General features: G+C 38.0%; 2 protein-coding genes and 2 long non-coding RNA genes across 4 annotated transcripts; 1 reads left to right on the top strand and 3 right to left on the bottom strand.

Annotated features, from left to right (window-relative positions):
• The first annotated feature begins 10875 nt into the window (after nucleotides 1–10875).
• LOC139128079 (poly [ADP-ribose] polymerase tankyrase-1-like) lies at nucleotides 10876–21361 on the top strand. Its single transcript, XM_070693934.1, has 14 exons — nucleotides 10876–10938; nucleotides 11086–11184; nucleotides 11955–12053; nucleotides 13072–13170; nucleotides 14369–14467; nucleotides 15087–15185; nucleotides 15464–15556; nucleotides 15954–16055; nucleotides 16170–16259; nucleotides 16558–16656; nucleotides 16974–17072; nucleotides 18289–18330; nucleotides 18648–18755; nucleotides 19096–21361. The coding sequence occupies exons 3-14, from the start codon at nucleotides 12003–12005 to the stop codon at nucleotides 19612–19614; spliced, it is 1500 nt and encodes a 499-aa protein (XP_070550035.1). The 5' UTR covers nucleotides 10876–10938; nucleotides 11086–11184; nucleotides 11955–12002; the 3' UTR covers nucleotides 19615–21361.
• An 8332-nt stretch (nucleotides 21362–29693) lies between these two features.
• Nucleotides 29694–38740, bottom strand: LOC139128093 (uncharacterized). Its single transcript, XR_011551177.1, has 4 exons — nucleotides 37898–38740; nucleotides 31792–31946; nucleotides 30572–30746; nucleotides 29694–29984 (listed from the first exon to the last, which is right to left on the bottom strand). It is a non-coding gene; the product is annotated as an uncharacterized lncRNA (long non-coding RNA).
• A 4383-nt stretch (nucleotides 38741–43123) lies between these two features.
• On the bottom strand, nucleotides 43124–46700 carry LOC139128112 (organic cation transporter protein-like). Its single transcript, XM_070693952.1, has 4 exons — nucleotides 46671–46700; nucleotides 46230–46338; nucleotides 45511–45720; nucleotides 43124–43664 (listed from the first exon to the last, which is right to left on the bottom strand). The coding sequence occupies exons 3-4, from the start codon at nucleotides 45666–45668 to the stop codon at nucleotides 43568–43570; spliced, it is 255 nt and encodes an 84-aa protein (XP_070550053.1). The 5' UTR covers nucleotides 45669–45720; nucleotides 46230–46338; nucleotides 46671–46700; the 3' UTR covers nucleotides 43124–43567.
• Nucleotides 46701–46801: 101 nt separating this feature from the next.
• On the bottom strand, nucleotides 46802–54276 carry LOC139128097 (uncharacterized). The gene is made up of 5 exons (XR_011551183.1): nucleotides 54137–54276; nucleotides 53315–53488; nucleotides 48790–48928; nucleotides 48008–48130; nucleotides 46802–46884 (listed from the first exon to the last, which is right to left on the bottom strand). It is a non-coding gene; the product is annotated as an uncharacterized lncRNA (long non-coding RNA).
• Between the last annotated feature and the right edge of the window lie 15123 nt (nucleotides 54277–69399).

Here is a 69399-nt window from a genome sequence, read left to right as displayed (position 1 = left end):
TCTATTTTTTTCCATTTTATATTCTGAATAATTACATTAAACATATTTCACTGTCTCCAGTACATTTCATTTAAGTATTTTCACTTCATGCACTTTATCCCTTTCACACATGTTCAAATATCTGACCAGAGAACAAACACTAAATAGTCCAGGATGGGAGCTACAGTGTCATTGACGCTATTTTTACTTCAGCCAATTCCTAATTTGCATATTAAATGAATTTTCATACTTAGGGATATTCATCTGAATTGACTTGATCAAAATTGATGTAACTTGCTATGTACATTTCAGACACTGTAATACAATATTATTGAAAGTCATTAATCATTTTCTCTTCAGCAAATTCCTAATTTGCATGTTTAATGAACTTTCCTAATTAGAGATATATATCTGAATTGACTTGACCAAAGTTGACAAAACTTGCTACATATATTGCAGATACCATGATACAACATTATTGACAATCATTAAGCATTTTTACTTAAGTCAATTCCTAATTTACATATTTAATGAACTTTGCTTATTAGGGATATATACTGGGATTTACTTGATCAAAGTTGGCAAAACATGACAACATTGATGATTATACCTGGTTAAAACAATATCGAAAGTCATTTCACATTTTCATGTCAGCTAATTTACAATTTGCATATCTAATGAGCTTTCACAGCTCGGCATATATGGCTTGAAGGACTTGGCCAACGGTAATTACACTTGCTATATAAATGACAGCAGTCAAAGAACTTTAATATTTTTATTTCAGCTAATTACATATTTGTATACTTCATGACCTTTGAGAATTAATCAGCGGTGATTATTGTTCATTATGTTGATCATAATACTTTCAATGAAGTTGCAAACATGTGGCAAAGGTTCAAATTTACACATAACTGTATGAAACACGTGAGCATTTTCAGTTCATATCTGGTTTGCTCACGTGTTCACACACGTGAGCATATGTCGCAGCGATGTCTGTCTGTCTGTCTGTCTGTCTGTCTGTCTGTCTGTCTGTCTGTCTGTGTGTCTGTCTGTCTGTCTGTCTGTTGGTCCATTTTCTCAAAAACGGCTGAACGTATTTCAGTCAAATTTGGTAGACATCTTCAGAATTCAAATGGCTAGAACTGAAAAGGTTTTGGTGGGCGTGGCTTGCATATTAATGAAGTTATCACAGTTTTAATTTTTCTGATACATGGTAGTCTATGGGAAGCCGGTATCTGTGGTTTGAGGGCGCTATCCCCACGTTACACTCTGGCTAGACGATGCTGAAATTAGACTCGGTTTCGGATTCGGTTTCGGATTCGGTTTCGGATTCTAGAGACTGAAAGAAATTTTATATTTTCAGCCAATTGTTACACTGTGGAATACTGGATTTTCCTTACTTTCCCTGGACCCTTTTTTCAGCTAAAATAATATCTAATCACACTAAACAAAGAGAAATAAGTATATAGGGATAACTTAGCAATACAAATTTTTGACAAAATGTCATGTGATCTAGATGAACTTTGACCTTAAATATGAGTATATGTCCATAACTGAGTAACCACAAGTGCTACACCTTCATATTTGGTATGATGGGAGACCTTATTACATCACATCCTGTACCTTATTAATTATGTGCATATCTAATTGTGAGCCAGCAAATAGAGCTAGAGGTCTGATTTTTGGTATATAGGTATAACTTAGCAATACAATTTTTTGACAAAATGTCATGTGACCCCAATGACCTTTGACCTCAAATATACATATATGGCCATAACTAAGTAACCCCAAGTGCTACACCCTTCATATTTGGTATGATGGGAGACCTTATGACACCACATCCTGTACCTCATTAATTATGCGCATATCTAATTCTGAGCCAGCCAATAGAGCTAGAGGTCTGATTTTTGGTATATAGGGATAATTTAGCAATACAATTTTTTTGACAAAATGTCACGTGACCTCGGTGACCTTTGACCTCAAATATACATATTTGTCCATAACTCAGTAACCACAAGTGCTACAGCCTTCATGTATGGTATGATGGGACAGCTTATGAAGCCACATATTGTACCTCATTAATTATGCGCATATCTCATTCTGAGCGAGCCAATAGAGCTAGAGGTCTGATTTTTGGTATATAGGGATAACTTAGCAATACAATTTTTTTGACAAAATGTCACGTGACCTCGGTGACCTTTGACCTCAAATATACATTTTTGTCCATAACTCAGTAACCACAAGTGCTACAGCCTTCATGTATGGTATGATGAAACACCTTATGACGCCACATATTGTCCCTCATTAATTATGCGCATATCAAATTTTGAGCGAGCCAATAGAGCTAGAGGTCTGATTTTTGGTATATAGGGATAACTTAGCAATACAATTTTTTTGACAAAATGTCACGTGACCCCGGTGACCTTTGACCTCAAATATACATATTTTCCATAACTCGGTAACCACAAGTGCTACACCCTTCATGTTTGTTATGATGGGACATGTTATGACGCCACATACTGTACGTCAATAGTTGTGCGCATATCTCATTCTGAGCGAGCCAATAGAGCTGGATGTCTGATTTTTGGTATATAGGGATAACTATAGGAGAGAAATTTTTTGACCAAATGTCATGTGACCTCGATGACCTTTTACCTAAAATATATGTTTATGTCAATAAATAAGTAACCACAAGTGCTATGTCCTTTGTATTTAGTAGGATGGGAGACCTTATGACAGCACACGCTTTACCTCATTAATTATGTACACATCTAATTCTGGGCAAGCGAATAGAGCTAGAGATCTGATTTTTGGCATATAGGGATTAATTAGGAATATAATTTTGTTTTTGAAAATGTGTGTGACCTTGATGACCTTTGACCTTGATTATACATATATATGCATATTTCAGTAACCACAAGTTCTATACCCTCCAATTTTGATAGGATATTAGACCTTAAGATGTCACATCTTGTACCTCATTTATAATGCGCATATATATTTCTTGGCTGGCCAATACTGCTAGAGGTCTGATCTTTTTTCCCGATTTAGAACCGTAACTTAGACATGCCTCATGTGTTTCAAATTGGGAACAACGACATAGACCTATGTGCCCATAGATCTCAACATATACACTCCAATGACACTTCTTAATGACCACATTTTCCTGCCCCATCAAGACTAGCACTCCTATTACAAGTGGGGACTATGTCATTGTAAATGACTTGTTGAGTTAATGGTTGTATCACAGTATTCGATATATCTAATTCTGTATTTTTTCCATTTTATATTCTGAATAATTACATTAAACATATTTCACTGTCTCCAGTACATTTCATTTAAGTATTTTCACTTCATGCACTTTATCCCTTTCACACATGTTCAAATATCTGACCAGAGAACAAACACTAAATAGTCCAGGATGGGAGCTACAGTGTCATTGACGTATTTTTACTTCAGCCAATTCCTAATTTGCATATTAAATGAATTTTCATACTTAGGGATATTCATCTGAATTGACTTGATCAAAATTGATGTAACTTGCTATGTACATTTCAGACACTGTAATACAATATTATTGAAAGTCATTAATCATTTTCTCTTCAGCAAATTCCTAATTTGCATGTTTAAGAATCTTTGCATTATCTTTCCTAATTAGAGATATAAATCTGAATTGACTTGACCAAAGTTGATAAAACTTGCTACATATATTGCAGATACCATGATACAACATTATTGACAATCATTAAGCATTTTTACTTAAGTCAATTCCTAATTTACATATTTAATGAACTTTTAATGAAATTTTAAAGTGTACAATACTAGGTTTTTTTGTTTGACATCTGCAAATATAAATAAAACGTTTCGCAACAAGCAACATAAAATTCAATAATTTAGTTAAGGAGCTATCACCAAAAAGTATCTGTTCCAAAGTGAGCATGGCATCCAGATGAAAATAAACACCCCACTCATCAAGAAAAGTTTGCCAAAAGTTTGAAATGAATTCACAGTTATAAAACAAATGCAATATTGTTTCATCTTCCTTTCCACAAAATGTACATGCAGCAGATGGAAATTTCGAAGGAATCATCTTAGTCAAACGACTATTAGTCATAAGAACATTATGAGTCAATTTCCATTGAAAACTCCTCAATTTACAATCTAAAGTAAGCTTAAAGGGAAGATTGTAGATGTAATCCCAATTTTCATGTCTGGCCTGAAGAACATGATCGAAGTAATATTGTGCTTTTGGCCGAATAAAATATCTTGAAACAAAAACCTGCGTTAACAGTTTTGTTTTACAATCTTTTATACTATAAGAGACTCCTGAGAAGGTGATACAGATTGTATCCTCTTCAGTGTCAAGTTCTATGATATTAGAAAAATCTACATTAACTTTCCATTGCCTCGGAATAGAATAAATTATACTACACCATTTCATAAAATTACACTGTGAAATACTATTTTTTACAGAATTCCAATCCCGGACTTTACCGGATCTGTCAAAAAAATCTCTGACATAAACAAAACCAGCTTCATAAAATTCTTTATAGAAAACACTTTTACCTTCAATGAGAATCTGACTGTTGTTCCAGACAAACTGATTGATAAAATTCTTTTGGGAATTAGAGACTAAAGTAATCTCTCTCCAAGTTTGAAGCATGCTTTGCTCAAATTCAGACAAGTTAATAGGCAAAAACTTAATGTCAAAATTACATTTCAAAAGAAAGTGAATACCCCCAATAACCTTTAATTTTTTTGACAAAAACAATTTCCATGGGTGGGACACATCATCATCACAGAATCGACGAAGCCAATTGATTCTTTGTGCTTTATAAATAGCATAAATGTCTGGCATACCTATTCCACCATCTTTAATAGTTCCAATAACAGTATTGCGTGCTACCTTATCTGGGCCATTCCACAAAAAGGAGAAAAGTAACTTATTAACCTGCTTTAAGTGATCAGTATGTGGCTCAGACAAATTAAGAACATATAGAAAACGTGAAATACCTAAAGTTTTAATGATCTGTACTTTCCCTAAAAGTGAAAGTCCTCTCATCTTCCAAAAATTAAGAGAGTTATTTAGCTTAAGCTTTCATTCGGCCTAGCCATATTCAGACGTGCAGCAATTTTTTATCATAGGAAATATAAATACCAACAATCTTAATTGGACCATCAGGCCATTTCAACCCTAATGGTTGGAAGTATTATTCTTAAGCCTTCCAAGCCACATAGCCTCACATTTATTCTTATTTACTGTTAAACCAGAAATCATTTGAAAATGTTTTAAAAGCCCAAATAAATATTCCATAGACAAGACATCCTTCAGAAAACATGTTAAATCGTCGGCATATGAGGCATTTTTCAACTCAATCTCATCACACATTATTCCATTTATATGCTGATTTGTTCTCATAGAAACAAGTAAAACTTCCAATGCAATGATAAATAACAAAGGTGAGATTGGATCACCTTGTCTAACCCCTCTAGAAAGATTAAAATATCCAGTACTAATACCATTATTCATTACACAGCTTGAAATATTACAGTATAAGGATTTTATCCATTGAATAAAAGTGGGACCAAAATTAAAGGCGTCAAGGGCTGATATCAAAAAACTCCATTCAAGCTTATCAAATGCTTTTTCAAAATCAATAGTCAATAAAATACCTGGGATATCATTATCATCTGTATAATCTAAATGCATTCAACCAACTTAACTGTATCACCAATACACCTATTTTTAACAAAAGCAGTTTGAGTTTCATTTATAATCAAGGAAGAACTTTTTCCAACCTTCTAGCTAAACACTTTGTAGCAATTTTATAATCTGAATTTAGCAAAGAAATAGGTCTCCAATTTTGAATATACCTACGATCTTTACCTGGCTTTTCCAACAAAGTTATGACACCTTGTCTTTGAGATATAGAAAACTGACCAGACTCACAAGCATAATTTAATGAATTAAGAACTTGGTCATTAATAAGGGGCCAAAAATGCTTATAAAAATCAACTGGCAACCATCATTTCCTGGTGTCTTATTTGATGGGAAAGACTTAACAGCTTCATAAGCTTCATTCATAGTAATCAACCCTTCACAAAGTCCAGCCTTTTCACCATCTAATTTTGGGATATTTGAATTATCTAAAAAACTATTGTGTAAATATTGCAAATGATCATCTACTTGTATACTTTCGAGAGAAGAAGAATACAGAGACTGGTAAAATGACTTAATCTCTGAATTAATACCTTTTGGTGAGGATACCATATTCCCATCTGCTTTTAATAAAAAATAAATATGTGACCTTGCCGCATTAGCTTTTTCTAACTGGAAAAAATACTTTGAATTTTTCTCCCCATACTCTGTCCAATTTGCTCTAGACCGAATGATGGCACCTTCAGTAACATAATCATATTCTGACTGAAGCTCTTGCTTACACTTCTCAAACTGGTTAATAACATCTTGGGAAGGGCAAGTTGCCAAATTATTCTCCAAAGTATGAATCTTTTTTTCTAGCTCTAAAATCTTATTTTTGTGGTTCCTACTTTTTTCTTTACTGTACTGGATTGTAACTTGCTTTATCTTATACTTAATCCAATCCCAAAGATTAGATGGATCAGATAAAGAAGAGCCCTCAGAAACCCAATCTGGAAAAGAATTATAAATTAAATCGTTATATTTTACATCATACAATAAACTTGTGTTAAATTTCCAATAGGAAGGACCTCTTGCAGTATCTTCGAAACTCACTGATAATAAAATTGCACAGTGGTCTGACAAAACACAAGGAATGATACTTGTTTCACTAATACTGTTCAGTAGAGAATTTGACGTCAAAAAATAATCAATCCTGCTCTGAACAAGAGAGGGGTTTAAAACGTTTCAAGTAAAGGCAGAGTCATCAGGATGGAGTATCCTCCATACATCACATAAATCTAAAGATTCCATACTTTCCAACATCATATTTAAAGAATGCCTCCACACTTTTGGATTACCACCAAACCTATCCTTATTAACATCTAAAACAAAATTATGGTCACCACCCCAAATTATTGAAACTTCAGGATCTGAAATGTTTTTTGAAATGTCAGAAAGAAGATTTTTCAAAAAAATTCTATGGTGTTCTTCATTTGTAGGGGCATAAGAATTGACGATCATAAAATGTTTACCTTTCAACTGTAAATCTAAAATCAAATATCTCCCATTAACATCAGAAATAACTTATGAATGTTAGCATCTATATTACGCAATATTGTAATGACTCCTCTACTATTGGACGTACCATGAGCAAAGTACATAGTGCCTCTAATTTGATTAGCCCAGAAATGTTCTACATTTCTGGTACAGTGTGTTTCCTGTAGCATCACCACATTGGAATTCTGTTTTGAAATCCACTGAAAGATGTTTTTCCTTTTTCTGGGAAGACCTAACCCTCTCACATTCAATGATAAAAATTTGACATGGGAGTTTGCCATCTATACTGTCTTATAAAACAAACAAACAAAAAAAAAAATTATCGAAAATTCCACCTTCCAGCAATTAAATAAAATTAAATAAAATTAAACTTACACTGACTGCATTATATATAATATACACGTACACAAAGTACAAAAACACAAAAACAAATACAAATGGACAAACAAAAACACAGAAGCCCATCAAACTCGAGGCCATCAAACACAGCCACAGCAAAACCCACCGTGGGCATACCGGCTTCGGGTTCTCAAAACATATAAATATGAAAAGTTGAAATCAAGATTCTCTTCCCCATTATCTCATTAAACAATGTTCCATGTTTTACCCTACCAGTTTTCAAAATGTTTCTCCAAACTCAAAGAATGGGTCGTGTCCATCTTGACATCTTGACATGTACAGTCCCGACTGTGCACTGCACAGTATCCGTGCGCTTGGTTTTTGAAATACAGTTTTCATAATACGAGACGAGGTTGTCCGTAGAGACAAAGCCACAGGAATCCGAAAACTGTCTCACAACACACTGAGAAAACACCTATCGCCTTCACCTTCAGCCGTCTCTGTATTGTCCGTCACTTCCGTGGTTGCTATATCTTCGGCCGTTGATAAACACGGTACCATTTTGAAATCTGACGCGTTTTCCTTCGCTATAGGCTTTATTCATTATCGGCAACAAAGTTTTCTTTTTCTCATAGTCCTGTGGACACAGATCTTGTTTTATCTGGATACCAGACCCTTCTAAAATAAGACGAGCAGACATCAGGATTTTATACTTGACTGGACGGTGCATCAGTTTCACTAGAATAGGTCGGGGCTTAGTACTGCGAAGGTTTCTCGTCTGACCCGGAGGACGACGTGCTGGCACACGGTGCGCGTTCTCTATCAACACGTGGTCAACATCAAATTTCTCCTTGAAAAGTTTTCTGACCTTTTGAATAGGTGATTCGCCCTCCTTTTCATCTCCGTCTTCTGGAATACCATAAACTCTGAGATTAAAACTTCGGTAAAATCTTTGTAACCGTAGATTTTCTTCTTTGTTGGCATCAGACTCTTTCTTCAACTTTTCAACTTCACTTCTCAACGTTTCAATGGTGGATTTATTCTGCTCGCACGTGGCAGCTGTGAACTCAATGGAATTTTCCAGTTCAGACTGTTTCTTTTCCACCACCTCGACCCGATGAAGCATACTTGTTACGCTTTGGAAACCTCTGTCCATCTTTTCCTCCATTTTTCCAATCAACCGATACAAGGATGCCAAAGTAATATCTTCAGACAACTCATTTACACCTTCACTTTCACCAAGTTCAGGTATCGTGTCCTTCGTCTGTCCGTCGCCGTTTCCGGCAGCCATCTTGGACCCCACTGTGAAGTCTGTGATTTTGCTCAACCTTTTTCCCTTATTTCTCGCAACTGTGCTTTTCTTCTTCATGACATAGATGATAGCTTGGTACCATTGTCAGTTTAGAAAGCTTTCTGTGTCGGTTGGAAGCTTCAGAATGCCTTTCTTGGGGAAAGAATACTCGAGAACGCGAGAGCCGATACGCCCCACACAGCACACTACGTGAACGACATCACGTCATGAAGCATGAATATCTGAATTGACTTGACCAAAGTTGACAAAACTTGCTACATATATTGCAGATACCATGATACAACATTATTGACAATCATTAAGCATTTTTACTTAAGTCAATTCCTAATTTACATATTTAATGAACTTTGCTTATTAGGGATATATACTGGGATTTACTTGATCAAAGTTGGCAAAACATGACAACATTGATGATTATACCTGGTTAAAACAATATCGAAAGTCATTTCACATTTTCATGTCAGCTAATTTACAATTTGCATATCTAATGAGCTTTCACAGCTCGGCATATATGGCTTGAAGGACTTTGCCAACGGTAATTACACTTGCTATATAAATGACAGCAGTCAAAGAACTTTAATATTTTTATTTCAGCTAATTACATATTTGTATACTTCATGACCTTTGAGAATTAATCAGCGGTGATTATTGTTCATTATGTTGATCATAATACTTTCAATGAAGTTGCAAACATGTGGCAAAGGTTCAAATTTACACATAACTGTATGAAACACGTGAGCATTTTCAGTTCATATCTGGTTACTGCACGTAGTCAATTCTTCAAGTATCGATGACTCACCGCCACCCGAATGAACTCATTCACCTTCAGAGCGATTTACAAACAGGGATATTTTTACGAGAGTACACGAAAGATTAAATTAAACTATGGGAGCAAAGTTAGCCAGTTTACATGGAGGACGGTGTTCAAGTGTTGAGAAGAGCTACTTCTCTGAAGTTGAAGGCGGTATGAATATTCAAGCGTTACTTTGTCTGTTTGTTGGTCACAGTGTCTCTGGATTGGAACGGGGGGGGGGTTAAAGTTGGTTTACGGTGTCTCGCTAAATTTAATGGAACAGACAAGGCGGCTTGAGCGGCAAGTGAGGGCCAGGTGAAAGTAGAAACGAAAAGAGAACCGAAAATACCTACAGAACAGTCTCGCGTGAAAATAATGTGAGACAAACGAACATGGAACTTGGTATAGCGAAAGTGAAAGTGAAAAGGCCCTGAAGTGATATTTAAAATAAATGATTACTTTCCTGGACTTTTCTGTCTTTTTTCAGGATTTACAATAACTGTTCAATATAACTGGTAAATACTTATGAACATGGCAACAGACGAGGCTGGCAACGCCAAAGACCTGTTTGATGAGGTATGTGACCTTCTAATACTTTCACTGCCATTCTGTCTATCTAAGAGTCTCCCTGTCTTCCTGTGTCCCTATGAAACCTGACAAAAGCAAGCAAAACACAACAAAGAGCTGTTTCATCGTATATTGTGAGACTGAACTTGGGAATTTTGAGTCTAAAGTTTCCTAACTTTGCTTTGCAAATGTACGACATACGGAATTGATTCTGAGTGCAGGAGAAAAAAGCGTGTGCGGCACATCGCCGACACATCTCAACTCGTTTCGATTTATTCAGACACAACGCATTGCCATGATGACATGGTGGAATTCTAACAATAATTCGTCTTCAGATGTTGAGACCTCTCTTCGAAACACTACTGGTTTTAAGCATAGGTAAAATGAAAGGCTTTCGCGTGAAAAAAACTCCGCCTATCGTGTGATTTGCCCAGTCGCCCCTCTTGTTAACACTGACACTAAAACGTACCTGACCCGGGGTACCAGGCGAGCTGTTGTATTGCTTTACGATGACCCATGCAGCGTTAAAATGAAATTTAAAAGCGAAATTTTGTAAAGTTACCATCGCAGAATATCCTGAAAATGCGAGGAATTGCTGTCTTGGGCCAATAATGTGTCATTTTAACTTTTAACGATAGATCAATTATTTATTTCTTTAAGGATACCCTATTCACGGTTTTAAGCGAACATGACAACGAAACGTTTCATAGCTTGATTAACGCCTGTCAAGATATTAATATTCGTGGACCGGTAAGTGCTGAAAGTCTCCTCTATTTTCAAAGATGTTGTTCTTAATTACATACAAACTGACTATCCATTTACTTCATCATTGACTGTCTTATTCTTAAATACAGTGATGTAATTTAAGTAGTTATTTTTGTTATTTTTTGGAAATAGGAAGGAAATCACTTATTACATGTGTCTGTTGCGAACGGTAATCTGGAAATAATAAAGCATCTGATCGATATTGGATCTGACGTCAATGCGAAAAATGAGGTGAGTTTTATTTTCGGAAAGAAGCTGCAAAACGAAAAGTGATCAACGGTTGTTGCTGCACGTGGGCGCCACCTATCAGTGAGTATGGGAGAATGTAGAATATTCTCACAGCTGTTGTTCAGGCAATAGCAAACCTGTTGCGAAATGATAGTCACATAGTGTACATAAATATTATGTTTGATTCGGTCGACACGATATAACTTACTCAGTTTATAAAAGCATTTTCTAATATAGAAAAAAGTCTATCGTAATGACATCAACAAGACGAGCTATGAATATGACACATTCGACATTTTTAAGCGACTACGCATTCACGATCAATAACGTAAGGTGTGAAGCTTCGAAGAGTATTTTTTGTTGTCACAGTAATTATTACTAATTAATTATTATTGGTGAAACTTGTACTCCAGTGATAGCAGTTAATCGTGGGTTGCGAAGCGTGCACCGCAGGTGGCGCTTTTGAAAATGACACCGACTATCACCGGCTGTACCGGTCGTAAATTACTCCACAAACTTTTTGCCTTGGAAAATTTACAGGAGAGATTTTAAACAACCAGAACAATGAAATTTGAAATAAAAAAGCATAAATCTTCGGAACCCTCATTTTAGAATTACTCATTGATTTTATACAAAAACTGAACTACCACACTTATTTGGCGTGTAAAAGGTGTGTGATGACTCCGAAATGTACGGAATGTATAATTGGGCTTGAATAGAATGTTAAACTTTTAGAAAAAAATAAGTAAAACCTATCCTCTTTGTTTATGTAGAATCACAACACTCCATTGCATCTGTCAGTGGAGAGAAACGACAGTGAGATGACGCAGTACCTTCTTGAAAATGGCGCCGATGCAAACATTGGTGATAAGGTAAATCTTCTCAAAAGCATACCGTCGCAACCTTGATGCCAGATAAGGCCAAGAAAAATAAAAGTTTGTTTTCTTATCCTCGTGCGCGTCAATTCAGACCCGTCGCGTCGACCTGTTTTTCTACTCATGAGGAAATGAGCAGCAGTGTTGCTTTAGTATTTTGTATAGCAACAATTTGTGCGAGGATATCAGAAATAATATTTTATTAATAAAGATATATAGGAATCAATCTTACAATTCAAATCTGATTATCATCACAGAAACGTAACATACGGTTGTCAATGCAAACAGCTTGTTTGCCATCATATCAATTATAATGGAAAAATGAACCGCAACAATACGCGACGAAAGTGCATATCACAGTGCTGTGTAAAACAGAACTGTAAACAAAATAACTGACACTAACATTCCATTCAGAGCTGTACACATATGTCAATGTTATATATATTACGCTGTTAAAACTGTACATTGCTGCACTGAAAGTCAAACCACAGAACTGTTGCTATACCAAAATACTAAAGCAACACTGCCGTGCATTTATCTCTGCCTGCATTCCTATGTTGTTTTCATGTTTTTTGCGCACGTTCTTTTCATTGGAGAATAAAAAGTTGAGAATAAGAAACCCCGCGTCACTGCATCATTTTTACAATATATCTAGTGTCTGGGATGAGAAACAAACTTTGTATGAGTCTTGGCCTAACTGCCACAGCGTTGACATACCTTTGGTGGCAACAATGCTCTCATTGACATAGAGGGCGTTCCACACTAGCAGAGATTCAAATCCTATCGTTCGTATATGATAACATGTGATACTTATGCAGGGACAAATCCATTAACCCTTATACAGGTGAGTGAAAATTGCAAAACAAAACGTAGGACATTTTTTCATGTCAAAGAATCTGATTAAAAAGCCGAAAGATTTCCATCGTGTTACTTTCTGTTTAAATTTTAATTGAACCACCCGTCCTTTGTAAATAACAATGTTATTCAAATCACTTTACATCTTTACACGTTGCAGTCCAATATGACGGCATTACACAGAGCTGTAAGGAAAAACAATGCAGAGATATCGCAACATCTTATAGACAATGGTGCTGATGTGAATGTCCTGACAGAGGTAAAATGTTCATAGCTAGTTTATTGGTAATGAACTTGATACGGAGAACTTTAGGCGGCAAAACTGTCACGATCAATCGACTCCTAATTTTTGTCACGTATGAAAAGTACTGGCCGAAACGTATGTCGGTATGTTAAATGTTTAAATGGCAAGACAGCTGGTATGCTACACAAATCATGCACGAGAATAATGTAGTATTTGTACTCGGGCAGGTAGATATGAGGGCAGTAGATTATGGATGACGATGAGAAAGTATTTCATTTAACATCAATACTCACCGTTACTTCAATGATGTGTAAACTAGTCTCAATGACCAAGGGCTACCCCCGTTGAAACAATTTAAACACCGTAATAAAGAACTCCAGTGGTGCATCTACTCCACACTGCAGGTCAATAGCTGTGATGGTGGTAATCTGACGGTTTTCTGTCTTTTACGTGCTTCATTTTGACTTCGGCGACTTTTCATGCCACTACAGCTAAACCGAATCCGTGTGTAAGCACATAGGAATCGATTTGCATCCAATTAACGATGTGGCAAAACTCATCCATCTATAGCCTTGTTATAGAGGAACTTACCATTCAGAGCCAAAATCCGACAAATTGCACCTGAATGCCACTGGCTTCAAACTTTTTCCAACATGACAACCAGACTACTGTGCTTTTGCTGCAATAAAACATTCGGGCGCGGTTTGGCACATCACAAGAGTCACCTCAGCGGTGACCTTTAAACTTTTATTGCATGACAGAGACAGATCGAGGGACTGTGGTCTTACCAAGACGACGATTGGCAGATTACGAATCGGTCGAAAAAATCGTGTGTAGCAGCTTGTACACGTCAGGCTTCTCTGTCGACTGTGCAAGTGCGCATTTCTAGCCATTTTCTGCCCTTTAAAAGTTACTCACAGCGCCGAAAATCGCGTACAAGACACAGCAGGGAAATACGCCCATGACGGTGACCCAAGCTCATACTGTAGAGACCTGTGAATTTTCTGTTGTTTCTGCCCCTTAAATGTCAAGTCTGCCCATAATCTTGATGAATGGGGCAGATTTTGCTCCTTCCAGTGAGCATGCAGAGAAAAACACCCTGTTGCTCATCCTTTGAATGTTCCATGATGTGGTTTGGAGGCGTAAAAGACCCGTCGGAAACCCATGCTCATATAGCTATGGACCAACAGCTATCAATCTCTTTCTTTGACAGAAAAGGGAAAGTGCTTTGCATACCGCCGCCCTGAAGAACTATCCAGACATGGCGAGGCTATTGGTGGAGAAAGGAGCTGACCTGGAAACTTTGAACTTGGTAATAATACTGTGTGTTTGTGGCAAATATCATATACCAGAACATCACTCTGACATCTGTCGGTAGTCAAAAAGATACCAAGTGATGCCCTGTGAAAGACTCCGTGAAGGGTTATATTATTTGGGATAGGAATATCTTTGAAAATACATGATTTATTGCAAGCTCGATCATCATTGACATTGTACCCAAACTTTGAATTCGATGTGACTATTCCAAGACTGTTGATCGTTGCATATGTTGAGATAGTATGTGCTTCGAAATTTAAAGACTGAAATTTTTAATTGCTCAATTTTTCCTCAGTGCAGTTTTTAACCATTCTCTCACCAAATTAAGTATAATAATCAGGGGTCATTGTGCAAGTTTTGTTACAGTGAAAAAATAATCTAAAATTTACCTATATTTGAAAATCAATATGGCTGCAATTCCTGTGTTTTGGAGAAAAATAGGATTTTCGATTTTCGAAAAAGCTATGACGGCGAAACTATATCTTACTCAAAGAGCTTTAAGATAAGCCCTACAAGGGATAGATAAGAAACGAATGGTAAACTTTTAGAGCTGGAATATCTGTCCCCGAGATCCATTCTACTCAGAGTATGACAGTGTGTTATTCCAATTTCAGGAGGGCTTTACCGCTATACAAATTGCAGCGGAATGTTGTCACTTCGAGATTGTGGAGTATTTATTAGAGAAGGGAGCTGACAGACGAGACATTGACAAGGTAGGAATTCTCAGTTATAATTGGTGCGTGTTAGTACGTCGAACAATCTGGTAAGCTGATTTTTCTTGTCAGCCAATGGAATTCTGCACAGATTCTGATGTCATGAAATGGTTCATGAGAGAGAGAGAGAGAGAGAGAGAGAGAGAGAGAGAGAGAGAGAGAGAGAGAGAGAGAGAGAGAGAGAGAGAGAGAGAGAGAGGAGAGAGAGAGAGAGAGAGGCAGACAGACAGTCAGCAAGGATAAAGGGTAAAGAAAGCCTTACATTCATTCGCTTTCAGTACAAACTACACCTTGCTGCAGGGAGAGGAGACCGCCAACTGGTAGAGCAATATCTTCTTGAAGACTACGACATTGAGTTCAAAAATGCTAAAGTAAGATGAAAATACCTTTCCGCGAAATCACTATAAATTTGTAACTTGTAATTTCTAGCCGTATATTGTAACGAAATGTAGGCTAACTTGAAACATAGTCTATAAGTGGAGAACTTCGATATCAATGACAATGGTATCAAAAATCCCAAGGCACACAGTTTCAGTATTGTACTTTATTTTGTGCGAAAACAATTACGACAAGATTACCAAAGAGAGCGCCGCTACGGCAGCAAAGGTGTTCCAATTCAAACAGTTGCAGAAATCATACAAATACCTCCCACCCATCGACCTACAAACAACTCGTACCTTCTTGCGTTCTTGCCTCTTACGATACCGGCTTGTCCCTTCATGCTGACGTGTGGAATTTAAGACAATCTCTCCTTCATTCTCCCTCTAGTTGGGACACACCGCGCTACACTGGGCCGCAAAGAATGGCGCTGCTGAAGTTATACAGACTCTATTGCAACATGGCGCTGAAGTGAACTCAATGGATATGCTGGTAAGTTTTCTCTTGTTTCTTTTGTTGTTTTTTGTGTGTTTTTGCACTTTCTTTCATAACTAACCAGAGCTTTAAATCTCAATGTTTTTCTTTCTTTGCAATTTTAGTACGGAGATAGACCTTTACAAGGCGAGTTACGAAGGGCATGCAGATGTTGTCAGAGCCCTCATCAAAGCCGGCGCAAACAAGGAGAGTGTAAATCACGTAAGTTTACCCTTTCACCACCATGGTTGGCCCAAACCCATTGTTATCAATGGTGAGTGTTAACCTGTTTACAGGGAATCGGGGGTGAACAGGTTAAAAGTGGTCCAGTATACATGTCAACGTGATACATCTAGTCGTTACAAAATACCAAACCCAATTGCTCTTCCAGGTACAGAACGGTATGATCAGCATCGATATCCTGGCTTCCCGATGAAATTGTGCTTTTCCAATTTCTCAAGTAATAGAGTTGTCGCAGGTGGGGGTCATACATGTGATATCTTTCTATATTAATTCATAGGACGGTCACAGAGCAGTTCATGACGCAGCGGCGAAAGGTCACCTCGAGGTCATAAAGATCCTCTTGGAAGAGGAAGCTGACAAGAACGTATTAAATGCTGTAAGTGAAACACAGTCTATTTAACAGGTGAACGATCTTTGTATTCCGATAGAAACAATCGTAGTACATTATAACCAGTAGACGTGCATGGGAATTAAAATGTTTACACGCTGTCGTATCATAAGTCAAGATCATTACATCTTCAATGTCCTAATTACTCTCTCTCTCTCATCCGGGGCTCACACGTCACGTGACTTTTTTAGAATCTCGTCAGCATTTATGTCTTCTGACGAAATATTTGGATTAGTGGACCACAGCTGGTATGATCAAGTTGTATGTATGAAATGACATTCTGAGATGAAACATCTTTCTCACAGCATGGCGAGTCTCCACTGATCCAGGCAGCAGAATTCGGTCACGCTGATGTCGTCAAGGTCCTCCTGGACGCAGGTGCCGACAGACATTTACCGAATGACGTGAGTATACCATTTATCACGTTTATTCAGCACATAGATCAATCGAGTAACAATCTATTAAGGTTATAGGGTATCACCCGCCACCCTCCTCTAAAGGCAAAAATGATCCACAAGTGTCAATGCTGGCTTTCACAAGATAAACTAGAAAAAAAATCAATGGCACATTATTTCTTCAAACACTATAGTTGGTTTCTGTTAGGTGCCACAACTCTTTGCATGAGACAGTTTTCGGGGAGAAAACATCTTCTAAGTAAACTTTCAGTTGTGATTGTCACTAAAAACACCTACATTGTAGATCAAGTGCAATCACCTGTTCAGCTATTGGTCCAGACAGAGTTGCCCTGTGCAGGTTTACTGTAAATTGGAACCTTGGAAAGGTATGGTGATACCCAAGCTAATCGTTTATATCGTACATATGTGTCTGACTCAAAAACAGAGTTGTAGCACCGAATTGAAACCCACCTTACTAGCATATCACAGGCATCGATTATCGCCTTTACGAGATATTAGCGCCGCATAGGTAATAATATATGTTAAACGTCTGTCCTTTTCCATGTTTTTAAAATTTAAGGTAGAGTTGCACATTACCAACAGTTTTTTCAAAGGAATATTTCTAATCTAAGATGACAAGGAAACCCCCTCATACTATGTATTTTCAAAAAGCAGATACTCTAAAGTTTAGTATGGTAGAAATAGTTTACATGAAGGATGAAGGGGTGTATATTTGGAGTAAAAAAACTCAATTTTGGTAAATTTTGATTATGATAAGTCGAAAACTTGATGTATTGTCTACAATGTAATAATTCACTTAAACAAGAGTATATGTAGAAAAAACGACTATAGGATTATCAATCCATATTCTAAAATGGCATGGGTTGAAAGACTGACACTCAAAAAAGTGATTAAAACATGATTTGCAACATTAAAATGCCTCTTAATCTGTTTTGGGTACAGCGCACTTTCCTTTTACATGAATGAGATCGATGTGGTACGGAAATGGTGATGAAATCGACTCTGAGCCTCACATGGCCTTGAAAGAACCTCATTCAAGCCCCATTTGTCTTTACTTTCATATGTACGTTTGTATGCGCTATTAATTATTGAAAATGGTGTAGATTAATATTGCAGTGGTATATGTTGAGAAACAAGTCTCTTTGCATATTACATAGTACGATTTTTGATATTAAAAGATGTTTATGACTTATGTTATTTGCAGTATGGAGTTTATCCAATATGCCAAATAGCAAGACGATACAATGTAAGTGAATTTTAGGGCAAAATCGCCCCCAAAGAATGTCGTCTTTGACGATCCGATTCTGGACATATTGATAACTTGTGCTGTGTTGCATATTCTCATGTACATATTGTTATGCTTTGCTATTATGACAACGAAACTACATACAACAGTTGAATTACAAAAATATGTTTGATTAACTCAACACTTAACTCGGAGGACAAAACACAAATTATAATAACTGGCTTTTGGCCTTCTTGATATGTGCTAGACATTGACATAAATAGAAGACGTGACAAAAAATGAAGATTTCTCGAGTGTGTATTGTTTTATCACCGCAGGATTATGTGGTAGAACACCAGGGAAACACTTCAGAGGCAACCTTCAGCATGTTGAAGACTTTATTTTACTTTTTGGAAGCAGGCAGCTATGTGAATACGGAAACTAAGGTTTGAACACGACAATATCCTGTACAAACTATGTAAACTCTAAACATACAGATACAAAGAAACGCATGTATACAACGCTTATTTACCACATCTGCTGTACTAACCTCTGTCTCTACCATCTTCCAACCTCTAAAAATATGGTTGTACAGAAACAAAGTGTATGTATGTATGTATGTATGTATGTATGTATGTATGTATGTATGTATGTATGTATGTATGTATGTATGTATGTATGTATGTATGTATGTATGTATGTATGTATGTATGTATGTATGTATGTATGTATGTATGTATGTATGTATGTAGAGTAAATACATGTACTTTACTTCTTTTATTACAGGAGACTCTATGCAAGCTGCAGAACATCGCAAAAATAATTTGTCACCGACCGAACGGACAGGTTGAAGTTCATGACATCCTTGCAAAAGATATTGATGATAAAGTTCAACATGAATTCGGTATTGGTAGTGAACTGTCAATAATGATATTTGGCATGGAGAGACAAGTCCTCAAGACGATCATAAGACTTTTCGGAAACAGACATGTGAGGTCTTTGATACTGGGCAATATGGATGTAAGTTTGATCAACGAATTGGAGGGTCGTTTGGGAATCTCTCACAGTGTAGTTATAATAAATTCTACATCCTTCAATCAGTATGTTACCATGTCTTGGTTGTTAGATACAGTGAAAGTTGTCTGTTTCATAGCTTGTGACCTTGTTGTGCCTTATAAAATCCAATTTCTCGGCAGACCGAATGTCTTGAATGTCAGCCATTGCAAGCTAATGCCTAAGTCAGAAAAACAGTCAAATTTGAATGGAAGGAAACACCACAGCTCCTCGACGGAACGAGAAAACTAATTCAACCCAGACTTCACTCGGTCAAGGAACTCTTTCTTAACAACAATGGTTTGACAGATCTCCAGAAGACATCGGAGACATTCAGGGACTTGTGGTGTTTTCTGCGCATGACAATAATATTCATAACATTCCGTCATCATTGATCAATAAATCAGATTACGAAACATTTTCAATTCATAATAACCCTGCAGTGCTTATACCTGTTGCATTAGCAGGAGGACGGGAAGGACGCCGTTCTATCTTACTTACGAGAATTTCTGCTTCGAGATTAGTACCCAATGACACAGTGAAATTAATTCTCGCAGGTTATGAAGGGTCCGGTAAAACAACTCTCGTGAGGGCGCTGTGCGAGAAACCAATTGATGTCGACAAGACAGATGGGATAGAGATGGCAACCATCAAAATGAAGGAATCTGTTGTAAAGTTGATCACTTTTGATTTTGCTGGGGATGTGGATTTTTTAGAAACTCACACCCTCTTTGTTACTGACGATTCCTTAATTATAGTGACCTTTGACCTCAGTAAATGCGCTGTTGGAGACAAGTCGTCGCGTGCAAATTCACTGAATCAGTATGGTAGGGTGCTCTTGTGGCTGCAGACGATACATGTATTCGCGCCTAATGCAAGAGTGATTATTGTCGGCACGCATGCGGATATATCGATGTTGAATCCAAGTGTTCTCGATTACATTTGGCAACAATTTTCCGACATATTTCGAGCAGCTTTTAGACAGCATCAAATTGATCACCATGACTATTATGTGCTCGATAACTGCTTTTTGTGCCAAACGTCCGGGTCCTACCAAAGGGTGAGCAACTTCAAAAATGATTTGGCGGGATATGCTGCTTTCGACAATCGTCCATGGTCACCACAGTGCAATAAATCAGCCAAACATAGTGCGCAAGCGCTCGAATTCAAACTACCCCACATCGTAGGGTACTACGAGGTCAGCAGCGTTAAAAAATTTCCAGGACAGTTGCGAAACGACAGCATAAAACAGCTTCGGCAAGCCCTCGCACGCGAGGCCGAATCGATTATATCCGACCTCTTACCGAACATCCCCGAGTCTTGGTGTAAATTCAGGGAAAAGTTGATGGTCCTGAAGGTTGACCAAGCCTCAAATCCGGTGATGCGGTATCGCGAATATGAAAGTCTCTCACGGGAAATTTTTGGTGAAATGGGGACCAACGCGTCACTGAAAAATGCCACCGCCTTTCTTTGTTGCCAGGGTAACATCATCTTCAGGGAAGGCACAACTGGTTAGAGGAGGATGATTTGGTCATATTAAACCCGGAGTGGCTCGCTTCGCTCTTGCGAACTTTGATATCGTTCAAAACCAACTTCATCGACGATAACGGTATTTTGACGATAGAAAACCTGCAGCGAGCATGGGTGAATGTCAAGCCCGAACACCATGACTATCTCATTAGACTTCTTATTGAGATTGGCATATGCTTCAAGTTCAATGACTCTGAGGGCACTTTTCTGTTCCCATGTAAGTTGTCGATAGGACAGCCTGGCTTTGACGATTGGCCAGCCTCCCCAAAGAAGGGAGAGAGACAGGCAAGTCAAATGTGCCACTTCAGTTTCCTTCCACCTCTGCTGTTCTGTGACGTCATCGGTACGGTCAATAAAGACCGGGCATTTATAATGAATGCACCGATATATTATGCTAATCAGATAGTCTACCTCTCGAAACAACCGGCCAAGCATTGTGGGAAATGTCGCAAAGAGTCGCATGAGGCACGTGACCTATACATCACATCCGCCTTGAGCTCCTGTACCATAGCAACAGCATCCTCATCACTGTGAGAGGAAATAACCCTGTTGCTCCCTTGAACAGGTAGTGCACCACGTGATCAACGTCTGGCAAAAAGCAGAATATCGAGGACTTACCCTGCACAGGTTCATACCTTGCCAAAGTGTATCGACAAGGGAGAATCCTTCCCAGGGAACCTTGACAGAAAGAACTTCAACTGCTCCCGATACCAGGGACACCGATACAACAGCTGGCAGGAATACCTGTCAACAGCCGGGCAGGGTGATGTAATAAAAATGACCGACATCGTGGATAAACTGCACAGAACCCTCGACGACAGGGAATGTCCAAGACTGTTCCTCTTGCTACCGATCAATGAGGGCAGCTACGCCGGATTAGAACGGGTCAGCTTCAAAGTGTTTTCACGCGTCAGGGACGGATTTGCCGTCCACTTGCTGTGTGAATGTCCCGGTAATTACCATTTTCTCGGGACACCTGGTTATAGGGTAAATAAGATTAACAAGTTTGTAAAGAAGTATGGTGCATATGTGTGCAAAGTACTCAAATTTATCGGCCACTTAAAGGGAATTGAGGCCGTGGCGGGACCTACCCCCGTGGCAGCGTCAGTTTTTGCTGCGACGACCGTGTCGTCCGTGGCAGGGCCCCTATTGGAGTCGTTCCTCGAGGACTTCGGTGACAGTTTTCCCGACTTGGCGAAGGCAGTCGAAACGCCGACCAAGGAGTCGTTATTTGAATTTGGCAAGCACGACGGAGATCTTCTGTCTCGCCGAGAGCTTGGCAGATTCCTTGGAAAAGCGGATGAAAACAGGCGATTCGGTGGTTTGATACCGATTGCGCACGGTGAGGGCGTGGTTTGGGTTTGCGAAAAAGATGCGAAGCTTTTACTTAGGCGGTAACTGTATAGTTCAAATCATTCTGTAGTTCAAATCATTCTCAGATCACATCAACATCTCCGATGAAACATTCGTCCATTTTTCCGGAGCGATAGAAACCAATTATTGCTTACAGGTGCTGTAAAATGTTGTTTTGAATGAGGCCACTATACCATCCCCGGCTAGTTGCCGGTGCATTCGAGGAAGACCCCGCGCCTGTATGTAGTGCATTTGTGAATAAAGCCCGAGGTTCTCAAGAAATCGGTACCAGGGTATACATACGTATGCGCTGTTCTTATTACGCATAATTTTTTTCTCTCCTTTTCGTGACCCCTATCCACACAGCTCTTACAACGTTGTAATTTTGTGGGAGGCACGGGGATGGTACTAAATGGTAACGCTACATGTGCAATATTGTCAAAATCGTCCTTTTCTTCCTTTGATTGACAAAATACAGTATTTAATATTCGTACTGCAGAAAGGGATATTATAACGGTTTGTATATTCAGTCATCTTAGGATATTTACTGGTCCTGGTTTTATGATTTTTTTACTACTTTGAAGGTCAAACTCAAGTTCCATTAGAATATTATGTGAAACCAGAGAGAGAATTAATTTATTGTGTCTTGTAAGCATGACAAAACGAGTACCGTTTATGGGAGAAATCAGACTATTTTAAGATGGCGTCCTTCCACTCTGGCCTGTCATCCACTTAGGCATTTAAAGAAAATTCTCTGTTTGCCGTCCATGGATTTTGTGAAACCTACCAGCCAGCCAGGGAAAAAACAAACACAGGCAAACACAAGTGTATTAACATAAGCTCGTTTTTATGTGGTTTCTTTTGGAAAAATAATAATGTATAGTGTTAACATTATGTTTGTTTTTGTTTTCATAATTTTCTCTGAAAACCTACCAGCACGCGGACGGCAAAGAAAGAATTTAATTTAGAGCTTGAATCGTTATTCGGTCCAAATCTTCGACCTTACGTAAGGGTGCAATGGACAAGTAGGCCTACAGTGAAATGGCTCTTTTCAGCTGAGAGCTGTCAAGCCTTCATTCTTACAAACCTCACAAAAAGCCGCGCTCACTTACAAAACGGTTGGGTGGGATTTTGAACGGACATTACAATATAACATGACTGTACCTATAATAGAGCATGCAGAATAGCATCATAGACAGTAGAGGGGGAAGATCTCCCGCTGCTGTCTATGAAAGAGCCCTTTTGTTCACAGACGTGCTCTAACGGACAGCTAGTCCATGTTAAGATTTCCTATCAATCTCAATGATTTGTGACGAATAAATTGGCCTAACCATTTAACCTTAAGTGCATATCACAATGTTTACTTTTCCTGTACGTCAATCAAAGAGTACCAATACTTCAGCTACGATAACAAACTTGCCTGCGATAGTTATGTGGCCGAAAATAAGAACTTGAGTTCCAATTTGCTGTTGCCTCGTGTTTACGCACCCACTGTAACAAACTCTTGTCATATTTTATCGGTACAGAGGATACTCAATGATAACTTGAAGCCTTGAACGTCCATATCATTGGAAAGGATTAATATTATTATAAATGATGTGTATCTAGAGTTCTATTCATGTCGTCGAAACAATTTTTTTTCAATTTTTTGGTTGGCATTAAAAGCAGACGCCAAGTCATCCTGTTAGTAAACGATTACTTGAAAAGTCACACTTTTATCTGGCGCCATTTACAATTTTTATGCTGCATCTTGCCATGCTATTGTAGATTTTATCAAAGTTGTAAAGCACTCATGGGCATTTACTTTTGTACTGGAAAATGACTCTTCCATGCCGGGTGAAATGTGGTCTTAGGTATAGCTACGCTGGTCGGTCGAATAACAAAATAAGTAACACAGTTTGTTCATACATCCTCGTTCACGCGCAAAGTGATCTGTAGATGACGGTTGTCGGACGGTTTGTTCAACCCCGGGCATCTTCCTACAACATGTATACCATATCCGCAACTGTAGCCCCGAGTGACAAAAGTCCGGTTAGTTGATACCAGGAGATTAACCCTTTAAGTGCTGTAATTTATCGCAGCAAAATTTTAGTGCAATATTCAACCATTTTTATGCATTTCCTGTAATTCTTTTAATAATTTTGGACCAACTGGACAACACTTTTCATACGCTACAGTTTTAACCAAAATGTTGGGAAAAATCTGCGAAAAATGTTTGGACCTAAAAAAAATGTGTGCGTTATATTTTATAAAGGTGACAAAATTGACTTTGGCACTCAAAGGGTTAAACCTCCCTGATACATCATGACGCCAGCGGCTTTATCACATTACCAATCATACGGCTGTTTCCACCTAGCGTACAACTAGTATATGAATTATATAGTTATCCATGTAGATGAAATTACTGGTCATAGATGGCTAAAAAATTGATAAGTATATAACGTGGTTATCAGTGAAATCCTGCACATATTTCACATATCTTCATCGGGTGCATGTAAGATTAATATTTTCAGTCAATGTTTCTTCGAAGTCTTTCTCTTCACAACATTTTCTCAATCCATTTTACCAAACCAACCCACAGATCGCATGTCGATCTGTCAACAAATGTGCCGATAACTCTTACCCATATCGGGGAAAAACGCAGACTATTTTAGTTGTATTTTTAAGCAAATGATGAAACCCAACTTTGTATAGCATACGATTATCAATATCATATATAAATACTGTTAAATACTTAATACAAGCGCCAAAATCATTCAGTATATATAATTTATATTTAATGTGTGCAACTCTTTCCGCTTGCATGATGTCACTTCCTGCTTGCATTGGACCCCACCTTGCTGGTCGTGTAGATATTTTTATTCCGTTGCGTTTGATTGTGAGGTGTACGATGAATATTCAACTTCATGAGCTGTATTATTTAAAAATATTTAAGGAATTTACAGAATAAAGCAAAAGTAATAATGAACTCATAGTTTCGTGTATGACTTTATTGACAAAAACAGTCTAGTAGTCACAGCTCTCCAAACGTTTGACTTCTCACCATTGAGCTTTCAAATGACGTCATCAATCTTCCTTCTGATGTAATATTCTTCTTGATAGCTATATATAATCAGCCAAAGCACGCATAGGCTGTACAGTGTTTGAATCAATCATAGAGTTGAATGCGGAATCGGGGATAGATGTTCGGACTCAAATTTTTACAATTCTTTTCTGATCAACCACTCGTACAGAATCATGTTAAACCTCTTGGAGTGAGTAAAAAAAACCGTCTTGGTTTGTCGAAGATTGAAAAAATTATTTTTCCCGATAGAATTAACACATGGATGGTGGCCACTATGAATTTCAAGCAACGGTAAACGTTAGATAATTTGCTTCTACAGTAACTGGCAAGTTTGCACGGTAACCCATGATTTTCATTCGTGATTTGGTAAGAGAATGGTTTTAAAGTTTCATTGAGAAAAGTTTGAGCAAAAGTTTAAGTCTTTCACTATCGAGGCGCATACTGCCTTAAACTGAGTCAAACTTAGATCTTGACAAGATCCACTAAAATATTAATTGCACGGGTGTCATACTTTAGGGTTATGTGTATTGCACAACCAGCCGGTTATTTCACTCTCAAAAACAAATTGACTTTAGTTCCTGGAATGTTCAGCTGTAATACTACAGTTTTAGTCAACAGAATGGACCGAGGTATGTACAGGTTTTCAGAGTCATATTCGCATGAGGCGAACCTTCCCTAGCCAGTTACGCAGATGAAATCACGACTGTCAAACTGAGCTCCATTCAATCGCATTATCTGGAGGACAAGAATAGGCCATACTAGCTCAAAAACACGCAGGTTTCCAGTCTCTTACAACTGCGATGGAATTTGGATTTACCGGTCGCGGTCGTTTTTGCCGAGCCGACATGTTGGATTCCGCGAAATACGGCAAGCGCTTGCAGTCTCCTAGAAGACGGAAAGGACATTTGAAGAGGTCGGCAAGCACAGGTGCTAGCTCCGGGAGTAAGAGACAGGCATTCATACATCACAGTTCATACCAGATTCGCAAAGCTTATAGTCTGACTTTCCGGCTATCACAGCATTGTCGCCCTCTTCCTTCGCATTTCTTCGTTTTCTGTGAATAGAAAATGCATAAAATGTGTGTATTTGGAATTAAATTCGCGACGCAATTGCAAGGTAAGGAAAAAACTGTTCGAAACGCATGCCAGTATGATTGGCGCCTCCATTTTCACTTCCATAGGATATTGCGAGATTTTTTAATTGTTCAGTGCTTTTGCCCCGTGTATCAACAACAACAATAACAATAACAACAACAACAGTGTATCAATGGTCGGTTGACATCACGAAATTAATGTGTACTATACATGAAATGGAGAATTTGAATTTTTAACCGAGGATAAAAAAACACCGTTTACATGCACCCTAAGATTCTCAAAACGGATACCAATTCAAAAATGTATTGACGTCTGTACAGTGTAATAGTCAGAACACGCAAACAATATGAAAGCAGCACACACTCACTCGTGAGTTTTTCAAACTCTTCAATCGTCGCCGGTACGGGACGGTTTTTCGTTTCCGGCACCAATAACACCAAAGCCCCCGCTAACACTGTCAAGGATCCCATGATGACGTAGGGAAGAGGCTGCCATACATCCGATAGCAATCGCATGAAAGGCATAATGATTGTGGATGTGCGGCTTACGAGAACACAAAGGCTAAAACCACTGTTACTGCAACAAAATGATGAGATGGAAATTCATCAAGACCAAAACCAGATTCTGAAGACAGTTTGCGTATTACACCTATATACGATGGCTGGTGCCGCGTACTCAACCCAAAGAACTCTTCACTGATATTGAGATAAAATAAAATTCATGCACCTTTAAAGCGCCGTTATCCATTCGTTTTTTCTATGGATTTCAAGGTTTTTGACTCATAAAAAAAGTAAATATCAGTATATCTTGTCCTACCGGCAAACATGTCGAAATGCTTTGTGTTCAACTCTTTGTCACGGTCTGTACGAAAATGTTCACCGTCCTTGTTGTCCACAGACTGAAGTTGAGTTCGGCCTAGGATTCATATGCCGAAGATATCCATCGTATACGTAACAAATGTACTTGTTAAAATTGCATTGTTACAATGAGAACAACACGCGCACGTATGTTACAGAGCAAAGAGAGCTCTCGCCTACAACACTCACCTGCTTCAATTATTTTGGCTTTCCTCTCGTTTTTAATTGGATAAAATTATTGCATATCGCGTTGTGGCCCGCTTGTATTTATGTATTATTATCATTAATACAACTTACCCGACGACAGTTGGGTAGAGCTCGGCCACGTGAACAAAGCTGGACCAGAAGGCCGCCGCAGCCCCGACTTTAGCTATCAGTGCGAATGCAGTGCCTAAGTGTTGTAAAGCTGTGAGAATACAAGTAAGATCGTCATTGAAAATTTCTTCACATTTAAATTGTCAAGACAATGGAGAGCAGGCTATAACATGACGATTAAAACTTGAAACTATATGAAGTAAATAACGATCAACTTTCCACGCACTCGACACTTCTTAGGATATGCTTGAATTGTCGTTTGTACTCGTAAAGCATTGATGAGTCTGTCGATGGGGGAATTCAAAGGTTTTCCGCTCGTTGTACTAAAGACATGTATTTCTGTTTGCAGCGAGCGTAGACCCTCTTTATGCAGGGCTACTTATGCCACGATATATCACGAGATTAAGACTTTCAATGTGCGGACCATTTCTTCTTCAGGTGTACTCATTTGCCGCTCGGAAAAAAAATATTTATTAATGCCTAACATTATAAAAATATCTTTGCACGACCAAGCCTACAAGGTGCTCAATAATTGATGAATATTCAAAGCCAACTCGAACTGAACTCACCGTTCTTGGAAATGGACTGAGGAAACAAAAGACGCCGCAGACGATACTACACACTCCGATCGGCCTAGGGCGCCCCCAGCGGTGGAGTGCGTAAGACGAAAGCAGTATAGCGAGCACTTCAACCAATCCAGACAGGAAGAAATTGACATATCTGTTGCCGGCAAATGACGTCGAAAACACCGATAATCCAAAATAGGGCAACACAATTGAAAAGCTGGAGAAGTAAAATATGCATAGACACTGGTTACTTTGTATGGTAGAGCAGCTCAAAAAAACATCGAAAATTTTGTGTCAGAAGGGATTATTTCTGCGAAGCGCCTGTTGCATGTTGTGGTTTACGTGCCTGGCAATATTATAGGATATACTGTTGCAAGACGAGCCCAACACGAAGTGTGAAAATGTGATCACTTTGTTTCTGTTTCGCCTGATGTATTATATTATCTCAGAGTTATTTTAACAATATAAATGTCTGATTCAATTGATATTGTTCGTCTAAAAAGGGATTTTAATAGCACTTTATTGGGATCTGTGTTACGTGTTTGCTTGCATTTAATTCTTTGTGTTATTTTGATGTACTGTTGTATCGATAAAAAACACCATCGACGAGCAAATGATTGCCCTGTTATGATAGAACACGCCTTGGGGATAGTCCATTCGTACTCTCAAACCGTTATAATATTTTAGTCTACTGTTTATTTGGACTAAATTTGCATCTGATGGCGTATTAACGTTATCGTCGCTTTTTTTTGAAAATCCAAATTTTTAATTGATCACGTTAGAGTTAGCACAGGGATGGCGACAGTTTGAATTTCAAGTGTTGTTAGTAAATTAAATATTTTTTTGCCACCTCTAGTACCAATGTTTGCACGCTGACCCCCGATATTTAATATTGATATAGCGAAAGGGAACGATTTAAAGTTTCATTGAGGGAATTTTGAGCAAAATTTTAGGTCTCTCACTGCACTTTCGTGGCGCGTTCTACCTTAAGCTAAGATGTTCTATCTATACTTCATTCAGTCGAACTGTATTACATCCGGGATACTTTTCATGTTAATCTATACTAGCAACAGATAAGCTCATGATTGGCTCGCCTTTTAAACAGTAATTATGTCTTACATTAGTTTCGTTCTGTCTTTCATGAGTTCACATATGTGGACATATTTAATTCGGTGACTAAGAGACAAAGAAGGAAAATATTCGGGAAGAATTTTGATGACATAAACAAAGTCGCATTTGAAATGTAAACTACTTACCATAAATACAGAATGATCAGGGTTGTTTGGCAAAGTTTCGGTTTTTGAACAGATCAGTGTAGTTGTAGTGGTTGCTTTGTGACTTCGAACTTTTCTTCGGGTTCTCTGCCTTTTCCTTCGTCGAATTCTGAGTTGGTAGTGAAAATAAGAGATCTGTAGGAAGCATTCATTTTTAATCAGCCTTTGTATTTAGCAGTATGAATTCGTTTGGGTGAAGATTTCGTATAATCTAATATGATGGTGTCATTATTGCTTCATGACTGGCCAAGTAGGATGCTGTCAAATGCTGTGTTTTTACCAGTGGTTATACTTAGCACAAAATGTATGCTCCTTAAAGTTTTACCAATTTTAGGAGTTATAACTCTCACAGCTCAGGTAATGTGACTTCCATTCTAATTTCACAAAAAAATTGTGACAGATAATAAACATTTCCCGCATGTTTTCTTACGTGTGACGATAATCTGGTATACGCAAAATAGGAACTTGGAAGTGTCTTTTGATTGGCCCGCACAGCTTCTCGGATTATAATATCAGCCTCGTTCACGTGCCCGAGTGAAAGCAGCCATCTTGGTGATTCTGGAATGAGTCTGCAATGAAATAAAGATGAAGAAAGTATTACATTTTTCCAGCTATGTTTTAATTTATTCGATTGTATTTGCTATGTGCTGGCTTCAGCCAAGATCGTTCGTTAAAAACTGCGTAAGCTACAGATCTAAACAAAAAGCGGATAAAAGTACACCTGTGAACGAAACACGACACCACTTTTTCACTAGCTATGATTGACCTTGATATCATAATAAATTTGGTGTACCGCAAATCGGGCGATTGGAGGCTTACGTGGGATTGACATATGAATATCACAGGCACCACCATAGTTGTTGATAGCGCTTTTAGTGTAGTAGAAGGGGGCTACATTAAAAGCGATTTCAACTACGGTGGTGCCTGTGATAAATATTGGTCCTAGCTAAGCCTACTGAAATCTTATCAAAAAGCGTCGGGCGGAGGCGAGGTCAGAAGTGGAGGAGGTCACGGTCTCACGCAAATAGTATGGATCACTACGCTCTATAAACTGAGCCTTTATGCGCCACAATAGAAGTCAGTGGTAGCATTTATGGTAGGTGGACAACAAATGGCCAGGACCCTCTTTCAAAAGACCCGGGCGACAGACTCACACCTGAATACGAAGACAATAAGTAGGACGGCTTGAGGTATCCCAACAGCAATTTGTAGCAGCCTCCAGTGCCTCAGGAAATATGCAACGAGAGCAAAGATCATGTGACCCAGTGGAAACGTCAGCGCTAGCATATTTCCTATGATGGCTCTCTTTGAAGGTCCAGTCCATTCGATAACTGTATGGTATGAAAAGAAATCCGGCTGAATGTCTTTAAAATATGCCATCTCTTAAAAGATATCATCAACGCAAATGTAAAAGTTAAGGTAGAAAGCGCCGGGGGGGGGGGGGGGGGGTCTCGATTTTCTCCAGTGATTTTCTTGTTCGCTGCGGGGACTGATTTTAATGCTCTTGGTGTAAGAAAAATTGTCACCATCTAAGTTTTTCGAAAATCGAAAATTTGATTTTCCCGGGGACTTAACATACTTGGAACGGCGGCCATTTTGAATTCAGACATCAGAGAATGTTATTAGGTAATTACTTTCTCTGGTAGAATAAAAATTAGGGTGACCCCTGATTTCTATTCTTGATTTGGGTAAGAGAATGGTCGAAAGTTTCATCGGGAAAGTTTGGGCTTAAGTTAACTCTTTCATTTTCGAGGTGCATACTACCTTGATTCTTCCAAACAGTCAAAACTTGCAACTTTGGTGAATTTCCTGGGTATTCGTCTGTGCAGAATCTGATGAAGATCGTTTGGGCGGAATAATGCAAGAATCATGACGTATTGTCAATGGAAAACATAGAATGGCTTAGAATACGGTCACCATATCATTACTTAGATGTCATTTTGTACGACAAAAACCGCTCACACGATCTTCAGAGATAATAAAGGATTGACACAAATCGTGAATTATTGTCATTTAATATGCCCTTGCGTTTTATGCGTTTTCCCTGGGCGATAAATTATTCGTTCTTATATTGGCAACCGACATATTAGCAGAATTTTGTCTTGTTCTATAGGCGATAACGTTTGAAGATAGTTAACATACCACATAACATAAAACATGACAATATAAAAATAACAGTAAAGTCAGATTCAGACTCAGAAAACTTTATTATCTCCTCTACAGAAATTTACAACCGACTAATTCTGCTAATATGTCGGTTGCAAATGGTCAACAAACATGCGAGGAATAGGTTTGCTAAGAAAAGCGATTAATGTTATTTGATGATAAAAAATGTCAAGCTGCCTAGGCAGTGCTAAAATTCTATATGCAACACACCGTATGTATATGATGCCACCAGTACACCTGGGTATGTGCAGCCAACGACGAACTGACAGAAAATAAACATGGCGAGATGTGGTGATACCGCAGACAGGAAGCAAAATACACTTTGGATGAACAAAGCCGAGGCAATGGACGGCAATCTTCCATACCTAAATATCAGATAGAAAAATGCACCATTTTAGCCAAGATCTGTAATCACAAGTGAATATGAAAATGTATCACTACACGTAGCTGCATACAGTGAATAGGATGTGCATCCATAGTACAAATGAACTGAAGGGACTTCCATCAATATGCATTCGGAACAACTCAGAAGAGTTTACGCATGGGAGCGCAGGCTCTTTAAACAACCATTTATTTATTTATTTATTTATTTATTTATTATTATTTTTTATTTATTATTTATTTATTTATTTATTTATTTATTTATGTATGTATTTATTATTTATTATTTATTTATTTATTTATTTATTTGTTTACGTATTTATTTATTATTATTTATTTATTTATTTATTTATTTATTTATTTATTTATTTATTATTGTAATTTACATCAGAGCCCTTAGAAATATACATCGTTAGTAGAAAACAATCTATCCTTGTTAAATACATATGACACAAATGAGGACAGGTGGAAAAAATAATCTGAGGAACCTTCATACTTAAATTTAGTAAACAAAAACCCATAAGCAGTCGATTTTATAATAATGACACATTTTCAACATTTCTTATATAGGAGAGAATATCGTTCCAAAGCAATGGACGGATAATATGTATTATATGCAATTACTGTGAACAAACAGTACGGAGCGGTAATGACCACGATAAATGATAAGTAGTTTGTATAATTTTCATGTGAGACACTTTCTCTGTTGCTTGTATCGATGATAAGATTCACACAGGCATGTCACACGGACAGTACGGCTATAACATGAACCATAGACTGTAGACTGTCTATACATAAACGCTATAATTAACAGGCACTTTCGACCATAACACAGACGATTACACACCCAGAATCGTCACACATCGTTGGATAGAGCTATGCTAACATTCCACGTACAATGGTAGCGACATGCACGATTGCTATTCATGGAACCGAGGGCGATTATTTGAAATTGCCAGCGATTTAAAGGGGCAACATACAATTATCATCAATGACGAAAAACAATTGATAAATAACACAAGGTGTCGATTTACAGTCATGACAAAATAAAATAATATCTTCGATAGGACACTCTTCTTGTGATAATGCATTGCGGGTATATGGATGGCAAAAAAGCCAGCGCTCTGTTCATTGAGATGCAAAGCTAATAAGTCTTATATTTATAATATGTCATGGCCCTAAACATTACATTAATTTTCAAAATGTAAATTTTCTGATCAATAAATTTGAAGAGGTTATTGAGAAGGGAATAAAGGTTTATCTACTGACATAAAGAAGGGACTGGTCAGTTTCTTCGGCCAGGGGGCCGGTGGATTCATGGGGTCACCTGTTTTTGACTTTGGACTTGTGATGGGGGTCACCATGTTTTTGAAATGCTCAATAGGGGGGGGGGGGGTCAGTTTGTTTTTGAATTACAACACGGAGTCATACCTGCCTAAAATACATCGTACCCGCCATGAATTTCATCATTCAAATGCATTTTTCGGCGCGCCTTTTTGGCGCGGAACTGTAATAATCAGACATATATATCAGAGATATCTGCATGTTTGCAGCTTGAAAGTCTGTTTTGCAAAGTGTACTTATCATTATGAAATCTGCAGTACATACGACAAATATGAAACATTCCCGATTTGTCGCGGGGGTCACCCTGTCTTTAAAAGTTGGAATGGGGGGAAGGGTGTCACCCTGTTTTCGAAAACCGGAATGGGGGGGGGGGGGTAAGCCACTATTTGACGTCGGCTAAAATTAATCACCGCCCCGAGGCCAAAGAAACTGATCTGTCCCTAAAATGAGGTCTTATTTGATTTTTCAAATGGTGCGTGCAGAATTATTTGTTAGGCCAAAGTAATTAAATTCTTTGTTTTGCGTCCTACCCGCCTAGGTTTTTAAGGTTTTCATGAAAAACACACACAATGTATTTGAATAGGAAATTTTAGGACATAACCGCTTAGCTTTTCTGAACTAAAATTTTGTTACAATTTTTTTTATTTGCTGCAATCAAATTACATTGTGTTAATTTTCTTGTGTGTGTTTTTCAGTCGCTTAGACGCGTACCTTTTCCCATTTAGAGTGGACGCAAAACAAAGAATTTAATTACTTTGGCCTTATTTGTGAGGTCTTCTGCGACCGCAAGTCTTATTACAAGTATACATCAACACATGTAATGGTGGATTGTAGTCACCTGTCCGAAATGTTCCGTAGATGCCGGATCCAACTGTCATTCCCGCATAGACTGCAGACTGGGCTAGTTCCCTCAGCCATTTTCTGTCACACACCAGGTTCCACTATACAAAGCAAACAACATCACGAGTCACGCCTTTGTTGTTTGTCTTTCGAGATTTCGATGTCAATAAGGATGGTGATATGAAGCCTGCTCAGGGACTGGTCAGTTTCTTCGGCCTTGGGCCGGGGATGTATGGGTGTCACCCTGTTTTTGATTTTGGAGATGGTGGGTCACCATGTTTTTGAAATGCCCAATAGAGGGGTCAGTATTTTTTGAAGTACAACACGGGCTCATACTTGCCTAAAACATACCACACAAGCCACAAATTTCATCATTCAGTTGTATTTTTTCGGCTCGACCTTAGGGCGTGTAACTTTAATATATGAAACTTTATATACGTACAATTTCTCTACGCGCCTTTCATATATCAAATATATATATATATATATATATATATATATATATATATATATATATATATATATATATATATATAGATAGATAGATAGATAGATAGATAGATAGATAGATAGATAGATAGATAGATAGATAGATAGATAGATAGATAGATAGATAGATAGATAGATAGATAGATAGATAGATAGATATGTTTGCATATTGGAAGTTGTTTTGGAAGGCATCATACCAGCCATATATTGCATCATTCAGCCACAGTTTTCGACGTGTTCTCAGGGCACATATTAACTTAAATTTATATTATCTTTATATATCAGAGATATCTTGATGTTTGGAAATGGAAAGTCTGTTTTACAAAGTGTATTATTAAATCATTATGAAATCTGATGTTCATTTGACAAGTATGTCAAATTTCTGGTCCTTTTCTGTTTTCTCTTTGAGAATTCAGTATAAAAAAGCAACTTGCACTGATATTTCACATTGAACACGATTGGATCTAATTTGGTATAATTGGATTTTCATATTATTCAAATTTCTCAAAAGTGTTAGGTGCCCTATGGCTGAATCTTGCAGTATTGCAAATTACTCATAAAAGCAAGTTTGTACCGTCAAAAGATGAGATTACATTTGTAGATTAAATCGACTTCACTATCCAATTATCCCATATCCCATATTAAAAATATGGGTTTTAGCACAATATAAAAGCTTTACAATTCATGTGTAGCCCCAATACTGGACTATGGTTCAGCTATTTGGGGTTACGGTAAACATCCAAAGTGTGACTCGGTTCAAAATCATGCTTTACGGTTCTTTTTAGGAGTTCATAGATTTACACCTATTGATGCTGTATCTGGTGACACAGGTTGGAATTCATGTCAGGTGCGAAGATACACTTGGATACTCAGATATTGGAATCGTCTTGTTAACCTTGATGGAAACAGATTAACAAAGAAAATATTTCTCTGGGACTATGCTCTTCAGCAGTCCAATTGGTCTTCTGATGTATGTCATATTTTTGATGACCTGAATTTTGATACAGATGGACTACTTCATGTAAACTTAAGTCTTGCCTCAAGTCGTTTGCGACTTGAACATTCAACTGCTTGGTGTGAAAGTGTAAACCGAAAACCAAAACTAAGAACATATGTGCTCTTTAAAACTGATTATAATGTAGAATGCTATGTATCGATGTGTCTCTCTCGTAGACAGCGATCTTTATTGGCTCAATTTAGAACCGGTGTTCTTTTCCATTGTAATCTATATGACGATTTGAGGGAAATGTATTTAAATTCAAATACTGATTATCAAACTTTGACATCAGATACTGAGAAATGTAAATTTTTGATGTCTAGAAACGTTAGGGGACTATAAAAGTTTATTGAACATGCATTTACATGGAGAAAAGAGCGTTTATATGTGAATGTTGAATGCGTATTGTTTTCGCTTACAATGCCCTCGTGACCTATATTTTGAATTGTCTTAAAAGTGACATATAAGCCCATTGGGCTGGGAGGTGTTAACCTTATGCTGAATTGTATTTCTTTTTGAACCACTGATATCTCATGTCACTATAATAAACTTAACTAACTAACTAACTATTCCAAATTAGTTCCAATCATGTATTGATAAGTTACACTGACATAGTAAACAAAATGACAAGATATTTTTTCGTTCTCATTGATGCAAACTATTATACTTCCTTTTCAAGTAAAAGGTGTTTTTCATGAGTAAAATGATAATTTAGAGAAGCGTTTTTGTCATTATTAGCTGTGTTTTTATTGTTTCAACATTAAAAATGGCCACAACTTATAAAATTATGTCTCTATTGCTTCTTAAGAGATGTAATTTGATGACTGGCAACAGTCTAAATACCATCTAAAGTTTTTGATTTACTGCTTTTCTCTCTGAGATATCCATTTATGTACAACAGTTCTGGAAAATCTGGTCATGCATAAATTACTGTATTTAAAGTTTAAGATAGAAAATTTACAATTCCTACATTGCAACTGACATGTCAACAATTTCACCGAAACAAAGAATGACTGAGGGGTTAAAAATACCTAAAATAGACCTAACACGATTGGAACTAATTTGGGATAATTTGATCTCTTTATTTTCCAAATTTCTCAAAGACGTCAGGTGCCCTATAGCTGAATGTGCAATATTATGACAGAACCCCATGGCGAGAGAGTGCAAGCGCGCCGTACCAGCGGTATTTGCACGAGTGTTTGCGGGGAATCCGGCGGTCGTGCTTTCACGAGCGCAGCGAGTGAAAGGACAGCCGGATTCAACGCAAACACGAGTGCAAATACCCCAGGTACGGCAAGCTTGCTCGCTCGCCATGGGGTTCTGTTATTATTACATATGTTTCCCCCTGTTTATTCTATCGAGGAAACAAAAGAACTAAAAACACAAGCGAACACATTTAAACACTAGTTTACGCGACATCGACACACATTGAAAGACAAGGATCACGCGCTGTTCTATTCATTTGCATGCAGGTATGGAATAATGTTTTTGGTATTTGCACTGCAGTGCAAATACCGGTAGTACGCGCGCGCTTCGATGCAAGTAAACTGTGGTACATATGTAATAATACAAATTACTTATAAAAACAAGTGTATAACTTAAACAGAAAGGCAGATGAGCTTACATTTTCCGATTAAACCGACATTACTTCACTATCCAATTATCCCAATTTAGTTCTAAACGTGTTACCATATATATATATATATATATATATATATATATATATATATATATATATATATATATATATATATATATATCACATTTTACCTTCAAGTTGCCGGTGGGTCATCCTGTTTTCGAAAGTTGGAATAGGGGCGTCACCTGTTTTCGAAAGTTGAATTGTGGGGGGGGGGGTTCGGCCACTTTTTAACGGCGGCAAAAAATAATCCATCGCCCCCAGACTGAAGAAACTGACCAGTCCCTTATCTTTCCGCCAATTATTGACGCAAATCAAACTATAATATCTGCACGCATGCGCTGTTAAATGGGTGTTTCCGTCTGCCGTCTGATGGTGAATAAGTAACAACGGCCCATTTGTGCTTATGAGCGAGTGGCACAGCCACCAAAATCTATGTGCAAGTGTGTTTCCCACAATTACACGTCTTTCAAACCGAACCACATTGGCTTTTTAAGCATTTCAAAAGTCGTGTGAATTTATTAAATACTGCTTTCCGGGGGAAAAGTTAACCAAACAACAAACAATTTTGATAAAAAGTCGGTCTAGAATAAAACGACAAAAAGCCATGTATCACACGTGTTTACCTCAGTGACTGTGGTGGATTGGTGCTGCGATCGGTCGTAACCCCATTTCATGCACGTTCGGCCATTTATAGTCGTATCAAAGGGCAAAGTGCCGTTGTCTCGGCCCGATAAATGATCACTACTCGTGTATACCATTGACCAGTTTCCGATGAATGTGTTTTCCAAAAGGTCACATCGGTCTTTATTTTTAATGATCCGAGTTGCTGTGAAGAACGTCGCGTTCGTGGACGACCCGTTTTGAATCTCAGTCAGGCACACGAAGTCGACATCGTCGCTTACGAAGACTTGCGCAAATACGATGAACGGGACTGTCATCAAGAGGGCCGCGTTAAACACAAAGAGCTTCCTTTGATACGGTCCAAAGTCACCCAAGGAGGCGAGTATTGTGTCGAAATCCATCCCCAGTCCGTCCTGGCACCCGTGATGTCTATAATTTCAGCATTGCAGGTCATGTCCCATCGTTCGCCAAAACAACAACAACGTTCGAACAACGTGACGTAATAATCACTGCATGGAGAAAGACCTTTGTGCTCGCTGATAACACCGCCTTGCCGGTTTTGCCGGTTGGCATGCAAATTGTCACGAGCTCAAGTAGGGTGATACTCTAACCTCGCTCCGGTACCAGATGCTACAACATAACATTTGGCGGCTACATTGTGGATATTTCTCACGAGATTCCGAATCGACGTCGTCAGAACCTCTATACATTTACTCCAAATCTGTACAGGATGTCTTGTTTTCGTTTGCAGACCCTGGTTTTCAGGCAAAGCGTCACAGATAAACCTTTTATATACCCACCTTATTATAGAGCAGCTGAATCTAAATTTAACCTCACTGTTGCTGACGCTTTAACTGTTAGAGCGAGCGAATTTATAAAGTCTATTGTTGCCCTTGTGATAGTGGGGTCATGTGTTTAAGGTTGTACGCGCCTCGAAAGTCAAAGACTTCAGCTTTTGCTCAAAGTTTCCTCAATGAAACCGTCAAGCATACTCTTACCAAATCAAGAATAAATAACAGGGGTCACCGAGCAATGCTTGGTGTAAGACAACTAATTTGTCTGACATTTACCGATATTTGAAATTCAAAATGGCCGCCATCCCTGTATTAACTCTGTGTGTGAAAATAAAATGTTCCATTTTCGAATGACTAAGAAGGTGAACATATTTCTTAATCATCAAAGGGCTTAGAAATGAGCTCCCTAAAGTGGTAGATCATCTGAGAAAAGTATTGAAAACAATTGAGTCTGAATAGAGACAAATTTACTCCCCTAAAAATGGTTTCGTAAAAGTCACCCCCCGTGATTTTCACCGACCCCTCCTCATAAAAAACAAGCAAAAGCCAAAACAAACAAAAACAAAACGAAGTAGCTATATCCGATGAAATTCCTGGACTGCATTCCAGTACGTCTCTTTGTCTCAGCATGTGTAGGAACTTATCACTTCTGACAGTTGCTTTTGCCAATGTGGCAGTATTAATATTAAGATGATATAAGTAGGGATATTAATATACAGATTAGGCAGTCATAATGAGTAAAAGATTGTATGTTAGGGAGCCGTCATCATTTACGGCCTGGGGGGTCGGAGGTATTTCATCTGAAATCCAAAATTTCTAGTAACCTCCCCTCCCCGCCAACTATGATGAATTTGGGTAACCCTTCTCTCTAACACAAAAAAATTTAATTGCCCCACCACATAGAAAAGTTTAATATCAATACAGTTATTTGTAAAATGTACAAAAATACAGCAATAGTAAAGATCTTTCAAATAGTAACTAAAGGTCTTACAAATCATTGTGTACCCTGCTCGATTATCATCGATTATCTCATGACGGTTGAAAAAGGTGAAACTAACGAAATGAAATTCAAAGTCGCAACAAAATATAAATATAAAAGCTCACGCTATAACCAGTATACAACCGTATAGCTTTGTTTTGTTTGGAAGGGTACCATGACAGTATTTTCACGAGGATATCTGACTGGGCAGAGTTTGAAAGTATAAGGGGCAGAACACGCCGGAGGCTGAAGGGAAGAGTGTGAGAGGGGAGTGTCCCCTATCTTGTGTGGAAAATCTTGGGAAATTGATGTGTGCAATAGTGCAATCTGGTGTAATCTGTGAGGTGTTTTTAATTTGTTTTTATTCACTAAGTAAAACTGTCAGGACACCCCAGCGGGTGTATCCCGTCTCGTATCGAAAATTTTGAGAAACTGATGTGTGTGCAATGATGTAATCTCAGAGGTGGTACAATTTATTTCGAACCAAAAACTGAGTAACCCCCTTCTTTCTCTCCACATTTTGAGCAACACACTTGTAGCTTTCAATTTTCGTGACCCCCTTACATTCCTCCGACCCCAGGGTTTAAATAATGACGGCTCCCTTATTGGCTTAGGGCTGTATTCGTGTGCGACTACCTTGTGTTTGGCTAGAGGAGTCATTGTACTTCTTCTGACTTCTTCTTCAGAAAAAATACTCTACAGATGTGTTTTTCCATACAATTTTTTAAACATTTTATTCAAGAGACCGTGGATGTTTATTTCATATCAATCAAAGACAGTTTCATTTCGAGTTTCTTCAAATGCACCCAAACATTGATATTTTCAAATCCCCTCTGTCAAGTCTCCCGCCCCAAACTCAAGAGATGTTTGTGAATGCAACCTATTTTCTACCATTTCAAACATTAAACTGAAGTCCAAATTGAATACTACGGAAAGTAGAACGTGGAATTCAATGCATTGTTTCTAACAAGTACGACAAAAGATGTTGATCTTTTCAACTACTATATATACAAACACTTGATTTGTTTAACAGTCGGGAGCTGTGACATATGATGTAAGGTTACATTCTTTTTAACCAAAAGCTACTCAGCTTTCGATTTTACTCATGGTCATTCTAACTTACAAAACGGTTGAGCAGCTATGTAAATGGAAATTCTAATGCATGATTTACAACAATAGAGCATTACGTCTGTCTTGAATACGTCGTCGCCAGAGATTACGTATAGCATATTAAGGTAGTGGGCGCCTCGAAAATGAAAGACTAAATCGTTTGCTCAAACTTTCCTAAAACAAACTTTCAACCACTCTCTTTCAAAATCAGGAATCAAAATCCGCGTTACCGTAAAAAGTTTGGTCCTAGAGAAACAAATTACTCAACATTTACTGATATTAGCCATTCAAAATGGCCGCAATCCTCATGTTTTCTCTATAAACACGGTTGGAACTAATTTTGAGATAATTGGATGATGAAGTAATGTCTTTAAAATCTGCAAATGTAAGCTCATCTGATTTTCTTTCTACGTTACACACTTGTTTTTAAGAGTAATTTGTAAAATTGAGACATCCAGCTATAAGGCACCTAACGATTTTGAGAAATTTGAAAAATATGAAAATCCAATTATCCCAAATTAGTTCAAATCATGTTTATACGGGAAAATAAAATTCTCGATTTCACAAAACTAACCCAGTGCAAACTGTATTTACTCCATAAGCTTTAAAATGAGTCCCTACAAGTGTAAGGCCAAAGGAATATTGTAAAAGTTGGAGAGTCCTAATGTCTGTCCCGAGGCGCACTCTGCCAACGAGCACAGTGCGCTCATAGACGATTTTCATATTCTTTTTATTATCCTTTGGTCTCAACGATATGATTGATAAATTGGCCGCGCTGGCGTCGAATCTTCAAAATTTAGAATATGGTTTTTAATACGTTGATCGAAATATACCATCACATCGACTGGAGAAACTTTCCGGAGCAAGATACTTTACCAACTATTTCTAATAATCAACATTACTACCATTTGCAGTAATAGAGCGCGAAGCCATTGCAGTGAACTGCAATAAAACTGTTACACTAATTAGGTTTAGCTGTAGCCGTGGCCACTTTGGTGTTGAACAAGGCTTCTTGATAAAGACCAAAAAGTCTGCTTGTACAATGGCAAAACTAGCTCTGTCTGAGGCTCGAGTTGTAAATGAGAGTTTACGATTGGCACCCTGTGTTCAAGATTAAGATACAATGAAACACTTCCATGCACTGGTCGATGTACAATTTTTTTTTATTTCAACTTCCCCAGACAAACTGTCTGCGTGGGACATACAATGTTGTCGACTTTGCCAGCTGGCTACAGCTGAAACTAATTAGTGTGAGCAGTTTTATTGCAGTTCACTGCAGTGGCTTCGCGCTCTTTTACTGAAAATGGTAGTAAAGTCTTCCACTGAAGCACGTGTTGAGTGTAAACTCGATGTTTTTAACCCACAACTGCTGACAAAATACATAACATAATCCTGTCCGAAGTTCGTCATCCACCTATTCTTCCTCAGACCCAATGCCCAAGAAGATTTTTAAGAACCCTGTTGTTGTAAATGCAAATCTTACTGAGATTTTCACCGAATATTTGCAGTCTGGTTTTGTATACCTGATGTATTTAAGTTAGCCGTTGTTAAACCAATTCTTAAAAAACCATCTCTGAACCAGGAAATTCTCAAAAATTTTCGACCTGTTTCAAATTTGTCGTTTTTATCGAAGATTAGAACGTGTTATGAACCAATGCAATCTATATACTAACCACAAGCCAAGCACAGCACTGAAACTGCTCGTAAAAGTTACGATATTTTGCTTGCCCTCGATGATGAGTGTGATGTATTCTTGGTTTACTTGACCTTTCTGCTGTATTTGATACTTTCAACCATACTATTCTATTAGATCGTTTAAGAGACCAATTTGGTCTTTCTGGTTATGCACTTCAGTGGTTTGAGTCATATCTTTCAAATGGAAGTCAGTGTGTTCTTATAAATTTCACTCAGTTATCATTTCATCCACGGAGTTAGGTCCAATTCTTTTCAGTGTTTATACCTCTCCACTTGGAAAATGAATGGCCAGTCATGGATGTCTTTATAGTTTTTATGCTGATGATTCAAGATTGTATGATGTGTTTCAACAGGGACATTGCCATTAGAACGATTTCAAATTTTGAAAATTGCATTGCAGATGTCAGATTGGATGTCTACCAATTTTCTCACTTTAAACGATGATAATGGAATGTGCAATTTTCTCCTAGTATAATCCGTTAGATAGAAATATTACAGAAATCGGTGTATGGGATGCTAAAATTCCTGTCAGCTATCAGGCTAAGCCTGGGCGCCATCCTTGACTCTCATCTCACACTGAGACCTCATGTATAAGAGATCTGCCGTACAGCATCCTTTCATCTACGACGCATTGCGCGTATTCGTGCTTTCTGTATATATATCTCTGTTGTACGGACTTCCGAATAATCATTGAAGAATTCAATTATTCAGATTCAACGTGTTCAAACATGGCTGCAAGAATTGTAACTCGTTCAAAAATCACTCTTCATATCACTCCAGTTCTGTATCCAGTTGCATAAGTTACCGGTTACACACCGATTTGTTTTTAATATGTTAGTCTTGACTTTTAAGTGTAATCAAGGGTTTGCTCCCAGTTATCTTTCAAATATGACCTCATTCTATGTTCAAAGTCCAGCTGATTAGTTCAGACTTTGTCACATGCGCTCGCGCACGAAGAAATAGTTTGTTCAGAGCAGCGGCTCCCGTACTCTGGAAAAAGTCAGGCCAGTGTTTCGGATCTCCTCTGAACTGAACGGACCGTTTGAAGAATCCGACAAGCACAGCTGAACCATTCGACAATCAGAGACAAGCTATCACACATCACAAATCATGCCAGATTCACAGAGCGTGTGGCCTGTCTTTCCGGATACCACAGCAATGTCGTTCCTTCCCCTCGCCTTTCTTCGTTTTCTGTTGACAGAAAAGATGTATATGTATATAATTCGATATGCACGACAAAATTGTACTGCTGGAATAGCTGGTCGAAACACATGACAATATTGTTATGCTCATATTTTCAGAACTATGTGCAATTTTTCAGTACTTTGGCTAAGAGTGTCAACAAAACGTTTACTTACACGCCGTAACATCACGGAAATTTTGTTCCAGACAAGTGTTGCCTGTCTGTTTTATGGACAATGATTAGTACCGTTTAAAGGGAGGCAGTCGTCGGAACTCTGCTCGAAGGTTAATAGTGACCCCTACGATCAATGTATAAACACTGTATCTGGGGTACCCTGGCGACTGCTGAAAGTTAAGCACTGAGGAATCATCAGATTTTTTAAAGGGAGACAGTCGTCGGAACTGGGCGTGTGCGACTCTCTTGTTTACAAACAATGTATTTCATACAATGATATTTAGATGCGTCAAGTCAACATTTGTGGAGGCATCATGGGCCAGTGGCTAGAGCAGTGGACGCACGATCACAGGATGGTGAGTTCGAGGCAGATCGTCCATGTAGCCGACACGAACACGAAGTGTGTGTTACCGGCTACCAAAAACTATGAAAAATAGTAAAGAATGAGCTACAAAATCACTATCAGTTTTAAGTTGCAGGTAGAATAAGTCTGTGCCTTTGTAAAAAATACTAAAAAATAGTAGAAAGTGAAGAACCAGCTGAAAGTTAGTTGAGGAGACCTGACCGCATATCATTTGCATCTCATTGTCGGCTACATGGACTGTGTGCCGAGTTCGAGCCCCGGCATGGCCATGGTGTTGTGTCCTTGAGCAAGGCACTTTATTCCTCATTGCTTCTCCCCACCCTGGAGTGATGGGTACCTGGTAGGACAGTGGTTGTAAAGTGTGCGTTTAGCTCTGCTGCGCTTATTGGCTGCACATGTGAGCTGTTGTTTGCTCCCCAGGGAGTTGAGTGGTATCATATTAGGTCCAGTGACCAGGGGTAATAATAATTGTAAAGCGCCTTGATCACATGAACTTGTGGATATGTGCGCTATATAAGAACCCATTATATTAGTCGCGCCAGCGGCTTACTGACTACGCATGCGCATATTTATTAATATACTATGCGAGTAACCGAAGTGTACCCCTCTATCATGGGCGCCGCCATGTTTTTTTTTGAGTACTCGTAAATAAACAAATACGAAACAAATTACTATTATATAACATGCCATTTATAAAATATACCTCTTTTATTAGCCAGTAAATGTTATTATGCACCTTGTCGCTGATACAAAATATCGTTTATATAGATAAAGGGAGAAAACTGTCGTGCATATGAACGGGGGCATACGCAAAGAATGCTGGGATTGAATTTTAGAAAAGCGCCCCCTGTGTCAATAATTAGATTCAAAAATTGCCAGTTTTTAGACGGAACGCTATAGTTTTCAGCTTGCAAGTGGAAGATGGGCAGTGCGGTTACCATTGCAATGATAGTGATTGCATAATACACCCCTTGTTTAACGCAATAGGCTGTTATCATTGTAAAAATTGCCAATTTTTGTCCAAAATTTTACACGTTACAGAAAATCTAAACCTGCACTGCTGAGCCCTATATATTATTATTATTATTATTAACATAGCGGTAAGATTTAAATTGTACGGTATGCATTGTTAACAAACATGTTTCAACTTTCATCAAACGCCAACGCTCCCAAGATACAGTGTTTACGTCGGTCGTAGGGGTGCCGGCAACCTTTGAGCAGAGTTCTGACGACTGCCTCTCTTTAACCTCCGTGTGAGAGAAACTACCTTCGTCACAGATACAGGCTAACGATATTATCAAAACCAACACACTCACTTGTGGAGCATTTCAAACTCTTCAATCGTCGCCGGTACGGGACGGTTTTTCGTTTCCGGCACCAATAACACCAAAGCCCCCGATGACGCTGTCAAGGATCCCATGATGACGTACGGAAGAGGCTGCCATACATCGGACAACAATCGCAAAAAGGGCATAATAATTGACGATACACGACTTGCCAGAATACAAACGCTTACACCACTGTTACTGAAACGCAAATGATGAAATAGACATTTTATCAGGTCTAGAACCAGATTCAGGTGAAGTTTTGCGTACCACACATCGCCAGTCAGTCAGTTCCTTCCTTCGAGTCTAGCCCAAGAACTATTGATCAGTGCCCTAACGTGAACAAAAGAATGATAGACTTCTTATGTTTAAAGCTCCGTTAGGCGTAACTTATGACTAACATCCTGTGTATGTTCTGTTTATAAAATGCAAAGTCTTTGTCGTTCAGCCAACAGCATATCGAAACGCTTGGTGTTAAACTCGTCGTTACAATCTGCAAACGTGAAAATGCCAAATGTCATTGTTGAGAAGACAGATTAGGAATTGTAGATTCCAAGACAATTGTACAATTTACGGTACTTGTAAGGACCAATGGATACCAATGGAACTTACATCTCCAGCTTTGTCTATTTGAGAAAAGAAGCAACATGTCTTGTCGTAGCTCATATGTGTGTGTTGTTTTTTTTCAGCATATATAATCAAAGACTTACCCGACAACTGTTGGGAAGAGTTCGGCCACTTGTACGAAACCAGACCAGAAGGCAGCCGCAGCGCCAACTTTAGCTATCAGTGCAAATGCAGTGCCAAGGTACTGAAAACCTGTGAAATACAACAGCCATAAAAAAATTGTTATTCGAAATTCCTACATAATTTTAGCTGTCGAATATTTTCACATGTATAGATTACAGGTAAGAGCATTTCAATTGACTCTCGAAACTGAAAACTACCTAGAAGCGAAACAACATTGAACTTCCCATGTCAATTGACAAATTTTAGGAGGTCATGAGTTTGCGACATAAGTTGCACTCGGAAGTGTTACTGCCATATCAGACATAATCTATTCAAATGAAAATTACATGTATTATTGTATCCTCTGTAAATTTGATGTCAATAATTAAGCAACATTCAAAGCCAAATCGAGCTGCACTCACCGTTCTTTGGAAACGGACTGAGGATACAGAACACCCGCCGATGAGACAGAACACTGCGATCGGCCTAGGGCGCCCCCAGCGGTTTATAGTGTACGACGAATGAATATAGCCATTACTTCTACAAACCCAGACAGGAAGAAATTGACAATATCTGTTGCCGGCAAGTGACGTCGAAAACACCGATAATCCAAAATAAGGCAAAACAACTGAAAACCTGAATGAAATATAAATAAGTACCGCATATTGACTACTTTGCTTTTATTAAATAAATTGTATATTTTCTTCAATTGTTTAAAGTGTTTAATTAGGAAAATCGATAATCATGCAATGGTTGTCATGATAACTAGAGTATACATATTCATACAAGACTGTTACGGCTATGAAAAAATAGACAAAGCCGGCCAACTTTTTTTGAGAAGATATATTCACACTGTGGCTGAAAAGGAACTCCAGGGAAGTAGCAATATAGCAATATCTCTCAAAATATGATGTTGGCTTACGGCATATCAACGGACAGGAATGAATCTGTATGTTGTTTGAATAAAACATACCGACGCCTTGCTTGCAAGTGGATGGGAAGAAGATGACAATAGAATGTTTGCAACAAATCATCAAGCACAGATCTTCGCGGGTAAGCGTGTGCAATGTGAAGAGCAAGCATAAAAGGGATTTCATATTGGTAGGCAGAATAATCTAAAATTGGCTATCGATGTGCATTTAGAGGGAGGGTGGTCGCCCTGTCTGCGACTGTGCACGACTCCGTTTGTCATGCTCAAGTTCTCCCGATATCCCTTGTGCATATTCAAAATTTCAAAGTGGCGGCTGTACCGACACTGGTGACCGCGGCCGAAGCAGATCCATATAAACGAAGGGACGCAACAGCTGATTTGGTGAAACTCTTGCGGCGATTGGACAGCCACAAAACTGGTAAGCTATGACCATGTATCCAATGCTGACTTTGCTTCATAGTTGTTTGACATTCATCGCGAATTTCTTGGAAGAGGCAATGTTTATCACCGGAAAAGTTGCGCAGCCGCAGACGATATGACCCCTGCCCTTAACATTTTACGGAAACCATTGCCATCAGGCATAAGCGCATGGTTGTCTTACGCCTTTTAAGCAGTATTTTTGTCTTAAATTGATTGTTCGTCTCTTGTATTTATGTATTTAAGCATGCAGATCCCTATCTTCGTCTTAAAAAACAATGGAACTTTCCTATAGGCCCCATTATAGTTTACGAAAGAGCTAGACCTCCTGGAATTATGTAATTTATAAAATTGTTAAATATTTCAAATCCTCCTTCCGTCTCCCGAAATTGTTAAATATCAATAACTCACCAGTTACACAGAATTATTAGTGTGGTCTGTCGAAGTTTCGGCGTTTTGAACAGATCCGTGAAATTGTGGGACTTGGAACTTGTCTCCTGGTTGTTGCGTCTTTACCTTTTGAAGACGGTCACCCTAAGTTGATATAGAAAGATAAAACCCAGCAAGTACTCAGTGTTGTTCAAAAGTAGCACTGAATGACAGTCTCGACGACTTTTTAGATTATGCTTGCGTACGTATATCAATTGTACGATTTCGTTAATAAGTTCTGAAGATGCAATGGTATGCAGACTACAGTCTCTGGGATCGTATCACGATGGTGTTTTAGTTTGTTCCTATCTCTCTCTCTCTCTCTCTCTCTCTCTCTCTCTCTCTCTCTCTCTCTCTCTCTCTCTCTCTCTCTCTCTCTCTCTCTCTCGTTGATTTATCAAAAGCACGCGAGACACATAATAAATGAGCAAGTCCTGCGTAATGATGATGGGTATATATTCGAGGTCATATCTCGAAAAGCATCCAAAACACACAAGGTTAAAATCGATCACTAGAAAGGGCAGAAAGAGGGGAGGGTAGTGAAAAAGCCCTTGTACGACGGACATGAGGTCCTCAACTTTTCGATAACCTACAGTACACAAATATTCTGCCAGCAACTTCACCATATGGAGCATGGCCCTTGAACACAGCAGCCTGATCTCGAGAGCTTTTGATGAATACGCCTATACCTATCTCTCTGTAATGAGTCAACACGTTTATTTCATATCCAGTGGCGAACGATATAAATACTATTTTTCTCTTACATATGATGATAATTTGGTATACGTAAAGTAGGAACTTGGAAGTGTCTTTTGATTGGCCCGCACAGCTTCTCGTATGATAATATCAGCCTCGTTCACGTGCCCGAGTGAAAGCAACCATCTTGGCGATTCTGGAATGAGTCTGCAATATATAAAATACGAAAACTACTTCAATTTCAGTGTACAATCAACAGAGTCAGTTGTATTTGGCAAGAGTTGTGTCCTGTTTAGAGTGTTTATTAAAACAGCATCTGATCAAAACTTGTGACAGTGTCATGAACAGAGAAGGGGCCAATTTTACTTTTTTCGTCACCTAAGTTTGAGCTTTACATTCTGATATCTGTTTGAAATCTTTTCAAAAGCAACCAATAATAACATACAAAAGAACAGAAATATAAGCGATACGCTTATAAATGCATGCAAAACTTTACGAAAGCAACAATAGCTCGAACTTGCACAAACACGATCAAGCCGCACCGTAGATATTCTAGCTTCCCGATTTGAAGAACAAACTTCAATGGAACAACATGGCAGCACAAACAGTCAATCATTCCATACGATTCACTCACCAAAAATGAATTTTAAGCGACTGATGAATAAAACTCTGTTTTCAAAACGTAGCGTCAAAGCATTTGAATATCATGTAGAGACCCCCCCCCCCCCCCCCCCAGCACGAGGCAAAAGCTATTTAGGCCAGGAAGAAAAAATAAATTGTTCATCGGAATCGCCGCTTCTATTTTGGCATATTTGGAATTTTTTTTTTGATCGCGGCAAATTCTTACTTCTGCATTACAAATATTTTTCGTACTGCCGCTGGTGGCGCCCTACACTTTGTCGGGTTTTCGCGGACACGGGATTTTGAATGAGACTTCCGACATGTTAGTTGACCGCCAACACGTTGTTGCAGGGCTCCGGCTACCCGATCGCCAGTTAGCCAAATGCTAAAGAAAGTTAAAAATGGCTACAGATATTCCAGTTTGGCGAACATAGTGGCTAATGAATTTTTACTACCCTGGACTGGCCCTGGTGCCACCTCAACAAAAAACTACAGCTGACAATGAAAAAGTTGTAAGGGACGGACCATTAGATCTTGGGAGGGGGGTGGTCAAAAACAGAAAAAAAAAATTTTCAGAGCAGAAAGTTAGGAAAAAAAAAATCTTCAAACTAGTTTGCAAAATAAAAATAAATAAATAAGAAGACAAAGGCGTAAAAAAAAATCTGCAAAAGTCTTTAAAATTTGAATTTTTTTAGATTTTACCGACAGAAAGCAACTTTCTGTATTTTTAGTAGATCCTCCCGGCACATTTTTAATTTTGATTTATACATTTAGAGTGACTGTATCCCTTATACTGGAAGTTGTGATTATCTTATCTTTTCAGGACTTTTGTATTCTGATCACTTGAAAATTATGAAATTATAGAGCCTGTTTTCTACTTGTTTCCTGCGTACAAACCAAGCAGGTACACAAGGTAAAACATTGAAACTATGGTATGGTTGTCAAGACAGAAAGTTGTATTTGCCTTTTAATATCAAGGTAAACAGATGCAGGCCACATCAGTTTCATTTTTTTCACAGCATTTTATTGCAATGATGAATGCAAGAATGGGTGAACAAGTAGAAACACGTCAATAATGATAAAACAACATATCAAGTCATTATGTATTATTTTGCTTTTCAAAAAGGCATTTTCAATTCTTTTTTCTCAAAAAACAGCCTCAAAAAACAACAGCAACACATGTTTTAACATTCAACAATACACTACGTAGAATGCCATCTATCCAACAAATCCCAACACAAAAACACACAAAAGGGTTGAACTTTGAAAGTTTCTCGACAGCAAATACTGAATAAATCTGCATGAATAATCGTTTTTGTGTAGCAAATTTCAAAGAAATTGGACAAGCCCTTTCAGAGAATACAGATTTTTTGACCATGAATGGCATAAATTGCCCTAAAAAGACAAATATTGAAATTTCAACACATCTATACACATCCAATCAATTTGGACATGCTGCTACAGGGAAATAGATGTTTTGATCAAAAAAGGGCAACAATAACACCATTTTTATCTCTATTTTTCAAAAGCTCCAACAGCAGGAGGGGGGACACCCCCCTCCTGACCTACCCCCGCAAAAATACTCCCCAAGTGCAACCAAATAACACCATTTTAATCTCTATTTTTCAAAAGCTCCAACGGCAGGAGGGGACACCCCCTCCTGACCTCCCCCGCAAAAATACTCCCCAAGTGCCACCAAATAACACCATTTTAATCTCTATTTTTCAAAAGCTCCAACAGCAGGAGGGGGACACCCCCTCCTGACCACCCCCTGCAAAAAACTCCCCAAGTGCAACCAAATAACACCATTTTTATCTCTATTTTTCAAAAGCTCCAACGGCAGGAGGGGACACCCCTCCTGACCTCCCCCGCAAAAATACTCCCCAAGTGCCACCAAATAACACCATTTTAATCTCTATTTTTCAAAAGTTCCAACAGCAGCAGGGGACACCCTCTCCTGACCTCCCCCCGTGACCGCTGGCGTGGCCGCTTGTGGTGCTTGGCACCACATCTTTGCCCTCTTTATCTTCAGACAGCGACGAACTAAAAAAAAATTATAAATCTGAAATTTACTCTGAAAAAAAAATTTGCACAGCTTATCTTAATTGAAAAAAAATTTCAGAAATTTACAATTGTAAAAAAAAAATTTTCACAATTTCATTGTGACCACCCCCCTCCCAAGGTCTAATGGTCCATCCCTAAGATATTGAAACAGTTTACCCTCCTTCATGCAAAGTTGCAATGTATTGAAACACTTCACTCGCCTTTCTACAAAGTTACGAATTCCCTGGTACGTATAACAAACATTGTTGCTGTTCCGTCTGCGTACACAGAGGCTTTGCTTTGCCTATCCGTGAGTCACGTTCGTCCTTCAGTCTATGAGAAGTTTTACCTACTTAGCTAGAATCAAAATTTGGCCTGCAACTACTCAGTTTGATAGTAAAAACCATAATTTAAAAGGGAAATTTCACAAACGGAGTAATAATACAAAGAAAGAGGAGAAAAACTCAGGTTTTCTGAAAGGTCAAGTCTAGGTCATCTCATCATGTGATGCCATGCATGAAGACCCCTTAAGTGTACAATTATGGTTCAAAAGAGCCACCTAGGGTGGTCCAATAGGTATAAGGTAATTTTGGTGCCTTCCAATTTAAATAGCATTCAGCTTGACTGTCAGTTTTAAATAAAATTTTATTAAGAGTCATTGCAAAGGGAAATTGTCAACAGTAATTGCAGTAAGCATATCCATTGTCATCATCACGTTTGTGAATTGTAATTTTGCATGTAAACATTAAAGCAATAATTCATTAAAATTGTTAATTCGGTTTATTTCAAACTGCTATGACTTATACAAGAAATTATGTGATTCTGAATGATTTTAATATTTTTGCAGATTCGACCAGTTTAATGATGTAGAAGTGAACATCACCAGACATTTCTTGATGATATCAAAATATCAAATGAAAATATATCTATGCTAAAATGTTATCATAATCATTAAAACAATGTACACTCTCAAACAGTGAGTAATTTAAATGAACATATATCATTGTTTATTGTTTTACAAGAGTGTGTTTGGCCAAACCCTTTGGTCTCAAGAAAAATACTCATATTCAAGATGCTATTAAGCCTGCTTGATCACAACTATGACATACAAGTAACACCGGGGCCAATTGTATCTACACTGCCAGTGTGCTACTAAATGCTTTCTTCTGCCATAATTTTTTTATTCTTGTGGCTAAAACATTTTGGTTATGGAAGACTGCATAAATTTGCCGCATGAGAGGCTTGTAGCTTATGACAAGCTATCTTACTATGAACACTAAATGAATGCCGCAGAAATGTTCTGTACCTGTTGTAATATACACTTCACTTTACTACCAGTTTTTTAGAATTCAATTGATACCTTATTTTATTTCTGGTGGTAAAAGTTAACCATCTGAACTGAAAAAGTATTTCTATCCTCGAAATGTCATAAAAACACAGGTCCAAAGTAAAATGAAAAAAACTCAGATGCTAGGTCCCCCAGGACAATATTAAAGGACAATACTGAATTGTTGGATTTCAGTGATTTGCTGTACATTTCAGTTTTATTCTGAGAGAATGTTGAAATACTCAGAATATGTTGTGCAAACACTAACTGTGAATGTAATGGCCTATGTTATTGTTGGGAAATATAGTATTGAATTCAGTAACCAGTATCAGTGTTTCTTGTCTGAGATATTTCTGGTAAAAAGGGAAACAATTATCTTGCCTTGTCTGCATCTGTGCAAAAATGCCAGAAAACCGCGTTTACCTTCGGCCTAAAAAAAATAAAAAATTTCGCTCGCCGCTCCTGGGACATGGTCCAAAAATCCGATGAACAAGATTTTTTTTTCTCTGGCCTTAAGGTCGCGGGAAGCGTTCGGATTGCGGTATGAAGATAACGAACGGCTACGGTTCCCCTCTGAAAAGGACCGCTCGACAGATTCGCACCTGAATACAAAGACGAATAGCAGCGCCAACTGAGGTATTCCCACAACAATTTGTAGCAGCCTCCAGTGCCTCAGCAAATAGGCAACGAGAGCAAAGATCATGTGACCCACAGGAAACATCAACGCCAGCATATTTCCATGATTGCTCGCTTCGAAGGTCCGGTCCATTCGATAACTGTGTGTTAATTGTGAGAAGGTGAAGTGAGTCCTCAAAAGTTGCAAATTTCAACAAAAAACATCATCAACTATCTGCTTCATCTTCTGTTAATTATATGTTAATTAATGTTAATTCTTCAAAACGCTTGGAACTTGTGCAACACTGCATCACGTGGTTAATTTCCAAAATGTGTGTGTTCGCTTACACGCAGTATATTACATGTCATGAACATCATTGAAGATGTAAGTACAAGGGCCATGACTTGTTGTCAATAGGAAAATGCATTGGCCTAAAATTGTTCACTAGGTGAATATTTGGCCATCAAACCATTTCTCCGATCTTTCTTCAGGAGAAGAAAATAAATTGGTATGTAGCATGATATGTTGCCCGCCTGTAAGTTCTTCCACCTACTGCGTTTTCCTGGCGATCATATGATTCGGTCTTTTTAACAACCGTCGCATTAAAATCGTTACTTGGTTCACGGACTTGATTTGTCGAAGGAATTAAACAAATTACAAAATGAACGGAAATGTGATGTATTTGCACCAAAGACTTGAATAAATGGAAATAGTTAATGGAATGTAGTTTCATACAAATTAGTCACAAAAGCTATGCTTTTACAAAAATATCGGCCTAGTTAGTGTTTACATTCTATACGCAACATACCGTATGTAAACGATGCCACCAGTATACCTGGGTATGAGCAGCCAACGATGAACTGACAGAAAATGAACATGGAGAGATGTGGCGATGCCGCAGACAGGAAGCAAAAGATGCTTTGGATAAGCAAAGCCGAGGATATCGCCCGCAGTCTTCATACCTAGAAAGTAGACGGAATCACGTGGCATTTTGGAACATTTCCTATTGGCTAAAATGGAGAGATGCTGAGGTTTAAAGTCAATGCGACCAAAATCTCTGCAGAAAGGAATGTTCCTGATAGATAAATTCATATGAACAAAATCAACACGTGCAACAACCGTCAACATAGGTACCACTATTTCAAATGAACAGAACTTACTGTAGGAACTACCATTCACGTACGGGAGTTCCTATGTACGATGATAAGTAATGAATAGGGGTACTGTTTATCTATACCGCTTCTATGAATAAATAGTTTGTATCACGGGTACCTGCAATCAATTAGACAGATATACAAACAAATTCTTTGTTTGCCGTCCTCAGACCTACGGAAAACCTACCTGCCAGCCAGGAGAAAAAACAAACACAGACAAAAACACGAGTGTATTACCATAAGGTCAATTTCTATTTGGTTTCCTTTGGAAAAATGATATTTTTATTTTTAATAGTGTTGATCTTGTGTTTGTTTTCTTAATTTTCTCTGAAAACCTACCAGCACGCGGACGGCAAACAGAGAATTTTATGTAAGCATAATAACTTTGTTGCATTTTAAGGGCACCGGCCAATATACAAGGGGAGCAAAGAGTGAACCAATCTAAGTTCACAAAGTTATTATTATAAAGAATTATATTTACAGCACCTTACTATCAATAAAGTCGGGATGGCAAAAAATCAAAAAAACAACAACTATAGCATAAGTGTCGAGAAAGCTTTTATCAATGAACATAGGCAATCACTTTATCATAACTGAACAGACGATACAATTCTGAATAGGACATGTAATGCAAAAAGACAGTCATACACGGTTATAATAATGAACTATTGTGACGACGTGAACGTGTCATTCATAAAAATAGATAACATAAAACGATCAAAAAATGGGGGAAAAACTATGAATACATGACTCAGGAGGTCGATTTGCTGCCATCGATAAAAATGACGTGATTTTCAAGAAAGGCCACGCTTCTCTAATAATGGTTGATTGTAGTCACCTGTCTGAAATTGTTCCGCAGATGCCGGACCCAACAGTCATTCCAGCGTAGACTGCAGACAGTGCCAGCTCCCTCAGCCATTTTCTGTCACATACCAGGTTCCACTACAAAGAAAACAGTATCATGGTGTATACTTGTATATGATGGAGATATCGGTACGACAGTATAAATGTGCATGCAGCTGGCTCGGAAGGTTACTTGTCACTATTCATATCAACTTAAGGAGTCTATTGTATTAATTCAATGATAACGGTAACTGAGATTCAGGGAACCACTTGGATCACAGCTTCCGAGATGCTGCACATTAGCCTTTATCTAACGTGTCATCGCTTCAGTGTTCACCTTTCGAAAGTAGACCTTGTTTCATTGTCAATACGTATTGTCAGTGCGTTACATGGCCGGCTGACCTTGAGTCGATCATTGACATAAGCGTCAAATACGGAGGCGAATGTATCGTTTCTACTTGCCCTATTCCGCTTCCTGGCAAAACAGTTAAAACACAATGAGTCTCCATTGACCCACGCAATGTACAAGAGTCATCTTACAACAACGCAATTTTTAAAATTTCAGTCTATAGTTGAGACTTAAACACAGCAATACTTAGCAATGTTACAATATCATACATGTTACCTCAGTGACTGTGTTGGATTGGTGTTGTGACCGGTCGTAACCCCATTTCGCGCATATTCGCTCCTTCTACGTTCGTGCTATACGACAATGTGCTGTTATCTGCACCTCCGGGTAGGAGGTCAGTACTCGAGTATACCGTAGACCAGTTTTCTGGTGAGTGTCTCAAAAATGTCACACCCTCTATTTTCAACGATCTGAGTTGCTCTGAAGGACGTCGCGTTCGGGGATGACCCGTTTTGAATCTCAGCCAGGCACACGAAGTCGACATCGTCGCTTATGAAGACTTGCGCAAATACGATGAACGGAACTGTCACCAAAAATGCCGCATTAAACACGAAGAGTTTACTCTGATATGGTCCAAAGTCGCCCAAGGAGGTCAGAATTGTATCGAAATCCATCGTGAGGATTCCTTTGTCTCTCCTGGCACCCGTGACTGAGGACATCCCGGCGTTGACAGTGGCTTCACGTCCTTTCCCCAAAACAGCTACCAATGTGTAAACAACGTAATGTTATATAACATCACCTGAGACCGAGACCAGACAGACACCATTGTGCACCAGACGACCTCAAACCCACTTCATGTACGTTTCTGGTTTTGTTGGCATGCAAATTTCAATAAACTCTAATCGATAACTTCTTCGTTTTTAGTTCAAAGGCGCGTGCTCCCTACGGTATTATATATATATATATATATCTATATATATATATATATATATATATTATATATATATATATATATATATATATATACATAACACAAATTACTTCAAATACAAAGTAATAAAATCTGTTAGTTAAATTTCATGCGTCCTGCAACCCTTCTGTCTGAAGATAACAGGATATGCAAGAAACATAAGTAATAAGACATACAATCAGTCAATCCATCCGTATCATTAACGAACCAAAAATTAATTTTAAGCGACTGATAAAGAAAAACTCTGTTTTTAGAAACGTAGCGTTGAAGGATCGCAGGGTCACTCAGTGTCTCCAATCCAGTTCGGGGTCTGTACAAGCACAGTGACTCCCTCCGCGGAATCATACACAAAACGCAAACAACCAAGATATGAACGATGTGTGGAGATGCTTTCCCATTATTACATATCTTGGTTCAAATTAGTATGGTTTGATTTCAGTCGGGGAAAAGTAATACTCGATGTCAGAAATATCGCTGTCCGAACTCTCCATAGTCATCTTACGAACGTGCTGAACTGTTCACAGTACTCCTCCAGCTGCAAGCTACAATCGTCTGTATCGCCGATGACGTCACGCACGCTCCTCCCATGAGCCCTTTCGCGCCCATGGAATTCCGGGCTCATTTTCATAAATGTCATCTACTTCAACTTCTCTTTTAGTTGCGCCGTAGTCGTCAGCGCGTGCAATTATGTTGCGAATTTGAGCTGCATTTTATTCAAGGGTGATTTTGGAAGGGATAAACGGTCAAAGTTCCTGGACTTAAGTTTCCCTTTAATTTTATTAGGACTGGACACAAATTACAGGGGGTACGCCAGTGTTTTTCGAAACACCGCTGCGTCAAAAATAGTGACCCTTCAAAAGTCCATGCACAAAAATTAGTGACCCTCCCCCTTATCCGTGCATGAAAATAATGACCCTCCCCTGTCACTCAATACCCCCCAACAAAACCCGCAAAGTCTTCAAGACCCCCTTCTGACTTGCTATACTTTTGAAATGCCCCTCCCAAAAGGAAGGCAAAATGTGGCTGATATAACGCTTTGTCCAAAAAATTCAAATCATATATATGTGATAATTCATGTAAATGTACTTGCTTGAAGTGGCAGGTAAAAAGTGCATGCGTGTACAAACAATGTAATTTTTAGATTTCATCGATAATGTTGATTCACTATACATTGGAGTCTATGACAAAACTGTAAAACAATTCTTTCACAATTAATAATATGCACTTTTTGTGCATATATGGACCCTGAATAATTGACATAATTGTACTTGATTAGAAGAGGGGTGTAACACGTGCATCTGTGTACAAGAACTTTGTTTTTGGATTTCGCATAAAAAGTTCATCCATCATACATTGTAGTCTATGACAAAAGTAAGAATAATTGTTTTAAAATACAAAACTTGGCAAATCTGTCTATTTGTGTACACTCGATTATCGGTATAAATGTTCATGATTAGACTAGAGTGGTTTCAAGTCCATGGTTGTGCAAGAAATTTCATTTTGGCATATCACTGAAATGTTGATTCACTATACATGGCAGTCTATGACAAAACTATGAATAATTTTTTCCAATACAAAACTAAGTAAATCTGTGCATTTATGTACACCTAAGTATTAGTATTAATGTTCATGATTAGACCAGAGTGGTTTCAAGTCCATGGTTGTGCAAAAAAATTGATTTTGGAAGTTCACTGAAATGTCGATTCACTATGCATAGCAGTCTATGATGACACTATGAATATTTTTTTCCAATACAAAACTAGGTAAATCTGTGCATTTATGTACACCTAATTATTAGTATTAATGTTAATGATTAGACTAGAGTGGTTTCAAGTCTATGGTTGTGCAAGAAATTTGATTTTGGAATTTCACTGAAATGTCGATTCACTATGCACAGCAGTCTATGACAAAACTATGAATTTTTTTCCAATACAAAACTAAGTAAATCTGTGCATTTATGTACACCTAATTATTAGTATTAATGTTCATGATTAGACCAGAGTGGTTTCAAGTCTATGGTTGTGCAAGAAATTTGATTTTGGAATTTCACTGAAATGTCGATTCACTATGCATAGCAGTCTATGACAAAACTATGAATATTTTTTTTCCAATACAAAACTAAGTAAATCTGTGCATTTATGTACACCTAATTATTAGTATTAAATTTAATGATTAGACTAGTGTGATTTCAAGTCCATGGTTGTCATGTGCAGGAAATTTGATTTTGGACTTTCATCGAAATGTGATTCACTATACATTGTAGGCTATGAGGACACTACAAATAACTCATAGGTTATCTGATCCTAAATTGTTATTCAAAAGTTGTTCGACCTGAAGCTTCCAGTTGTTATTGATGACATTTTGCACTATTCTGAATAGTTAGTATTCTGTCAATGTCCTCAAAAAATAAAAAAATGTACATACAGCGACATGAACATTTGACACCGACCTATACCTAATGTATTGCCAATGGGAGAATGATATCAAATAAGTGATCTCCCAAATTGTTATTGAAAGAGTCATAATAGGGGACAGTTATGCACAATAGAGGAGTTGGATAAGTAGAAATCATGACAACTTAAATCAATGTGGCTGCTTGGATCATCAATACATTGTTTATTATACCCTTAAAATTGCGCCCGAAGGGCGCGCCGAAAATGGAAATGGCAGAAAATGAAAGTGCCAGGAGGTATTTTTTCTTTTTTCAGTATTCCATATTCTTCAATACGTGCACATGCAAGTTCAGCTTTGATGCATAAAAAAAGGTGACCCTCCCCCATAGGCATACACAAAATTTTATGACCCTTCAAAAATGCTTGCGCGAAAAATGGCGACCCACCCCCAAAAAACACCGGCCCATCCCCCCTGTAATTTGTGTCCAGTCCCTTATATATAACGCTCTGCTTAGAATCGAGCTCTGTAATTTCCCACGAGGATATATGTACACTTCGATTTCTATATATATGTATATATAGAGAGAGAGAGAGAGAGAGAGAGAGAGAGAGAGAGAGAGAGAGAGAGAGAGAGATAGATAGATAGATAGATAGATAGATAGATAGATAGATAGATAGATAGATAGATAGATAGATAGATAGATAGATAGATAGATAGATGTTAGTCATTATCGTTCAGCACAAAATACGACAATTTGATATCGAAAACATGGTGTTCCTAAAATTCCCGCATGGGGCACGATTAGATAACTTATCAAAGCTGGAAGCAGCGTTGTCGGGGAAAAAGCATCTGACAGCGCCGAATTTAAACAGTTTAATGAGCTGTATTCATAGGTGTCATAAAAGTTTGTTCAAAAGGAAAATAATATCTAGAAGCAAAGCAAGTATGTTTAAAGGTCAGTCAAGGTCATTCCACTTTCTCGAAAACATTGTCCCATGCTGATCAATATCCAGCAAAAGCTGAACCTCCAGCCCACGTGATTGCCAAGATATGTTGATTGAGATATGTAAAAGCATGTTAAAGGTTGGGATATTCAAAGGAGTTTCAAAGGAGTTGGGATATTCAAAGGAGTTTCAGATTTCAACTAGTCAGATGACTAGTTGGCCATAACTAAAGATCATTGTCAATAACGAGTGTTATTGCTATATGTGACGTCACTTTTTAAATTTTTAAGGTACAGGAGAGGCAGATATGTAATATTATAGAGGGCTCAGCCCTTGGTGTCGCGCCAGGCGTTGAGATTAAAAATGTTATTTGTATCGATTCATGATTAGTAATCATAAAGGATAAAATAGAATTAATTGTTACTTTCTATATACATTTGTACAATTATGACCAGTTTACCCTCTGATGACAGTTCACGTACACGATGTCAGACCCTGTAGGCCTAGGTATAGATTTTCTGTTGTGTAAAAAAGTTTGACATAAATTTGCAATTTTTACCATGATTATTATCTATTGTGTTTAACAAGGGACGTATTGTGCCATCATTAACTTTGCAATAGTAACTGTACCGCCAAACTTCCGATATTGTAAGCTGAAAACCAGCGTTACTTATAAAAACGGGTAAATTTTGCATATAGTTATTGACACAGAGGGCGCCGTTCTCAGATTCAATCCCAGCATTCTTTGCGAATGTTTTCGTTCATATGCACGACAGTTTTCTCTCTTCTGTTAATTTTAGGCGTGATAAGAAATTATGTATCAGCGACAGGGTGGATAATAATAATTACTCGCTAATAAAAAGATATATTTTATTAATGGCACGTTAAAAAATAATAGAGAGCACGTTTGGATTTGTTTATTTACGAGCACTCAAAAAAAACATGGCGACGCCCACGAAAGAAGGGTACACTTCCTGGTACTCGCAAGTATATTATGAATACGCGCATGCGTAATCAGTAAGCCGCTGGCGCGACTATTAACGCAGCCAAAATATTACTGGGCGCGCCGAAAACTGTAACGAATGATACACTTTATGGCTGGTATGATGCTTTGCAAAACAGACTTTAAATTTGCAAACAAGCAGATATATCTGGTATTTATCTCTGATATATTTGAGTACACGCCCGAAGGGCTCGCCGACGACTACACATGAATGATGCATTTCGTGGCTGGTACGATGCATTTTTGTGCAAGAACGAGCCGGTGTCTTAATTCAAAAATACACTAACACCCCCCCCCCCCACACACACACACACACACACACTCACATCGAGCATAAATTTCAAAAACATGGTGAACTCCAACCATCACCAGGGTAAAAAAAAAAACAGGGTGTCCCACAGAAATCCACCTTCCCCAGGCTGAAGAAACTGATCACCAGTCCCTTATTTGCTTGCTCAAGAGGTGTAGGTTTTCCTTGAAGGTATACAGTCATAGAAACCTAAAGGCGTTTTCTCCCTTTGCAATTGTATTTTTTAGTACACTTCACGTAGATTTTAATATTTGGTCTCTAAAATGTTTACAATACTTTTCTGAACTGCCACTTGTTGGGGCTCGTTTAAAGCTCTCGTCGTGGGGAAAATCATTGTCTTATTTTTTGGTAAATCTATAAAATGCGGGCTCTTGTTCTACTAACAAAACAATTCCAAACGTTTCAGGTGTTGGGGTCCAATTAGACTGAAAGATCCGTCGCCCGAGGGCGCCCTCTACGTTCCCTTCTTACTTCGTTGATCTTTCAGTCTCGTATGCCCCGTATATATGGCCCTTAAAATGCAATTCCTTGATTAGCTACAGCATGTTGGTCATACAAAAAGTGTAGTGTGGTCGCACTTTTCTGTAGATTTATAACGAGTCTCAGTTTTAAAAATTAATCAGATGTCAGCAAATATGTCGTACATCTGACCAAATCCAAAATGCATGACAAAATGATGATTGGTGTGTCTGATATAACTTAGGTTAATTTGATGGTAACCTATAGCAGGCCATACCTATGTTTAGGCACTGTTTCATGTTGTCAGCAGAAAAAATAGTCTTTTAATAAATAATTTGCCCACTCACTGACTGTTTGTATGAATTCGCTCCGCAAAAAGAAAACGGAACCAAATTTCAAACAATTTTACGTTCATTATGCAGAAACTGTTCCTATTGAGATTTCATTTTAATGAAAGTCTCATGGCCTACGTCAGACAAGTCTGGTTTGTCTGTCTGTTTGTCTGTTTGTTGCCTGCTATGTTGTTTTGTTAAACACATACTGTAAATTTCGATGCGGTTTTCATCATTGCAACTGGGACAGCAGTTAGTGATGCGTTTCACACCGATGTACAGATACAGCAATAGTCTGCCTCGCGTACACAAACACGACGCAAAACGAAGGGGTGCAATTTTTGCATTCTCGAACCATTGAACGCATTCACGACTCTAATTTATGCCATGTGCGGTGTGCTTATAACTTGAGTGAATTTGGTATCGTAGTTACCATATTTTATGGCCATGAAAGTGACTGAGTAAAATTACAAGTTCAAAACTCTTCTAAAACCATTCCATATGCAAGCATGCTAATCGCAGATTGTACTGTTTCAGCTATTTCAATACCCATTGAAACAGTAGATGATGTAGACAATTGAAAAAAGAGATCATATTTTGGAACAAACGGAGAGCTGTGACTTCGACTGCTCCTGGCTATTTTTAAGATGAAAATATTATTGATCTTGTGATTAATTTTTGAAGAAAGAGATCTAACTTCTCTCTTCTCGCTGTATTTACGATGTATACATTCATGCCCATCAAATACTTTACACAGCCTATCACCTTGACTCATTTCGTCAAGAAATTCACACATGCGCAATGCAAAAGAGTGTGAGCTCACCGTTTGTCTGTGTTATTTCGAAGGCAAGGCAAGTTAAAATCAGTATATTTTTGGAGACAAATGTGATTTTATTGGGATTTTCGATTCTGCAATTAAGCTCAACTATTGATCCTGAAGAGATAATACTGAACTCGTGAAATTAAAAATGTCCGCGGCAACTTTACTTTCGTTTTCTCACACATAACTAATACACAATCATGCTACACACCGAAGCCTATATTGCACAAGAATTGCTATTGGAGGAGAACTGTATTTTCTTGGATTTATAATGAGAGCTTACAAGAAAAAGTAACCGAGTCAGTATTCTTCCTGTGTAAGTACAGGCCGTCCTTGATTGATTTTAAAATCTTAGAAAACTTGAAGTTGAGTCAGTGTGGTAGACCGGATGGTTTCATTGGTTGCTATGTTACTGCTGTAACAGTAACATAGCAACTATCTGTCGATCGATCGATCGAGCTATCTATCTATCTATCTATCTATCTATCTATCTATCTATCTATCTATCTATCTATCTATCTATCTATCTATCTATCTATCTATCTATCTATACTCTGTTGTATTATGTATGTATGTATGTATGTATGTATGTATGTATGTATGTATGTATGTATGTATGTATGTATGTATGTATGTATGTATGTATGTATGTATGTATATTTTATTTATATATATTATTATATATATATATATATATATATATATATATTAAATATATTTGTATAATTTGTTTGTCTGCGTGTTCAACATGAGGATGGTATGCGCAAATTGTCATGAGAGGCGCATGGATTTCAATAATCTTCATTCGTACCCAAAATCGTTCCGAAAACCCGGCAGCGTGACAAATCTATTTGCATTTTTTTCAGATACTATGTATTATGATCTCTGAAGTCTCGTTCCTGGCTTTAATGTTTGTACTGGCTTTCACTGTAGCAAAGGTCAGTGTGGAATTATTTTTGAATGATCAGATGATCTGTGGTTCTGCTGGGATGGCGCTGTTCATTTTCGCCATCCTAATTTACTGTTCACTTTCCTGGTGATTCCAAGTCTTCCTGGTGGTAAGTTGATGGAACAGAATCTCCTGTAAGACTTTACACGGATAATGGAAATTCTCTAGATGGTAACAAAGTTTTATGTGAAGGGAAATTTTGTTCAAAAATATAAAAATTGGAAAAGCGCAAGTTCAGCTTGAAAGTTGAAAGTATAATGTTTAGGCCTACTATTGTATCGGTTTGCTTATATCAAGCCATTTATAACAATTTTGCTAAAATTTGAACGACTCAGAATGATCGAATAAATCGAAGGTCAGCATGGACTTAAAACTACATTGAGAGAAACATTTATACGTCATATAGTTTTCCGACATTATGGTCATTATATTCATGATTGTTATCCAATTTATGTTCCTGAAAAGCGTGATAAACGTATTATACGTAAATTCTCGTAAAACGTTGCGTTGCGTTTTACTCAGATTTCAGTGGAAGGCGGATCTTCTTTAATATAGGCTATATAATTGTATTTGCTATTTAGAAACTGTCAAGAGAAGAAAAGCAGGCTCGATAAAATGATCATCATAACAGTATCACGTTTGATCGGTCATGCACCCGGTGACTGTGTGATACAGAGACTAAGTATGCATCTGTGATTAAAACTCAAAATATAATCACGGCGATTGTGTAGCTGTCACCTAAGATGGGCTGTTAACATTTTGATGAATTTGTTCTTTCAGTTATGTCACGTAGGAAACAGTCGTGTAAGTAATGCACAATCTCATGGAACCGATGACGTCAAGCTCTGACAGTATGAATGAAGAAAGGTTCCACTAACGGGACATTCTTGTCGGGAAGACTTTGAAAGTTTGCATTTCCCTTTCGTAATATTTACTTGATAGGAAAGCTGTCAAATGAGATTACAATATTTGTCGATAGGGAAGTCGTTTCTTTATAACAGTTGGATCGAGTTAACTGACTTTTTGTTTTGTATGAAAGTGTTTTTATTTTGGTAACAGTGTGGGAAGTTTAACACATTACATGCAATAGCCGTTTAAAGCGAACTTTTTACGGACCAAAAGTTATAAAAAATCCATCAAGGTATATTTGATTTGTCCCTTCTTAGTATTCGGTTAAGACGTACAACTGATAAGTTGAACAGCGCTGCAAATTAGCAGTCTGTTGTATCCTACTATATAGCAAGGATAGATGTAAAAACTACTTGCATTAAATACTTCATAACAAAGTCTTTTATTTATAATGATAATAAGTCAATTCTTGAATGTCGAGACTGTTTCAAAGTTTTCCAAATCTGTGGTACAATCTTTCGCATCGTATGCACTGAGCCTGACGTACATAATTTGAACATTTCTATTGCGATGTGTTTGTTGGTCTATATAACCCATTGAATGCCAAGCCAATTTTTGTTTCAATGAAAAATATAACCAAGCTATTTTTTCAGATCGGGACAGCTTTTTAGATGTTTCGTAAAATTTTGATAAAAAAATTTAGTCCATGAAAAGTTATGGAAATGAGATCCAAAGGATCGAAAATTAACAAGAAAAAATACATAAAGTGGTAAAATGTTGCGCTAAAATTTTGATGGAAAAAAACTAGTACACTGCTAAAAGGTTGAATAGGCAATTGTGATTAATGTTCCGTTTTTCACTGTTTTCTTGAAATGACAGATTTATATCAAGCTGAAAAATAGTTAAATGCTGCTTCTAAAGTCAGCATTTTTTTATGCTTGCCCCCCTTTTAGCTTCCTAGTGTGATTGTCAAACAGCTACGCTAAAATAAATCAACAGCGGAATATCTATTAAGGTTATTGTGCATGTATATAACTTTCTTTTCTATCGGTAGAAAATTTGTGTAGCCTCAAAGCACTCTCACATTAACGGAATCGTAACAGAAAAGAAAGAAAAACAGCTATTTAATTTTGCTTTAACTTGTACTTAGTCATACCGAAGTGATAGAGCAGTGTTTCGAAAAACGTCTCATATTGCCTATTATATCATACCAGTATATTGATGGAGCAAATGCAGCGATCTGATTGGTCGAGACACGGAACGAACCGTGGTATATTGGCGATATAGCACGGCTGGCATACGCGCGAAATCCGTGACGAATCGCGGCCAATCTGTTTACTACAACAATAATTCAATGAAGGAATTCGAAAATAGATTTTTTGTTGATTTTCATGCTAGGCTAAAATCTGTCACATATTGAAACATACCCTATTTCTTTTTTTCTATTTTCAATATAAATTTATCATTTCGAAATAAGCATTGTGATGCTACTGCGTGGCAAAAGCGGCCAATCGCCCTGTCCAGTTTATTATCAGGCTGGCGTAAATTGAAAATAGGAATGCAGGCTATTTCCCTATTTTCAATTTGTGCAGACATGCGCAATGACATGTAGTGCCGCCAACCAAGACAGCAGAGGGAATCCGACGTAATTAAAACATAGCGCCGAAGTCGCTGTAGCACGGGTGATAGTATTCAGGAGTATTAATTTGGTGGGAGTTTAGCACAATGGCATGGAAAAGTTGCAATGCAAGCACATTCAAGGGACAAGTCGCTCATTTTTGACATTATTTTGGTAATTTTAATTTCATTTGGAATATTATTGATGTTGTTGTGCTAACTGAAGTATACTTAATCACTAGTTGTTATGGTGCAACTCACTCGAAGCAGAACATTACAAATATTTTTCAAGATACTTTATTTTTGGTGCAGTAAACCTTGGTACGTGACAAACTCTGGTCATGTAACATATAAGGCCAAAGTAAGTAAATTCTTCGTTTTGCGTCCGCGCGCGCCTAGGTTTTTGGAGATTTTTTGGGAAAAAACCACAAACTTTCCTTTCAAAATTTCGCCGTTGGTGGCGCTATTTTGTGGCAAAAACAAGTTGTGGTTTTTAACTTTGCGACGAAACACTCCTTTACGGCAGTCACATTTCACTAATGGACCATGCGGTGACGTAAAACAGTACTCTCTACACATTTACACCTGTCGATACTCTAACCAAAGTCTCACATCAGGGCCTCACGTTCTCGCTGTCTGTTGTGGCTTTGCCTGTTGTGGCTTTGTCGTCACGATAAAAAATGGATGAAAGCAGGGAAATAATCGAAGTTAAAACCAGGAAACCTTTGCACGGTAACTTGAAGGCATGGTCACTGCGAGCAATCGGGACTTGAACAGAGAGAGAATCAGTCGGCCGATCGGACTTGGGTACCACGACTCAGAGAGTATGGCAGACGGAAAAATCGGAAAGTGTTGAGGCCTTTCTAGTTAAATTGGTCTTTTAGGTTTGCCAAAAATTGGTTAATTCGTCCATTTTAACTTGAAACAAAAACTAAACCAGTGATCAGTCCTGTAAACGAAAGGCCTTTACGTACTTTTTTGTTCAGTTTGGGTATGGGAAAGTATATTAGAATCCCTCTGTGAAAGTTCAAACTTGTAGTAGGCGGTCGTAGCTGCTCTTGAAGGAGGTCACACTTTCTGCATTAATGACATCGGCTGGTAATTTATTCCAGGTGTCCACAACTCTTGCTGAAAAAAGTACTTTCTTGTGTTGAGTCGAACGGTTAGTTTATGAAGTTTGGGACAGTGTCCTCAAGTTCTCGAGTCGACTGCTAACTCAAGTGAAAGGTTACAGTGGTCATGGCCTTTGATAACTAATTCTAGCGTTGAATCATGTCGCCGCGAATTCTTCTTTTTTCAAGTGTTATTAAACCAAGCTGTTTAAGTCTATCTTGATAATTGTAGTGTTGGAGTTTAGGTATTATTTGCTGTGCTAAGATTTTTATGTCCTTTTGTAGCCATGGTGACCAAGCTTCTACTGCATGCTCGAGCTGTGGTCTCACAAGTTGCTTGTAAAGACGGAGAATGACATTTTTTTCATTTGATCGACAATGATCGTTTGATGAGATCAACATTCTGTTTGCTTTTTTGCAAACTTATCACATTTGCTTGAAGGTTTTAAGGTAGAATGAAGTAGATCATTTTCTTCAGTTGTACGTCCCAGTGAAATATTGTTCATTGAGTATTTATTGAAGGGGTTATTGTAGCCAATATGCGTCCGCCAGTGTTCACTCATTTTTTGTAGCTTGTCCAAATCAGCTTGTAGAATTTCAGGATCACTACAATTTTGCAAGGGATGATATGTCTTGGTATTGTCAGTGAATTTTTGAGTTCAGAACTAATTTCACCGCCAGTATGATTGATAAAGATTAGAAAGAGTATTGGTCCAAGAACTGAAACCTTTGGGACACCACTTGTGACGACGGTATTCTCCATTCAAATGATGCTCCATTTATGACTACTCGCTGTTTTGTATTTGTCAATCATGCTTTGACCCACTGTAGAATATTTCCATTTATACCATGATACTTCATCTTTACAATCAATCTTGGGTGTGGTACTTTGAAAGTGCAAGGAATATAGATGTGAAGCTTCCACCTAAATTTGGGTCTGATGAGTCTGTGTGGAGACTGACAATTGCGAAATGCTTTCCTTTATTTGATGGAAAGGAAAGGTGCTGGTTTAACGGATGGTCCCGAGGAAGCTACAGGTAATACTTTTGTCAATTATATAATCAATTCTTCTTCTCTCTGATGCCCGATCTTTCTAAAATTGAATGCAGAGGCTACAAGTTACCATTTCTGTTTGGTGTTTTCTTTCAAAACAGACACCTTTCAGCAAAACTATGACATTCCATCAGATCATAGGCATTACAAGAAACTTGAAAATAAAAACGTACAAGAACTTGAGGACAAAAGACTGCTACTGTATACTGTTATAGTGTACCCATTACTCAAAATGTCAAGGCTGTCAAGTTGCTGTGCAATGGTATTGACATGTGGACACTTTGAATGCACAAGAAAGAAATCTAAAACTAATAAGAGAAAAACAAGCGTCAGAGAATGACTTTATTTTGATCCATTTGTTATGAAAATGCATACAGTGATCGTACAGTGTGTCACACTGTGACAGGAGTATTCATGTGGTTTGAGAAAATTGTCCAATAAAGGCAAATAGATTTTGTGCTAAATTTTCTGTGTGTGATTTTTAGCCGCTTACCCGCGTACCTTTTAGGATTTTGAGTGGATGCAAAACAAAGAATTTACTTACTTTGGCCTAAATTAGAATTTCGATAAAATTTAATATGTAGCCCACATGAATGAAAAGGTGACGAGTTTTGGTCATTTGGTGACTAAACTTCTATATCAAATTTGACTGAAATCCATGTAGCCGTTCTTTATATATTGTTATACTAGACAAACTACCAGAGAAATGGCGTTTGTTACGTCCGATATTGGTATTATTATTTACTTAAAATTAAAAGTGAATGCACACAGCATGGCGAATTGAAATCATTATAAATACCTTTTATATGTGACTTCATAAATATGCACAAGTCATGCAGCAAAATCTTAACAATTGTTGCTATTTTGAAAGTCTATGAATATGCCATAGAGACCAGGTGTGAAACTTGTTTTG

The sequence above is a fragment of the Ptychodera flava genome, unplaced genomic scaffold (assembly GCF_041260155.1).
Source record: "Ptychodera flava strain L36383 unplaced genomic scaffold, AS_Pfla_20210202 Scaffold_43__1_contigs__length_1316584_pilon, whole genome shotgun sequence".
Classification (NCBI taxonomy): Eukaryota; Metazoa; Hemichordata; class Enteropneusta; family Ptychoderidae; genus Ptychodera; species Ptychodera flava.
Note: the sequence above shows the minus strand (reverse complement) of the source record. Positions and strands in the feature narration are given on the sequence as shown.

What these genes read in the sequence shown, in the direction of transcription:
- LOC139128112 (XM_070693952.1), bottom strand. Translation starts at nt 45,668, where the DNA reads ATGCCCTTTTTGCGATTGTTGTCCGATGTATGGCAGCCTCTTCCGTAC. An exon ending in GAGTTTGAAATGCTCCACAA is followed by an intron (nt 43,665 to 45,510) that starts GTGAGTGTGTTG and finishes TTCTGTCAACAG; the next exon opens with AAAACGAAGAAAGGCGAGGG.
- LOC139128079 (XM_070693934.1), top strand. Translation starts at nt 12,003, where the DNA reads ATGACGCAGTACCTTCTTGAAAATGGCGCCGATGCAAACATTGGTGAT. An exon ending in ACCTGGAAACTTTGAACTTG is followed by an intron (nt 14,468 to 15,086) that starts GTAATAATACTG and finishes TTCCAATTTCAG; the next exon opens with GAGGGCTTTACCGCTATACA. An exon ending in TGAACTCAATGGATATGCTG is followed by an intron (nt 16,056 to 16,169) that starts GTAAGTTTTCTC and finishes TTTAGTACGGAG; the next exon opens with ATAGACCTTTACAAGGCGAG.